A 72,089-nucleotide genomic window follows, 5' to 3' on the forward strand; every position below is an offset into this window, starting at 1 on the left:
CTTTGCATCAGGTGGCCAAAATATTGGAGTTTCAGCTTCAACATCAGTCCTTCCAATGAACACCCAGGACTGATTTCCTTTAGGATGGACTGGTTGGATCTCCTTGCAGTCCAAGGGACTCTCAACAGTCTTCTCCAACACCACAGTTCAAAAGCATCAATTCTTCGGCACTCAGCTTTCTTTATAGTCCAACTCTCACATCCATACATGACCACTGGAAAAAAGATGGACCTTTGTTGGCAAAGTAATATATCTGCTTTTTAATATGCTGTCTAAGTTGGTCATAGGTTTTCTTCCAAGGAGCAAGTGCCTTTTGATTTCACGGCTGCAGTCGCAATCTGAAGTGATTTTGGAGCCCCAAAAAACAAAGTCAGCCACTGTTTCCACTGTTTCTCCATCTATTTGCAATGAAGTGATGGGACCAGATGCCATGATCTTAATTTTCTGAATGTTGAGCTTTAAGCCAACTTTTTCACTCTCCTCTTTCACTTTCATCAAGAGGCTCTTTAGTTCTTCTTCACTTTCTGCCATAAGGGTGGTATCATCTGCATATCTGAGGTTATTGACATTTCTCCCAGCAACCTTGATTCCAGCTTGTGCTTCCTCCAGCCCAGCATTTCTCATGATGTACTCTGCATATGAGTTAAATAAGCAGAGTAACAATATACAGCCTTGACATACTCTTTTTCCTATTTGGAGCTAGTAGTATTATATTAATTTTAAACTGCAAAAAGAAAGATAATGTGATATCAACTAGTACAAGGCTGTTGGCCTTATATGTCTTCTTTGTTTTTTTGAAAATATTTATTTATTTAGCTGCCCTGGGTCTTAATTGCGACATGTGGAATCTTTTGTTGAGGAGTGTAGGATCTGTTCCCTGACCAGGGATGAAACTCAGGCCCCCGACGTTGAGAGCACAGGGTCTTAGCCACTGGACCACCAGGGAAGCTCTGGTTCTGCATGTCTTATAGATGCTGAGAGTGGACAGTATTACTGTCCAGCATGTTAAGTTATGTTCTTATGGTGTCAATGAAATCAAGAAAGTATTAAAAACTATATTCATTATATTCTTTTAAGAATGAAGAGGAGCACTGTTTGCAGATGACATGATCCTCTACATAGAAAACCCTAAAGACACAACCAAAAAAGTACTAGAGCTAATCAATGAATATAGTAAAGTTGCAAGATATAAAATTAACACACAGAAATCCCTTGCATTCCTATACACTAACAATGAGAAAACAGAAAGAGAAACAAAGGAAACAATTCCATTCACCACTGCGACAAAAAGAATACAATACTTAGGAATAAATCTACCTAAAGAAACAAAAGACCTATATATAGAAAACTATAAAACACTGATGAAAGAAATCAAAGATGACACAAATAGATGGAGAAGTATACCATGTTCATGGATCAGAAGAATCAATATAATGAAAATGAGTATACTATCCAAAGCAATCTTTAGATTCAATGCAATCCTTATCAAGCTACCAATGGTATTTTTCACAGAGCTAGAACAAATAATTTCACAGTTTGTATGGAAATACAAAAAACCTCGAATAGCCAAAGCAATCTTGAGAAAGAAGAATGGAACTGGCGGAATCAACCTACCTGACTTCAGACTATACAACAATGCTACAGTCATCAAGACAGTATGGTACTGGCACAAAGACAGAAATATAGATCAATGGAACAAAATAGAAAGCCCAGAGATAAATCCACACACCTTATCTATGGACACCTTATCTTTGACAAAGGAGGCAAGAATATACAATGGACAAAAGACAATCTCTTTAACAAGTGGTGCTGGGAAAAGAATGAAACTAGAACACTTTCTAACATCATACCCAAAAATAAACTCAAAATGGATTAAAGATCTAAATGTAAGACCAGAAACTATAAAACTCCTAGAGGAAAACATAGGGAAAACACTCTCTGACATAAATCACAACAGGATCCTCTATGAGCCACCTCCCAGAGTAAAGGAAATAAAAGCAAAAATAAACAAATGGGACCTAATTAAACTCAAAAGCTTTTGAACAATGAAGGAAACTATAATTAAAGTAAAAAGACAGCCTTCAGAATGGTAGAAAATAATAGCAAACTAAGCAAATGACAAAGAATTAATCTCAAAAATATACAAGCAGCTCCTGCAACTCAATTCCAGAAAAATAAACAACCCAATGAAAAAATGGGCCAAAGTACTAAACAGACATTTTTCCAAAGAAGACATATAGATGGCTAACAAACACATGAAAAGATGCTCAACATCACTCATTATCAGAGAAATGAAAATTAAAACCACAATGAGGTACCATCTCACACCAGTCAGAATGGCTGCTATCACAAAGTCTACAAACAAGAAATGCTGGAGAGGGTGCAGAGAAAAAGGAAGCCTCTTGCACTGTTGGTGGGAATGCAAACTAGTACAGCCACTATGGAGAACAATGTGGAGATTGCTTTAAAAACTGGAAATAGAACTCCCACATGAGTCAACAGTCCCACTGCTGGGCATACACATCAAGGAAACCAGAATTGAAAGAGACACGTGTACCCCAATGGTCATCGCAGCACTGTTATAATAGCTAGGACATGGAAGCAACCTAGATGTCCATCAGCAGATGAATGGATAAGAATGTTGTGGTACATATACAGAATGCAATATTACTCAGTTATTAAAAAGAATGCATTTGAATCAGTTCTAATGAGGTGGATGAAACTGGAGCCTATTATACAGAGTGAAGTAAGTCAGAAAGAAAAACAGCAATACAGTATATTAATGCATGTGTATGGAATTTAGAAAGATGGTAACAATGGCCCTATATGCGAGACAGCAAAAGAGACACAGAGGTAAAGAACAGACTTTAGGACTTGATGGGAGAAGGCGAGAGTGGGATGATTTGAGAGAATAGTATTGAAACATGCATATTAACATATGTGAAACAGATCCCCAGTCCAGGCTCGATGCATGAGACAGGGCACTCAGGGCCAGTGCACTGGGATGACCCTGAGGGATGGGATGGGAAGGGAGGTGGGAGGGGGGTTCAGGAATGGGGACATATGTACACCCATGGCTGATTCCTGTCAATGTATGGCAAAAATCACTACAATATTGTAAAGTAATTAGGCTCCAATTAAAATAAATTAATTTTTAAAAATAAAATAAAAAAGAATGAAGAGGAGAATTAAATATATTTTTTCTAATTTTCCATACAAGTTGATGTAATTTGAAACTTGATGGCATGCATGTTTGTGTGCTAAGTCTCTTCAGTCAGGTCCCATTCTGTGCAACCCTATGGACTATAGCCCACCAGGCTCCTCTGTCCATGGGATTCTCTAAGGAAGAATACTGGAGTGGGTTTCCATGTCCTCCTCTAGGGGATCTTCCTGCCCCAGGGATTGAACCCATGTCTCTTATAATTCTCCTGCATTGGCAGGTAGGTTCTTTTCTCTAGCAACACCTGGGAAGCCCACTTGATGGGGTAGAGATAAGCTCTTGTTTCAATAACAATAATAACCCCGACTCAAGTGCATACTCCATGCCAGGCAGTGTGCCAGGTGTTTAATATAAATTATCATTAACCTGCTGGGCAATGATACTGCAACATGACTAGGCAGGTATCTGAGAGGATAGGAAAGGCAGATTTATTCTTTGGGGCCTTGGCTATTAGTTTTATTTTGAGAACTAAAAGCACAGATTGCCTCTTTCTTAAGAAAGCAGAGGAGTATGTAATGATTTCATTTAATTTGCTCTATTAACCTGATACAATTTGGCACTTGAAGGGATAAGCCTTGTTTATTATAATAATAATAGCCACTATTCTTAAGTATCTGCTTCTTGCCAAGTTGGGGCTTCCCAGGTGGCTCAGATGGTAAAGCGTCTGCCCACATTGTGGGAGACCTGGATTCGATCCCTGGGTCAGGAAAATCCTTTGCAGAAGGAAATAGCAACCCACTCCAGTACACTTGCCTGGAAAATTCCATGGATGTAGGAGACTGATAGGCTACAATCCATGGGGTTGCAAAGAGTCAGACACGACTGAATGACTTCACTCTCTTTCTTTATTACTTGCCAAGTAATATGTCTGGTCTTCAACATAAATACTTTTACTACTCCCAGATAGTTACTATTTTTCCCATTTTACCTGCTAAGAAACTGACTGAGGGAGATAACTGTGTGCTGGAGGACAAAAAGAAAGTGGTGGAGACAACTTAAATCCAGTTGGCTAAGACACCCAACTTATTATCTTCATGACTCAGATAACCACGATGGCGTGATCACTCACCTAGAGCCAGACACCCTGGAATGCAAAGTCAAGTGGGCCTTAGGAAGCATCACTATGAACAAAGCTAGTGGAGATTTTTCAAACAGTTGAGCTATTTCAAATCCTGAAAGATGCTGTGAAAGTGCTGCACTCAATATGCCAACAAATTTGGAAAACTCAGCAGTGGCCATAGGACTGGAAAAGGTCAGTTTTCATTCCAATCCCAAAGAAAGGCAAAGCCAAAGGATCCTCAAACTACCACACAATTGCAGTCATCTCACATGCTAGCAAAGTAATGCTCAAAATTCTCTAAGCCAGGCTTCAGCAATTCATGAACAGTGAACTTCCAGATGTTCAAGCTGGATTTAGAAAAGGCAGAGGAACCAGAGATCAAGTTGCCAACATCCATTGCATCATGGAAAAAGCAAGAGAGTTCCAGAAAAACATCTATTTCTGCTTTATTAACTATGCCAAAGCCTTTGACTGTAGATCACAACAAACTCTGTAAAATTCTTCAAGAGATGGGAATACCAGACCACCTTACCTGCCTTCTGAGCAATCTGTATGCAGGTCAAGAAGCAACAGTTAGACTGGAAATGGAAGAACAGACTGATTCCAAATTGGGAAAGGAGTACAGCAAGGCTGTATTTTGTCACCCTGCTTATTTAACTTATATACAGAGTACATCATGTGAAATGCCGGGCTGAATGAAGCACAAGCTGGAATCAAGATTGTCAGGAGAAATACCAGTAACCTCAGATACGCAGATGACACTACTCTTATGGCAGAAAGCAAAGAAGAACTAAAGAGCCTCTTCATGAAGGTGAAAGAGGAGAGTAAAAAAGTTGGCTTAAAACTCAACATTCAGAAAACTAAGATCACGGCATCCGGTCCCATCACTTCATGGCAAATAGATGGGGAAACAATGAAAACAGTGAGAGACTTTATATTTTCAGGCTCCAAAATCACTGCAGATGGTGACTGCAGCCATGAAACTAAAAGACCCTTGCTCCTTGTTAAGAAAAGCTATGACCAACCGAGACAGCATAGTAAACAGTGAAGACATTACTTGGCCAACAAAGGTCTGTCTAGTCAAGGCTATGGTTTTTCCAGTGGTCATGTATGGATGTGAGAGTTGGACTGTGAAGAAGGCTGAGCACCGAAGAATTGATGCTTTTGAACTGTGGTGTTGGAGAAGACTCTTGAGAGTCCCTTGGACTGCAAGGAGATCCAACCAGTTCATCCTAAAGGAAATCAGTCCTGGGTGTTCATTGGAAGGACTGATGCTGAAGCTGAAACTCCAATACTTTGGCCACCTGATGTGAAGAATTGACTCCTTTGAAAAGACCCTGATACTGGGAAAGATTGAAGGCAGGAGGAGAAGGGGATGACAGAGGATGAGATGGTTGGATGGCACCATCGACTCAATGGACATGAGTTTGAGTAAGCTCCAGGGGTTGGTGATGGACAGGGAGGCCTGGTGTACTGCAGCCCATGGGGTCACAAAGAGTCGGACATGACTGAGCGACTGAGCTGAACTGAATTTGCATTGTAAAATAATATATTTGCATTTCCAAGGGTGTGGACTTCTGGGGTTGAGGGAGTTCTAACCCTGTTGTTCAGTTCCTCATCTGTGCCCAACTCTTTGCTACCCCATAGACTGCAGCACATCAGGCTTCACTGTCCAGACTTGCCCTGGAGGCTCCTTTTTCCAACCTCCACAGGCTGCCTCCTTCAAACCCTGCAGGCTCCTTCTTGCTGTAAGCACCAGGAGAGATTCCTTTGGAAGTCAAAAGGTTGTTTTTAGGGTGAGTTCAGCTTCCAGGGAAAGAAATGTGTGTGGTTGAGGAGGACCAGGCTGGTCACTCTGAGAGACGGATAGACTTAACTGGTCATGTCAAGGAGTTACTCTGGATGGGTTCTTCTTAGATGATTAAAATTCTCTCTTAGCTCAGACTTACGAGATACAGAATATCTCTCCTCTCCCAGGCTGAGAACAATGCTCCATGGAGAAGAGGAATAGAAATAGGAATCTTCCCAGTGTATTACAAAGGTCCTAACATTGATGACTCCTTTTTGAACACTGTCAGAGAACCATGATTGCCTATAAGGGGTCACCTGGGATTGGGAAAAGTAAGACTTTGGTGTCTTCAGTTCAGTTCCGTCACTCAGTCATGTCTGACTCTCTGTGACCCCGTGGACTGCAGCACTCCAGGCTTCCCTGTCCATCACCAACTCCTGGAGCTTACTCAAACTCATGTCTATCAAGTAGGTGATGCCACCCAACCACCTCATATTCTCATCCCCTTTTCCTTATGCCTTCAATCTTTCCCAGCATCATGATCTTTTCAAAGGTGGCCCTTTGAAAAGGGTTAGGGTTAGGGTTCTTTGCATCAGGTGGCCAAAGTATTAGAGATTCAGCTTCAGCATCAGTCCTTCCAATGAATATTCAGGACTGATTTCCTTTAGGATGGATGGGTTGGATCTCCTTGCAGTTCTTTACATGGCAAAAGAGACTTTGAAGATGTAATTAAACTAAGGACTTTGAGATGGGGAGATTATACTGGATTTATCCAGGTGAGTCCAATAAAATCACAAGACTCCTTCCAAGCAGAAGAAGGAAGCAGAAGAGGAGGCTGGGGTGAGGTGATAGGAGGACTCAACTTGCCAATACTGAAAATGGAGGAAGGGGGCCTTGAGCCAAGGAACGTGCTGGCCACTAGAAACAGGAAGTGGAAAGGAAATGGATTCTCCTCTAGAACCTCCAGAAAGGACCCAAGCCTGCCAAGAATTTTGCAAATTGAGCACCACGTTGGACCTGAGACTTCTAACCATGGACGTGTAAGTTAATAAACTTGTATTGAGTTATGTCACTAGAGTAGTGATAATTTGCTATAGCAGCAATACGGAGTGAATACTAATTCCCTGGGCTTCCCAAGTGGCTCAGTGGTAAAGAACCCACCTGCCAATCCAGGAGACAAAAGAGACATTCGATCCCTGAGTCAGGAATATACCCTGGAGGAAGGCATGGCAACCCACTCCAGTATTCTTGCCTCAAGTATCTCTTAGACAGAGGAGCTTGTTGGGGTTACAGTCCATAGGGTCACAAAGAGTCGGACACTACTGAAGCAATTTAGCATGCACACACTAATTCCCTATCTTTTATTGTTCTTTAATTATTTCATTGTGTGAGTCTTACTTCCCTGCTGCTGCTACTGCTGCTAAGTCACTTCAGTCGTGTCCGACTCTGTGCGACTCCATAGACGGCAGCCCACCAGGCTCCCCCGTCCCTGGGATTCTCCAGGCAAGAACACTGGAGTGGGTTGCCATTTCCTTCTCCAATGCATGAAAGTAAAAAGTGAAAGTGAAGTCGCTCAGTGTCCGACTCTTAGCAACCCCAAAAACTGCAGCCTTCCAGGCTCCTCCATCCATGGATTTTCCAGGCAAGAGTACTGGAATCCTAGGAGACTATAAATCATTCTTAGGAGATTGGTCTTATTCATTTCCTCTTTCTTTTTCAGGTTCAATTAGATAGAAGCTTTAGGCTCTAGGTGAACTCACCAAGCAGTCACATTACAAAACTTCTGCTGACAACTTGCAGAAAGCATGGCATCCAGGCAAGCACTAAGAATTGTAGACCCATTTTTATTAAGAAGAGAAAGATCTGGTGCTGCCAGTCCAGTGGCAAGCTCTCTCTCCCCTGTCAGAGGGCACTGTTACATATTTTTCTATCAACAGTACAAGGGCTAAATATCACTCCTCCTCTTCCTCCTATTTTGAAAATTCTCCCTCTTCGTATTTAGCAACATTTTACAGACATACATCATACCTAAGCATATAGACATAACATATATAACTATACATTATTGAATATACCATTGCTATTTTTATTTTGAACAAATTGTTATCTGTTGGATTAACTAAGTATAGTAAAAATATATTGATCTGATACTTGATACCTATTCATGTTGTTTTATCACCTTTTTAATTTTTGGATGGCTGGACATGATGTACCAGGTCAAAGGAAATACCAGAAATAGACCATTATGTGGTAGTGAGGTGTGGGGGCATGGAAAGATTTCCATAGCCCTATAATTAGGTCTCAGCCATTTAGTGAGACTATTCCTCCAGACTATGAGCTTCACGGATGTTTTGACTTCCCCACATAGATGAGAGAGGCGGCTAGAGAATTCTGGAGTTGGTGGTTTCCCTACTCCCACCTGAAAGCTTAGGAACAAAGTTAACTGGGAATTTCCCTTCCCCCAGGTCACTTAGGCTCTGATAATGCCTCAGCAAAGTTAGGCTCTGATTAGCTTAACAAGGGCAGACCTTATTAAGTAAAAACAGAATGCTCTGGTTCATTTCAAAAGGGTCCTTTTCTCCTTCCCAGGTTGAAAGCACAAAGGAATTTTTCTTCAGTATTTACTGCGAGAACCTAGTTGAGCTACTGGGGTTGAACTGCAGATAGTGCCAGTTTAGGAAGGTGAGTTTTTAAGTTTCAGAAATTGCCCACACTGAGCCTCCTGCAATTTGTCAGTTACAGTTCAGGTTTTCCTACTCTGTCTGGGGCTGGTTTCAGGTGAGTTTGGCCTTGTGAGTGTCTGCTCTGGAAAGCCATTACTCCCTGTATTCACCTGTCTGTCTCCCGAGTCTTGAGGGCAGAAACTTGCCCAGACAGTCCTTATTTCTTTTAGGGCTCCTAGAAGAATTGTTGATATTTTTATTCTATTTAACTTTTTATTTGTTATTATGATTTCTAAATTCCTTGTAAGTGGAACCCTATACAATCAATGTTCAATTAAAATTCTCTGGTTAATTGGACAGTTCTCAGTTTCCCCCAGACTGAAAAGAATGAATTTGTGTTGTTGTTGCTACTACTCTGAAGATGTTATTGTTGGGGTTTTGCAGTTGTTGCTGGTGGTGACTCTATATCATATACAAATTATATAGAATGAAAGGAATAACCTAGAGGAGAACTTCAGGAGAACATTCTTTGACATGAATTGTAGCAGTATTTTCTTAGATCTATGTCCCAAGGCAAAAGAAATGAAAGCAAAAATAAACAAATAGGACCTAATCAAATGCAAAAGCTCTTGCACAGCAAAGGAGACTATCAACAAAACAAAAACACAGCCTATGGAAGCAGGGGAAAATATTTATAACAATGTAACTGACAGGGTGTCAATATCAAAGATACACAAATAGCACATACAGCTCAATATCAAAAAAGCAAATGGCCCAATCAAAACATGGGCGAAGGAGCTGAATATACATTTTTCTAAAGAAGACATACAGATGGCCAATAGGCATAAGAAAGGATATGTGATAAGAATCACTTCACACTAGTCAGAATGGCTATTATCAAAGTCTACAAATAATAATTGGTGGAAAGGGTGTGGAGAACAGGGACCCTCCTACACTGTTGATGAGAATACAAACTGGTGCAACCAGTGTGGAGAGAAGTATGTAGGTTTCTTAAAAAATTAAAATAGAGATACCAAATGATCCAGAGATACCATATGCACTCCTGGGCATAATCTGGAGAAAACTATAATTCAGAAACATGCATACACCCCAATGTTCAATAGCAGCACTGTTTATAAGAAGTCATGAAAACAACCTAAATATTCCTCAGCAGATGAATGGATAAAGATGTGGTACATATATACAGTGGAATATTACTGACCCATAAAAAAGAATGAATTAATGCCATTTGCAGCAACATGGGTGGACCTAGAAATCATCACACTAAATGAAGTAAGTCAGAAAGAAAAAGACAAATGCCTTATGATATCACTTATATGTGGAATCTAAAATATGACACAAATGAACTTATCTATGAAACAGAAACAGACTCACAGACATAGAGAATAGATGTGTGGTTGTCAAGGGGGAGGGATGGGTTGGGAGTTTGGGATTTGCAGATACTATTATATATAGAATGGATAAACAACAAGGTTCTACTGTATAGCACTAGAAAGTATATTCAATGTCCAGTGATTTAAAAAAACAGAAAATATGACAAAGAATGTATATATGTGTATAACTGAAGAACTGTGCTGTACAGTAGAAATTAATGCAGCATTGTAAATCAGCTATACATGGGTAAAATAAGTTTCTTTAAAAAATGTGTATATAGTGGAAAATTACTTAGCTATACAAAGAATGAAATAATACCACTTGCAGCAACACAGATGGACCTGTAGATTATCATTTTAAATGAACTAAGTCAGACATAGATAAAGACAAATATCATATGAAATCACTTACATGTGAGATCTAAAAAAAGATACAAATAAACTTATTTACAAAACTGAGATAGATTCACATAGAAAACAAACATGTTTACTAAAGGGGGAAGGAGAGGAAGGGTAAGTTGTGCAGTGGGAATTACATATACATACTATTATATATAAAACAGATAAGCAACAATGACTTACTGTATGGCATGGGGAACTATATTCAATATCTTATAATAATCTATAATGAAAAGAATCTGAAAGAATATGTATATATAACTAAATCACTCTGCTGTACACCTGAAATTAGTAAAACTTTGTAAATCAACTACACTTCAATAAAAAAAAAAAAAAAAGAAAAGAAAAGCCATCAGAAACAAGCTAAAAACTTTAAAAGACACATGCATCCCCATGTTCAGAGCAGCACTATTTACAGCAGCCAAGACATGAAAACAACCAGTGCCCATCAGATGACTGACTTAAGAAGAGGTGGCACATACATACAATGGATTATCACTCAGCAAAAGAAGAGGATGAAATTCTGCCATTGGCAATTGACTGTAAAGAATATTACGCATAGTGAAAAGAGTCAGAGAAAGACAAACATTACATGATATCACTTATATGTGAAATCTAAAATATAATACAAATGAATCTGTATACAAAACAAGCAAATATACATAGAAAACAAGTTTATGGTAACTGAAAGGGAGAGGGAATTAGGGAGGGACAAATTAGGAGTAACAGATAAAAACTATATAAAATAGAAAAGAAACAGGATTTTCTGTATAGTACAAGAAATTATACCCTGTAATTATATCCTGTAATAACATATAATGGAATATAATCAGGAAAAAAAAAAACTGAATCACTATGCTGTATGCCTGAAACTAATATAGTATTGTAAATCAACAGTACTTCAATTTAAAGAATAAAAGGCATAAGCCTTTAGGAGTCACCGTTTTTTTATTCTTATTTTTTTTAATATTCATTTATTTGGCTGTGCTAAATCTTGGTTGCATCATACAGAATCTTTCCTTAAAGTGCATTGACTCTCTAGATGCAACATTCAGGCATAGCATAGTTGCACAGCATATGGGATCTTAGTTCCCTTGATCAGGGATCAAACCTGCCTCCCCTGCATTACAAGGTGGATTTTTAAACTCTGGAACCACTAAGGAAGTCCCTAGGTGTAACCTTTTTAATTTGAAGATAATGAGAGGCATCTTTTTTCTGTGTTCCACCTACCAAAGACAGCAAGTCAGGACCTCAGACCTTCCAGGAGGGCTTAGAGTAGTTCAAACAGAGAGATCCAAAAACATGTTGGGCAGATAGGAGGGTGGAGATGCCGCATAACTGGGTATTATACAGCATGCTTATTCTTGAGAGTGAGTGCAGGCTTCATAGATGTGGGTCATAATCATCCAGGTATACGCATGTTCAGGGTGCAACTGATAGTGAATACCACATGGATCCCTCTGTGCCAGTGTAATTTTGCTAGTGCCTGTGGTTTAGGAGTAGGCATGTGTTTGGAGACAATATTGAGCTCATGTGTGTGGAAAAGTATGACTTGAAACATGAGGATTAGGTTCCACAGTAAGTCTTCAACATCATCAAGACTGCAGCCAGCAAAAAACTGTTCCTTTTTGTATATTCCATCATGTAAAAAAAAAAAGTTCACAAATTTTTGAAAGTGAAATCATGCTTTGATATGAAAGAAGATATCATAAGAGAAGCTAGCAAATATTTATAGATGAATGAAAATGAAGAATACAACATACTAAAAGAGGAAATTATAGCCTCAAATGCTTAATTAAAAGACAAGAAAGATCTCAAATCAACATTCTAACTTAACAACCTAAGAAACTAAAAATCAGAGTATAAATTAAATGCAAAGACATCAGAAAAAAGGAAGTAATAAAGATTGTAAGGGCAAGGGTTATTCACTCAGTTGAGTCCAACTCTGTGACTCCATGGGCTGTAGAACACCAAGCTCCTCTGGCCATGGGATTCCCCAGGCAAGAATACTAGAGTCAGTTGCCATTTCTTTCTCCAGGGAATCTTCCCAACCCAGGGTCTCCCACTTTGCAGGCAGATTCTTTATCAGAGCCACCAGAGAGCAGGGTAAATGAAATAGAAGGAGAAAAAACAGTAGAGAAAAATCAAAGAATCCATAACTGGTTCTTCAAAAACATTAACAAAGTTGACAGTGTTTAACCTAGTAGACTAATTAAAAAAGAGAAGACTCATATTACTTAATCAGAAATGATAGGGGGACATTACTACCAATTCGATACAAATTTAAAAAAATAATAGTATTGTGAAAAACCACATGCCAAAAAATTGGATAACCTAGGTGAAATGGACAAATTCCTAGCAACATAAAACCTACCAAAATTAAATCAAGAAGAAATAGAAAACCCAAGGGAACTCTCTAGCAGTCCAGTGGTTCAGACTCCACAAAGCAAAGACTACTTTTGCTGTGAAGGGCATGAGTGGGGAATTAAGACCCTGCAAGTCATGCCACGGGCTTCCCAGGTGGTGCTGAAAAGTTAAGTGTAAGTGTTAGTTGCTCAGTCATGTCTGACTGTGAGACTACATGCACCACAGCCTGCCAGGCTCCTGTGTCCATGGAATTTTCCAGGCAAGAATACTGGAATGAGTTGCCATTCCTTTCTCCAGGGGATCTTCATGACCCAGGGATCAATCCTGGGTCTCCAGCATGCCAGGCCAATTTTTTATGTCTGAGCCACAGGTGGCACTAATGGTAAAGAATCTGCCTGCCAATGCAGGAGACACAAGAGAGGCAGCTTCAATCCCTGGGTCAGGAGGATCCCCTGGAGTAGGAAATAACAGTTCAGTTCAGTCGCTCAGTCATGTCTGACTCTTTGTGACCCCATGGACTGCAGCACACCAGCCTTCCCTGTCTATCACCAACTCCCAGAGCTTACTCAAACTCATGTCCATTGAGTTGGTGATGCCACCCAACCATCTCATCCTCTGTCATCCCCTTTTCCTTCCACCTTCAATCTTTGCCAGCATCAGGGTCTTTCCAAAGGAGTCAGTTCTTCACATTAGATGGCCAAAATATTGGAGTTTCAGCTTCAGTATCAGTCCTTCCAATGAATATTCAGGACTGATTTCCTTTAGGATTAACTGGTTTGATCTCCTTGCCATCCAATGGACTCTCAAGAGTCTTCTCCAACACCACAGTTCAAAAGCATCAGTTCTTCGGTGCTCAGCTTTCTTTATAGACCAACTCTCACATCCATACGTGGCTACTGGAAAAACCATAGCTTTGACTAGACAGACCTTTGTTGGCCAAGTAATGTCTCCACTGTTTACTATGCTGTCTTGGTTGGTCATAGCTTTTCTTCCAAGGAGCAAGGGTCTTTTAATCTCATGGTTGCAATTACCATCTGCAGTGATTTTGGAGCCCAAAAATATAAAGTCTCTCACTGTTTCCATTGTTTCCCCATCAACTTGCCATGAAGTGATGGGACCAGATGCCATGATCTTAGTTTTCTGAATGTTGAGTTTTAAGCCAACTTTTTCACTCTCCTCTTTCACTTTCATCAAGAGGCTCTTTAGTCCTTCGCTTTCTGCCATAAGGTTGGTGTTACCTGCATATCTGAGGTTATTGGTATTTCTCCTGACAATCTTAATTCCAGCTTGTGCTTCATCCAGCCCAGCACTTCGCATAATATATTCTGCATATAAGTTAAGTAAGCAACAGTTAGAACTGGACATGGAATGACAGACTGGTTCCAAACTGGGGAAAGAGTACATCAAGGCTGTATATTGTCACCTGCTTATTTAACTTATATGCAGGGAATAACAACCCACTCCAGTATTCTTGCTTGAAATTTTCCATGGGCAGAGTAGCTTGACAGGCTATATAGTCCATGGGACCACAGAGAGTCAGACACAACTGGGCAACTATGCACACACACACACACACAAGCCACACCACATGGAAAACCAAACAAGCAAAAAAAAGAAAAAAATCCAAAATACCTATAATTAGCACAGATTAAATCAGTAATCAAAAACACTTCAGCAGTGAATTCCCTAGAAGTCCACTAGTTGGGATTCTACACTGTCATTGCCAAGATCCCAGTTTAATCCTTGGTCTGTTTTTCAGTCACCTCAGTCACGTCCAACTCTTTGTGACCCCATGGACTGCAGCATGCCAAGCCTCCAAGTCCTTCACTATCAGCCAGAGCTTGCTCAAACTCATGTCCATTGAATTGGTGATGCCATCCAACCATCTCATCCTCTACACCGTCTTCTCCTCCCGCCTTCAATCTTTCCCAGCATCAGGATCTTTTCCAGTGAATCCACTCTTACCTGTAACTGGCAGAGCCCACTTACATGCCACACAGTATCTGCATTGCCGCGGTCTCCAATTTGGTCTTGAGCCCCTAAACCCCAAAATTGTCTCATCCCCTGATTTCTTCTTCTAGACTTCAGGATGCGGTCCGCCCTCCCGAACCCTTCGCTTGTACATTTTGCCTTTCCCGGCTCTGTACCTCATCGCACTTGCGCACTTCCCACTAGTTACTCCGATCTCCGCGTCCCTTGCCGCCCAGTCTGAAGAGAGCCGATATCAGATACCCAGTTTCCCCGCCCCAAGATTTTATTCCCTTGAATTGATGCCACTCCTGGGCTTAAGAAGCAGACAATTGGGATAAGAGCATATTCGAGGTTCATGTCCTGAGCCGTGAGACCACGAACCTGCAAGGGGAAGAGATGTGCCGCGAGGCAGGCGTGTCGAATGGAACACTGAGGTTTCTTGACACTAAGGTCTGGGTGTGAACCTGTCATTCGGTCACTCATGTCTCGTTTCAGCTAGAATCATTTCTCCTGGTATCTGTGCCCCACCCCCAACTCCCCCGCTCCGCAATGCCGCTGCAGTTCTTGCCGCGCTGGAGGGTCTCTACAGGCTGTGTGGATTGTGTGCTGTGCACGCAGACCCAGCGATCCTGTGTACAGGGAGAAGCTTCTTTCTCTGCGTTCTACCTGCTGAGGACAAGTTAGGACCTCGGACCTTCCTGGAAGGCTTAGAGCAGTCGCTGCAACAGAGAGATCCAGAAACCTGTTGGCCAGGATGTAGGAGGGTCGAGGTGCTGGGCAATCGGGTTTTACAGAGCATGTTTATTCCAGAGTCATGGACGCAGGACGTAATTCTGCTCCTGTGTGCTGCGCGCTTGCTGCCGGACTCTGAACATCACCTGGATGCCCCGGTGCACCAGTGTCATTTTGTGAGTGCCTGTGGTTAGGGAGCGCGCACATGTTTGGAGTCAGTACTGAGTCTGTGAGTGTGTAAGAGTAGACAGAAGCCAGCAAGGGTTTACACTCCCGCAGGGCTCTTCAGCACCATCAAGCTTGGCGGGCTTTCTAGCAGAGGACTGAATTGCAGTGGATGAGGGTGCAGGGCTACCATCATAGGTCACTGGAACATATTGGTAAACCGCAGCGGGAAGCTGGGTAAATGGTTGGGGAAGGAGAGTGAGCATTAGGTGATGAATGGTGGAGGAGGCGGCGTGGGGCTAGAGGTCCGCTTGGAAGCTGGGAGGCGTCTAAGCCTTGCACTTCCCTGCTCAGGCTCAGCGGGGCATCCAGCCCCTCCTTACCCAATGAAGGACCACCCAGCATGACTCCAGGTAGCTGCGGAGGGTGTTGACTGGGAAAGCGTATCGTTATCCCACGGAATCTTCTATGAACTTCCCTGGTAAGCTCTTCTAGATCCCTAACTGGGTGGAGAACAGGTACATGGTTAGTAATGATAGCATTCCTTCAAGACTGGAATATGATTCCCATTTCAGAGCTAAGTATGTTGAGACTTTACTAGTTTCTAGCCTGCGATCTTACTACCTGGCAAAGTTACAGCCGGAACAGAGCTGAAATCTGTCAAAGTTCCTGGACTTCCACGGCTTTATCTCCACATGCCCTGCTCTCCCATGCGCGCTTCCTGCTGCCTGAATCCAACTCCCTGCTTGGGCACAGAATCTTCAACTCTGCTGCGCATAACCCTGAAGCGCTCTTGGACAGGGCTCTATGGTCAGATCAAGGGGATTCAGGATTCCCTGTAATGCTGGATTCTACTCTACAGGACTAGGAATGGAGTGGGACGCGTGCCTGTTCAAAACCCTTGAAACCGAACAGGTAAAATTAACTGTGACGTCAAATTGTCCTCAAATTCCAACTTACTTTTCCTGTGTTTTTCATTTGTCTTCACCAACCCCCTGCTGTGTCCCCTTCCCACCCCCGCCATCAATGACCTCAATGCAAATACAAGTGGGGTGGTACTTCTGGATGCTCCATGTTCTGGACGCAAGTGGTGACATAATTCTTCTGGGGCTCACATCCTTCCCCTCATTGGTTGCCTGGAGCTCCTGGAACCCCCCCTAGACCCAGAGCAGCGGAAATAAAAGCAGCTGCTTGCGCTGGGAGGATTCAGAGGCATTCAAGTGTCTCTGCCACTTCTGCCAGAGTGCCATCGCCTGCCACCAAAGCTACTGCTGCTGATCCTTCCTCTGCTCCCAGCCACCTGGTACCGGCTATCAGGTAAGCCCAGAGATTCCTGCTTAGCTGGGATTCTGTTTCTCTTTCTCCCCTTGCTTCCCTCTCTCTCTCCAGTACTTTTTTCTTAGCGGATCTCTTCTTGTCTCAACACCTCTGTCCACTCCTGTCCAGGTCTCTTCGACACACTGCGTTACTCTGCAAGGCTCCTTCCACAGGTAACCCTGAATGGTCTCAGTTTGCAAACTCCCTTCTTCACTCTCCTCATGCCCAGGCTGGCTCCAGCCTCTCTCTCGCGGCTCATGTACTTAGGTCAGTCTGGGATGCTGAAGCTCCCCAGGGCACTGAAGGCTGATCCTGATGCAGGAATATCTTTATGAAGCCAGTGCTGTCATGGGTCACATCTCATGTCTCGTGGATTAAGGGAAATGGGTTTTAAATCCAGGACAGTGCAGGCAGGTGGGAAACAGGGACAGATAGCTGTTAAACAGAAGCCCTCATTTGTGGGTTCTGGGAATTTTTTTTTCCTAATTTGAGACTTCCAGATTGATTCTTACTGGTCATATTTATCAATGTGAACAGCTGAGCATAGGAATTTGGTCCTTTAGTTTCTTGGGGATTCCAACAGCAGAAATTTGTCCTTGGGAACTTCCTTCCAGTCCCACACCAGCAGGACAGCTCTGGGTTGTACAAGAGGGAAACTGGTGGTCACAGGTACTCCCAGTCTGTCCTGAGTGTGTAAGGTGCTGGTAGGGACCTATAGACCAACAATTTTTCACCCAATTTCCTGCCAGTTTTCTTTGCTAAACCAAGCATTCTACAGGCTTACTGGATCATCTAGTGGTTCACTTAGCTATTGAGCATAGGATGGTGAAAGGGAGTGAAATGACCAAACTGAAACCAGGACAACTGGGAGTTAAGAGGCATAGGCAGGAGCAGAGCCCAGGTCTGTGGGCTCATGGAATTTAGACCTGCTACAGGTGGTGACATTCTTTCCTTGCAGAGAGGTATCATGGATTTCTCGAAGTTCCCCCTCTTCCTGGTCCTCAGCATCCTGATCATCCACCAGGCAGGCATGCTCCAGGCAGCACCATTCAGGTAAGACAGCCCTACCTGAAGCCCTGTCACTTCCCACAGCCCCTGGAATTATACAATTCTATGTTCTCAGTTGTGCTGTGCTCTTATGAGGGGGTGGTAATGTATGAATGTAAACATGTAGATAAGTTTATCATAAATTTTTTATGAGATGAAGATGTATAGCATACAGTTTATAGATAGACATATGATACATGATATTCCTTGCAAATTTCATATACTGTGAACCTCATAGCATTCTTTTGTTGATTTTTACCAGACATTTTTATCTTTAGGAAACCTAGTTACTAGTTTAACCATAATTTGCACAATGAATTGCATCCTAATTTGCTAATTGCTTTGCCAATAAATGTTATTAAATCTGATATATAAAATCTGATTTATATTTTATCTAATTCCTCACCTTCATTCAAATTACACTAAAGTGAAACCATTTTCAGATTTAAATAATTAATCATGGCTATATTTTATACTAAGCTCATAAAACTCCTGCAAATCTAACCATCACCTTTCACAAGTCTATATGATCCACTTGGACCAAGCCACTTCTCTAGGTCACATCAGATCCTAAATCCTGGTGAAGCAGCAATTTTGGATGAACAATGGCCTACACCCTGTCCATTGAGAGCTGGTTTAGTCACATCTGCAGGGGAAGTCCCAGAATCCAAGAAACTTCATTGCTTATCCTAGAATGAGGATTTTCAGGGACTTGGAGCACCTGTTGCTCTTGTTTCTCCTCCCCAGGTCAGTCTGGAAAAATGGCTTTGAACCAGCTACACTCACTGAGGAGGAATCGTACTTCCTACTGGCCACAATGGTGAAATATTACGTGCAGATGAAGGCTAGTGAGCTGGAGTATGAGACTGAGGACTTCGGGTAAGTCTGTGTACCCCTCTCAGAACATGGCTTACCTTCTGCATTGGCATACCAGGAAGACATATGGTTAAGCACGAGATTGGGGGACTTCCTTGGTGGTCTGTGCTTCTGATGCAGGGGGTGCCAGTTTGATCCCTGGCTGGGGAACTCACGAGTTGGCCACATGTTGATCTCATATGTTAGAAAAAAAAAATTGAGATTGGGATAGTGCCATAAGTGTCTCTCTCATCTCATAAGCCTTGGGTGATTTTTAATTTACACAGAAAAGACTGGCTGTTACAGATCTATGTTCCAAGACCAGCAACCCAAGCCCCCTTTGTTTTATGATACCCCTGGAAATGTCTACAGGGAATGATGTAGTATTTTCCCTAATGCTCTGGGATTTTCTACTGTGATGATCGTATTTAGCAGAAACATTTAAGGTTCACTGGTGCCTCTCAGAGTAGTAATTTTCCACTGATGGTCTCATGGGGCAGCACCTGCCCTCAACCTCTCACTGACAGATCTTTTCATTTTTCTCCATCCTACAAATCAGCATCATTGCCCAGGAGAGAACCAGTGACATCGCCACCGGCATGACCCATAAGATGGCAGGCATCCTGGGCAAATCTGGGAGCAAGATTAAGAGGAACATCATGTCCACCAACGTGGCTCCAAAGCCTTTGGCCGGCACCACAGGGATCTTCAGAACCAACTAGGGAAATAACTCCAGGAAGAAGATGACCAGCCAGTACTTCAAATGGCACAGCTGGTGGCTGGGTTTTACAGACATGCATGCCACATTCTAACCCTCTCTTGGCCCGTATCTTAAAAATATCCCCAGCAGAGTTGCTGAGCCCAGTGTCTAGATACAGAACAGAAAGCCTCAATATCTGAAATCCTTCTAACTTGCGTTCATTTGTTTTCCAGTGTCTCCCGGTGATACTGAGATCATCTGCCAGGAAACATAGATCCTATTCATTTAAAACACTGTTCCAGACCTCCCCGGTGATCCAGTAGTTAAGACTGCACACTTCCACGACCGGGGGAAAAGGTTCAGGCCCTGGTTGGGGAACTAAGATCCCACATGCTTAAGATCCCACACTGCAACATGCCACACCATGGTGCAGAAAAAGCAAGCATACAAACAAAAACTGCTCCTTGCAGTTATAATTGTGATTATTCTAGTTTTTGAGTTTGAAAGGCAAAGACCCGACCCTTTGAGAATATTTCCTACAATGTCGTCTGGATTCAGAGATAGACTTGGGTTCAAATACTGTGTCCTCTACCATGTCCCCATGGGCCAAACCCTCTATAAGCCTGTTTCCCCATTTAACTTGAAGGCAACAATAGTAGCTACCTGTTAGCAGCTGAACTCTACTTCTTGTAATTTGCAATGAAAGAAACTTGCAGAAAAAATAGCATGGAAGACCCGCATGTATGCATGCTTGTTGATGTTGAAAATGTTCTTTTCCTTGAAGTAAACTGAAGCTAAATGCAAAATAAACTCATTTGCCGTTATCTAGTGTGCATCTTTTTAATATTTGATTCTATGTTCAGTAAATATGATTCATGTCTCATCGGCTTATCTGGCAGAAAATTAGGGCCCTGTCAGCCAACTTTGCCAAGAGATATTACATCCATTATGAATTCAAACTAACTTAGTCTTCACAGACATATTTTGTCCTTAGAAGTATTTTGATTGTGAGATCTTTTAGTGATAACATATCTGACAATGTTTATTAAACGGCAACCAAACTCTTAGTTTAAAACAAACAGCCAAAATACACTGTTTTCCCTGTGCTCTAAAGTTAGAATGTCCTTAAGATAACTTTAATATTCTTTAAAGTGTGTGTGTATGCTCAGTTGTGTTTGACTCCTTGCAATCCCATGGACTGTAGCCTGCCAGGCTCCTCTGTCCATGGAATTCTCCAGGTAAGAATACTGGAGTGGGTTGCCATTTCCTATCCCAGGGGATCCTCCCAACCCAGGGATCGAACCTGCACCACTGAGGCACCTGGGAAGCCCAATCTTCTTTAATAAGCATGTTCAGTTTAACCTACTGTTTATTTTGCTTCTTCAAAGTTAACTCTTTTTAGAAGCACAGTCTAAGAATATTTATCAACACCTTTCGCCAAGCAAGAGTAAAAAGGCTTCAAATTAGGACTGAAGTGACTCTGAGCGAGGTTCACAGATTTAAAGAGTGGACTTGTAGTGTTCTGTTTCTGTGGGGGGCGCTCCGCAGAAAGAGAGAGGCAGCGGAACTTCCCTCAGCAAAGCCAAGGGGTCCCAAGGAGAGGTGAGCCTGCTGTCCGCCAACCCAGCCCCTTGGCGAGCAAGAGACAATCAGAGACGACAGGGGTTCCGTCTAAGCAGTTCCGCTTTATTGCCACAAACTCTTGGTTTATATAGGCAAGCAAGGGGGTTTTGCGAGGGACTTTCCATAGTTGCACCAATCACGTTAAAGGTCAAATCATAATATGCCATAGTTGCAGCAATCACGTTAAAGATCAAATCGTCATGCGCCTTCATTGTAACAGGAGTCTATGGTGATCACGCGCTGTCCACGTGCATGGAAATCAAGAGAGCCAATCAAAAACTGTAACATAGACCACGCCCCTATCTCTTCCGCTTAGTTTCCGACACAAAGCTAACCCATCTTTTTTAAGGTTGGGCCCCACATGTTTCCTTACTCTTCCTACTTGGCACTCAAAATTCCATAGAAGCCCAGTTGCTTGAGAAGAATTTCAGTAAACTTTGCAGTCAACATGACTGTGGGGAAGACAAGTCCCTGGCTATGAGCTAGTCCTGTGTCCCAGACAGCAAATTCTGACCTCCACTGATTACATTTCCTGTGTTATACAGGCTAATAATACTATTTCTTTACATCAGAAAACTTAACTATTTGTAATGATACATCTATTTGTGATTATTTGATTTATGTACACATTCCCCAATAGACTGTAAATACTGAAAGTGAGGACCATGGCTAGTTTTGCTCACCATTACATCTCCAGCATTTAGTCTAGGAGGTGTTCAATAATTCTGTGATGAATGAAGTCTAGAGCCCAGATTTCCGGTTTCACTGGTTGGTGCTGCCTTGTATGACCTTGGACACAGAATTACATTTCCACTGAGTCTCAGATACCATGTTTAGAAGAGGGTCTTCAGCAAGATGGTCACTAAGTGTTTGTCCATCCACTTTAGACTTCTAATCTCTTTAAATATAAAGGAAGGAAGAGAAGTCATCCAGATTAGAAAATGGTCCAGTAGGGTGCTGTAGGAGAGGCAGTGGCAGAGGGTGGTTGGCTGAGCATCCCTAGGAAGTGGCATAAATGACTCCCGAATGAAGTGTGACCTCTCTACAGCCTTTGGAAAAATTGTGAAAGGAAAGAAGTTTCTCACTGAAAACTACTTTTTTCCTTATCAGTTTCTTAAATCCTCACACCCACCACCATCAACATGACCATGTTGACAACTCCAACAGATCAGTGTCCTCTCATCTCCCATTCTGTCCTGACTCTAAAAAAAAAAAAAAATGCTAAAATAAACACATTCACATATAAGCGCACTTTTAGGAACTTTGTTGTTTTAACACGTTACTCTCCTGCCATTGGGGTCTGCATTTTCCAATTTAAGCTGTTTGGGGGGATGTTTAACTCATACAAATTAAATAGTAAAGACTGAACTTCAGGCACGGTGGGAACTTTTTTTAGTGGTTTCAAGGAGGCTTTCATAAGCTTCCTCAAATCCCATGCAGAGGTGCCATACTTTACCAGCTTTACCTCACTGCCTGACTCCTAGGAGCATCAACGAAATCTGAGTGCACAAACCCATCCTACATAACACTTTGTTAACAAAATCATCACTTAGGTACCCTTCTAGTGCTGAGACTCTCGTGAGGTATGTGAGGTATTCACCTTGGGAGCAAATTAAGGGGGCACCAAAAAGCTTAGTAATCAAGGTGATATTTTAATGTAACACCTTAAAATAAAAATGCAGAAAAAATTCATGATGAACAAGATACCAAGTTTTTAATGAGCCAACATCAATATTGAAATTTTTTCTTTTTGCCTTAGGCTTCAATATGGCTAGGCAATACGACTAGGCATTTGAACTCTTCCTCCCTTCCATTCTGATGAAACACAACTGTGAGTGTACATAATGAAACGTGCCAACAAGGCTCCTTGTGCTGATTGCATCACTGTAGGCTGGGGGAAGGGCTGTTGGGAGGGCACCCAGGGCTCAGACTATGGGAGCAGCCATCCAAGAACTGACAGGGAACCTTCAGAATGTGTCCTGGAGGGAGGTTTCCAAGCTCAAGAAAGAGGCTTCCGCTGGAGCACAGACACTCTTTAAAACCATTACCTGTCTGCACATAGAAATAGCAGGGTTTTCACATTCTTCAGGCAGCCATTCAGCCCTGCATACTGAAGAAGGGATCTCTGCCGTGAAACAGTGAAATACTTCATTTCCTGTTCTACCAAACATCCCTGTCCTGATAAAGTCCAGAGGCAAACATAATATTGGTTGTTTTCTCTCACTCTAGGAGCAAATGCAGGGAGGGGGGACAAAGAGAGGGCTTTCTCTTCGCTGAGTGCTGAGAGAACACAGTAAATGATGACAGGAAGGATCTGTGTTCTGAGAGACTTTAAGTGAGTCGTGACGACCTCCCACACAGTGTCCCCAAGGGGCAGTGGGGGTGGGGATGAGGCATCTCATCAGTTGCTGTTAGTGAGTCAGGCTGCCATCAAGGCTTCAGCTCTCCTCTGCTAACGTAGGCAGGGGGAAAATGCCAAACGAGAAATGCTCCTTACTTTACGTGAATGGAAGAATATTTGGGGAGTGAAAATTAATCCTTTTTGAAAATAAATGATGGAAGGGAGCCACTCTTGAACCAAGCACCATACTGCCTAACAGCTGTGGCCAGCCAGACAACGCAAGAGGGATAATGTAGGGGAAAGCAGGCAGGGCTGATCTCAGACATCCAGTAGATGGTATGACTCCATTCCTGGTGCCTCTGCATCACTGTGCTCCACCTGCAATGCCAATATCCTCCCTGGGCCATTTCCACAGACCTTTGGTTAGACACTGAGGACTAAGTTTAGAATGATCACCTAACATATTATTTTTTCCATTTTACTAGAAAGTTATTGATTAATAAGAATTTTAAGGAATCCCTAAAGGTAATATATTAGGCATTTGTAATAGGCAGTAGGTAGATACTCCGTGGCTGGAGATCCTGTGAAACATACAGGACACTGGAGATGTCCATTTACCAGATAGTGAGCTCAAAACAGTTAAAAAGGAAAACGTAAGGCTAACGAACTACCTAGCTTCCCTTTCAGTGTCCTTGCATCAGAGATATAGAAACTGAGAGACTAGAAACACTATCAGAGGCCAAGGCTTGCTTAGCAGATGGAGGCCTTTGCTCTTGGCATTCCTTCTTTGGAGTATTTTCCCCATATCTCTTCCTCTGAGTGCCCCTCCATCCCTACCCCTCACCTCCAATATATCCACATCCTAATTCCCAGAACCGGAGTATGTTAGGTTTCACGTCATGGAGCAATAAAATGGAATTAAGGTTGATAAGGGCTTCCCTGGTGGCTTAGAAGGTAGAGTCTGCCTGCAGTGTGGGAGACCCAGGTTCGATCCCTGGGTTGATAAACATCTGTCCCTTGAGAAGCGGTGATTATCCTGGATTAATCAGGTACTAAGTAGAAGAGGCAGGCAGAGAAGGGGGCAGAAGGGTCATTGAGATCCAATGTGCTGCCTTTGAAGATGAAGGAAAGGGAACATGCCTTAAGAAATGCGCGTATCCCCTAAAATTTGAAAAAGGCAAGGAAACGAATTCTTCCATAGCGCCTCTAGAAGGAATGCAGGCATACAAACACCTAGCTTTTGGCCTCTAAGACCCACTTTGGACTTCTGAGGACAAAAACCTGTAAGACAATAAATTTGTGGTTTTAAGGTACTCTAGTAATTTGTTACAGCAGCAGTAGGAAACTAACACATCTTATCATTTGATCTAAGTTCAAATGTCATCTTCTAAAAGAGACTACTTGACGTCTCTCACCTGATACAGGGTTTTGCCATGCCCAGGCACTTTTTATAACACATTTTCATGTTGTCTGCTTATTATTATCTACAATTACTTTACTAATGTGTTTAGTACTCTTCCCTCTCACAAGAATGTAAGTTCTAGGAGGGTAGTGGTTTTCTTTACACATATTATCTCCATTGCTTTGCATACTACTACATAGTAGACACTTAAAATAATATCTGCAGTATGAATAAGCCTTAAGCTAACAAGGACCATAACATTCCTGCTACTGCTCAGTCACAAAGGGCAGCTGTTACAACTGTCCCATGGCCAGTAGGTCCTGTGTTGCAAGGAACTCCCAATACAAAACAGGAATAGAAGCAGAAATAGCAAACAGAATTTTCCAAGTAGTTAATCAGCTGCTTAATTTTAGGTACCTGGAAGCAAAAAGTTGGAACAGTAAGCACTATCCCTGGACAACAGTAGACCAGACAGCCTTCTGTGATGGCCAAGAAGTAACCAGTTGGGGATGACCAGAAAGCTGTGAAAATATATGTAGTTCACTCAGGTTGCCTAAGTATCATGTAATTACAATTCATAAGGGAATCACATGTAAAACCACCTTATAACGTAAGGACAAAAGGATAAATAAAACAAGGCCAAATCGTGGGATTACTTTCTTTTTATATTGATAGGTCAATTATTTAATGGAAATTCTGAAGAGTATCAGCTTCTGCTAAATAAAACTGTTGATAATCTCCAGTTGTCTGGTCAGATACAAGCAGACCTGGTTCTTAAAAGGATAGCCACAGAAAGGTCTGGCTGCCAGGGACGTGGGATCCGCCTGCTCCAGTGAGGGAGGCGGCGCTGCCTCGTCTTCCAGGCCCAAGCGCCCAACCAGCTGGGACTCGCCTAGAGCCGCGCATAAATCAAAAGGGCCGCACACCCTCCCGGACCAGAACAAAGCCAGCAGTAACAAGCCCGAGGGCCCTACGCTCAGCCAGCCAATAGCCATAGAAATGGGGCGGGACCTTGGGGTAATTGACCAATAGGATGCGCTGGGGTTGGAGCTCTCCCCGGGTCCTAGGGCGGCCCGGGTTTGCAGCCCCCGCCCCAGGCCATGTGGCAGCCTCACAGCGCCGAGACGTTCGCGGCGGCCCTCGGCGGGGTCTTCTTCCTGCTTCTCTTCGCCCTGGGGGTCCGCCAGCTGCTGAAGCAGAGACGGCCGTCGGGCTTCCCCCCGGGACCGTCGGGGCTACCATTTATCGGCAACATCTACTCACTGGCCGCCTCGGCCGAACTCCCCCATGTCTACATGAAAAAGCAGAGCCAGGTGTACGGCGAGGTACAGCCGACGGAGGGCCCGCGGCTTCTTCCCCGGGGTAGGGGGTGGGGGTGGGGGTCCGGGGATGCTCGTGGGTGCCAGTTGTCGGGACCCTGCTCCGTGTGCCCGCAGCGTGGGAGCAAGCCCGCTTCCTGTGCCAAGGGACAAAGTCCTCAGGCGGCGCCACTGCCGGGGGCGGGGGAAAGGAGAGCCCTGCCCACCCGTGAGCCCCGCCCACCCGACGCCCGCGGAGTCTGGGCGGGATTCTCCCGCCCCAGAGGGCGAAGAGGTGCCGCTCCTGCGCATGTGCAGTGGGACCCTGGACCCGCGCCGGGCGCCCCGTCGGGCGTCACAGGCGCTTCCTTCAACGTTCGTTCCCCGCGCCCGGCTTCTCGGGTTCGTGGAACCTCACGCGGCGCGCGTAGGTTAGCGTCCCCCTTACGGCTTCTGGGGATTTCTAGGGTTGAGTTAATGGTTAATAGGAGATCGTTGGGTATTTGCATTTGAGAATGGCTGATCTAGGCGTCTGCTGTGAGGAGGAGAGAGCGCTGGTGAAGGACTGTGAAAGAGCGAATGAATTAATGAGTGAAGATCAGTGCCGTGTCCCACTGCTGTGCTGTCTACCTGGAGATAGGAGCGCCCCTACAACAAACACGAGCCTCCCTTGCAGTGTGACCTCTCCAGGGCAAGTCTTCCAGTCCTTTTTTTCGGCAGGGGAAACTTTGGCGCAGACCCGCTGAGTGACTTGTAGGTTGCCACACAGCTGCCAAAAGCAAGAGAAAGGCCAGAGTCCTAGCTTGCCTTGGGAAGAGTGTCCTAACATGAAGGAGGCAGAAGTTTCCAGAAAACACCTTGACCCAGCTCAGTTGATTTGTTTTAAATCCTTTCCTTTATAGGAAACTACTAGCCAGACTCTGCCAGGTTCTGTGATGAAGAGGTGAAGAAGGCAGTGTCAACTTAAAAAATGCCTGATGTGAGAGTTGGGAGTTAGTTTTATTAGGGGGCAAAATGAGGACTGCAGCCTGGGAGACAGCACCTCAGATAGCTCTGAGAAGCTGTTCCAGAGGCAACGGGATAAGGCCAGTATTTATGTGACTTTGGTGAAGGGGTTGTTCATGTAATCTGGGCACATATTTTTGCAGAAGGTTTTAGTAGTCGTGAGGAGCAGATGTCACCATGAATGAATTGAGTGCTTTTCTAGAAATGAAGAGATGCTAGAATTGGGTTCATAAAATCAGCTCCTGAAAATAGCAGCCTATCTGAAAACCTGTTCTGCCAGTTTTTTGGAATGGAGTGCCTCCTTCCTGGTGTCCATCATGACTGCCTTCAGGGCATATTGAAGGTCAGCAGGTGCAACAGCACTTGATGTAGAGGTAGATGGCAAGTGCCAATTTGGGGTTGACAGCAGTCCCAGCCTGATTTTAAGTAGTTACAGTCCAGTGAGAGAGAAAAATTAATGAACAACCACAAATTGTGTGTGTGGTGAAAAAACAGGACTGTTGGGCAGTTGTGGCATTCAAGTTTGGGATTACATTCATATTTAAACCAGTTTTTACAAGAATTATTCTAAGTTTCTGCAGTTCACTAATGGTCCATATCACTATAGGAAGGCTGGACTTAAAGTAAATATTTATAATTCTTAGATTTTGTTTTCTTTCCTCCAGTTTGTGAGTGTGTTTGCATGGTTTTCATCAAATATCTTTGATTTCTGGTGTGTTGGTATGAAACATCGTCAATATTACAGAGAAATCAGAAGATGTGAAAGCACAAGACGAGAGGTTGAGTCCTCTTTTGTCAGTTAAAACTTGACCTTTTTTGTCTAAATCTTAATTTTTCCTGATATGCATCATGGCAATAATAATAACTGAACACAGCTAAGTGCTACTCAAATGTTCTTGATTATTAATTACAGAAGAATTTATTATACCTACATAGTAGAAAGTGTTTTTAGACCAGTTATGTGAAATGCTGTCATTCAGAATAGGAAGTTGTTTTTCGGATGTAGATGCTTGAAGTGAAAGGAACTCAATTTCTATGAACATTTGTTTGGGGGAGAGGGTAATCTAAATCTCCCAGGAATGTAGCCTGCTAGGCTCCTTTGTCCATGGAATTTGCTAGGCAAGAATACTGGAACAGGTTGCCATTTCTTACTCCAGAGGATCTTCCCAACCCAGGGATTGAACCCACGTCTTTTGTGTCTCCTACACTGGCAGGCAGATTCTGTACCACTGTGGTGGTTGTTCAGTGACTAAGTCATGTCCAATTCTGCGACACCATGAACTGCAGCACACCATGCCTCCCTGTTCCTCACCATCTCCCATTGAATTGGTGATGCCATTCAGCCATCTCATCATCTGTCACCCTCTTCTCCTTCTGCCTTCCATCTTTCCCAGCATCACGGGCTTTTCCAGTAAGTCAGCTGTTTGCATCAGGTAGCCAAAGTATTGGAGCTTCAGCTTCAACATCAGTCCTTCCAATGAATATTCAGGGTTGATTTCATTTACGATTGACTGGTTTGATCTCCTTGCTCTCCAAGGGACTCTCAAGAGCCTTCTCCAGCACCATCAGAGCCACCTGCAAATCACCCTTTGCTTTTTTGAGGGTGTGGAACCAAAAGATAGAACCAACCCAAAGATCAGTAGAAGGAAGGATTTATTACTTGCAAGTAAAAAGAACACAGCAGATCTTTCCCAAGGCAGCTTCTCTAGACAAGAAAATTGGGGATGTTTTATGTTAGGGTATATGCATGTTCATGAAGGCTTGGGCAATGTGTGCACATTCATGAAAGGGCTTGAGCAAGAAAATTCAGCATAGAACGGGGACAGAATTTGACAGGTCAAGACAGTTGATTGAAGTCCCAGAGTTCAAAAAAGGTCAACATTTCTAAGGTTCTAGTTGATCTGGTGGTTGAACGCTTCAGGCTAATGTTTACCATTTAATGAGAACTGGGATTCTTTACAGCTGATGCATTATCTTTGCTATTGTTACTTGTTTTGTGTGATAAATCATTTGTTCTTTTATTCCCTTACGATTAATTACTGAGACCTGTACAAGGGCAAGTATTGTGCCCAGGCTTAGATCCCCAGATGGCTTAGGGAGAAAATGACTTCTCTTAAGAAAGCCATTCCTGGTTCTTTCTTTTTGGGGACCCCCTATCCTGATGATAAACAATAGAATATATGAATGTGTTGGAAGATTGTCATCTTGGGATGGGTAGCTCTGGTTTAATGGGTTTGTGGCATGAATTACCAGTTTTATTGCTGGTACAACTATTTAAGGCAGCCATGGATCTTTACAGGCTTCCCTGATAGCTTAGTTGGTAAAGAATCTGCCTGCAGTGCAGGAGACCTTGGTTCGATTCCTGGGCCGGGAAGATCCCCTGGAGAAGGGATAGGCATCCACTCCAGTGTTCTTGGGCTTCCCTGGTGGCTCAACAGGTAAAGAATCTGCCTGCAACGTGGGAGACCTGGGTTCGATCCCTGGGTTGGGAAGATCTCCTGGAGAAGGGAAAGGCTACCCACTGCAGTATTCTGGCCTGAAGGTTGCAAAGAGTCGGACACAACTGAGCAACTTTCATTTTCACTTTGGATCTTTACAAAGTGGTCTTTCTATTGAAGGTGGTAAAATCAAATAGGACTGACCTGTGTTATTACATGCAAGAGTGGAGGGAAAAGAAAATGCAGAAATTGAAAGGATGTATGCATTGAAGAGTAGACATTGTTTGAATAAGTCTATTTTAGACTTAAGTTGAAAACCACTTAAAGTATTAACCCTTTAATCTGATTGCTCTTTATCTTAGTTGTGAAACACTCCTACAGGTCTCTCATTGTCTTAGAGGTATTTTCCAATTATGACAAAGTCTCAGAGTTGGTTTGAGTTTTTAATGTACTATACTTTTCTTGGAAGCGGAAGGAAACTATTACCTCCTATACTTCTAGAAGGTTGTGGAAAGTTGTTTATATATCTTACTTATAAATAGAATCTTATTTTTCTACTGTGTTTCATGATGATCTGGAGATGTGTGCTCAGAGAAAGTCATGGACTTTAAAATTGCTTATGAGAAGTGACAATCACTTGAAGTGACACCTACTTTTATGAAGTCTGTGAATTCAATTCTTCTTCATAATTCTTGAAAGGGAGACAACCAGTCCTCAAGTCTTGTACAGTCATTTTAAAGACATTCTTATATAGAAGTGTACCACACTGAGACTTAACATTACCTTAGAGATCCACCCTGAATGTGTAAGCTTCTGCAGTGACTAATCTTAACCCAGATTTTCAGAAGCATTCCCTAGCTAGGAAAGCTAGTATGAGGGGTTTTAACAGATTATTTTCAGGTAATGCACATAAGGATAATAAAATAATTACTTTGAGGCAAGTGGAGTTGACAACCTATAATTTATTTATACAGTAAGCATTTATTGAGATTTATGCAAGGCATTGAATGAGATTTTATGGAGTGTTGAAAGATGAAAGGGATGAAATCACTGAATCAAAAGAGTTTATAATTTAGCCAGCAAGCAGAAGATAAGCATTCATATAATGCTTCTGGTTTTTTGTGCTAGTGCTATGTTGCTTCAGTCGTGTCTGACTTTTTGTCTGTAACCCATTGTAACCCACCAGACTCCTCTATCCATGGCATTTACCAGGGAAAAATACTGGAGGGGGTTGCCATTTCTACTCCAGGGGATCTTCCTGACCTAGGGATTGAACCTGTGTCTCCTGCCTTGGTAGGCAGATTGTTTTCCATTAGCGCCACCTTTGGTAATATTAAAAAGTGCCATGGGAGCTTTTAAGCATGTGCTGTGGTGGTTCAAGGGAAAAAGAGAATGCACCAAGAAAGGCTTCATGGTGGTTGGTCCCTAAAGACTTGGTGGTTTGGACAGTATGGCAGTCAGAGGGGCCTTCCAAATGAGAATACAGCCCAAGCAAATGTTGAAAAGTATATGCAATTACCAGTTTTTATCAAAGGACTTTTTACATTCCTCTGTTATTAGCACTTAGTCTATAGTGTTGTAAAATATGCTTAAATGTGTTTCTCCACCGCTTTTCTTTAATCCAACATATATTTATCAGTTGTTAGCATATGCTATGTACTATCCTAATTGTGGAGATTTAGCAATGAACAAAACAAGTGGAAATCCCTGCCCTTGTGTGGTTTACATTATAGTGGTGGAAGGGAGGCAGTGATCAGGATAGGAACAATGTAAACACAGTCAGTATATAACATGTTAGAGTATAAAGTATAAAATAACTAAATTAGGGTAAGGAAGATGGAGAATACTAGGGGTGAAATTTTAATGGATCAGAGCAGGCCTCACTGCAAAAAAAGGCATCTGAGCAAATACTTCAAGGAAGTGAAGTAGCAGGCTATGGGAATATCTAGGGGAAGAACATTCCAGGCCAAGGGAACAAGTACTAAGGCCTTGAAGCAGAAATATGCCATGTTGAGAGTCACCTGTAAAGAGACAAGAGGCAATTGAGATCACACAGGGGAGAAATGAAATATTAGAGTGATGAAGCTTATACTAAATGAAAGATTAGTGATGAAGCTGGTAAGAAACTGTCATATTTTGTCTGTATCGTTAAGTTGAAACATCATGACAGCTGAGAAGTGATGTGGGGCTTGGGTGAAAAATGGAGTCAACATGGCCAGCTCAGGACTTCCCTGGCTGTCCAGGGGTTAAGAATCTGTACTTCCTCTGCAGGGGGTACAGATTCAATCTGTAATCAGGGAACTGTGATCCAGCATGCTGTATAGTGTGGCCAAAAGAAAAAAAATCCAAAACAAAAAACACCATGGGCAGTTTGGGACCTGAATATAGTTGTAGGATATCTACCTGGTGTCCCAGAATTGCTTGATATATGGAAAATCACACATCTGGTATCATAAGTATTGAGTGCTGAGAGTTGAGGAGACACACAGAAGGAAGAGTTTTTTCTTTGTATTTACTTAAAATTATGCTTCTGGGAAAAGACTTTAAGACCATCCCATTACTGCTTTGGAAACTGAAAAGAGCCCCTCCTTTGCTCAGCTGATAATCACTTCCTTTGTACTGAAACTCTCGCATTGCCACTTTTGACATACCATTGCTTATGGCAGGCAGTCCACGACCCTTCCGCAAAGTTCTGGGTGTACCTTCTGCTCCATTAGCAGGGTACATCCTTGTGCCAAAAACTCTTATTGCTCAGTTTGTTGATTCTGTTGCTACTTGGAGGTCTTTATCACTTTTTCTTCTGTAAATACTTCTGTTGAACTTCAGTTCTCTGCTAAGACTTCTGGTTTCCTCCATCCCACCCCCCCAAAATTGTGTGAATCGTGGCCAAAATCCATTCTGCCTGTTTGCACAGAGATGAGGCTTGACTTGGTATTTTTGGCACTCGAAAACCCTCAGCCAGGGACTTCCATGGTGGTCCAGTGATTGAGAATCCGCCTTCCAATGCAGGGAACATGGGTTTGATCCCTGGTTGGGGAACTAAGATACTGCAGGATAACTACTGCAACAGGAGAAAGCCTGGATGCTGCCGCAGAGAGCCCTGTACACAGCGAAGAAGACCCTGCACAGCCAGTGTTTTTTTTTTTTTTAAGTTCTCAGCCAGTGCCTGAGAGGATGAGGTTAAGCAGTCATTGCATCTCACTGATAAGGTAGCACTGTTCCTTCACTGGATTAGGCCCCTATGTGGGGCTAATTAGAATAGAGTACGGGAGGTATGACCTTTTAAGTGAACCTGTAGTGAAGCACGTGAGAAACTACAATAAGGAACAGGATGGATATTCCACCTTTTAGCTCAGAGGCAGCCACCTGTACCAAAGGGGCAAATGCCTATACTCCAAGGTCCGATACCCTTAGGGCCCTCTGTTAACTTCATGGCATTCAGGGGCCTAAATAAATAAACCAATGAGTTTCAGTAAGTTTTGTTGAGGAAGGGGAAATTTTCCCCTCTGCCCCTCTTTAGTTCTTATGGCTGGACTAAGAATAGAATTGACACAAGACAGAGTAACAGGAGAGAAAGAAACACATTAGAATTCGTGCGCATGGAGGTCTCATAGAAATAGGATGGAGGAAATGACCAAAGCAGGCAGATTTTATATTTTTTAGATAAAGAACCAATAAATTTGCAAAGAATTGACAGGACAAGAAAAACTTTGGTTTTGGGTGCCCAATTAGTGAAGAATCTAAACAGGTCTTGTGATTGGGCAGTAAATCAAAGAAATTACAAGATTTGTTTAGAAAAGGCTTCTCAGCCCCAAATTCCCTGTCTTTGGTAATTGGCAATAAGGAGTCCTAGGGCTTCCCCGGTGGCTCAGGTGGTAAAGAATCTGCCTGCAATGCAGGAGACCCAGGTTCAGTCCCTGGGTTGGGAAGATCCCTGGAGAAGAAAATGGCAACCCACTCCAGTATTCTTGCCTGGAGAATTCCATGGACAAAGGAGCCTGGTGGGCTACAGTCCGTGAGGCCGTAAAGAGCTGGGACATCACTGAGCGACTAACACCAACACAACAACCTCCATATGCAAAGAGTGCGCCTTTCTTATGAGAGATTTATTTCCTACTTTCAGGGAGATAAAAAGAGAGAGGTGTCCCTCATTTTTATTTATTTTTATTTTGGCTTGCAGGATCTCATTTCCTTGCCAGGGATCACACTTAGGCCACAGCAGTGACAGTTCCAAGTCCTAACCAGTAGGCCACAAGGGAACTCCCTAGAGTATCCTTTTTGTGTTGGCCATTTCTTCAGTAACTTTTAATTCAAAATAATTAATGTGCCATTGAGGCATATTTTGGGATTACATATCCCAGGGCCCAACAGAAGTTGTCTTCAGTTTCAAGTCTCTTGGGACTTTGACAATCCCCTCCCCTACCTAAACCTAGAATAATAAATGATATATAGATGGAGTCACCTCCTCAATTTTTCTTGGAAATAAACAGAGATTCTGAGATATCATTGAATGTTTTGAGTTGGAATGAATTTTAAAAGAGCATATAACTCAAGTATTTCTTGATTTTCTATAGCAGCCCCGAATTCCCAAAAGATTGAGGGTTCTATCTAGTGTTTAATGGCAAAGCTTAAAGTATAACCCAAACCTCCTGAATCTGGTACTGTTTTCATTACACCATTTACAAGGTTATGTCTTGAGTCATTGAATGCATAATGAAATCATTGTGCTTGATATGCCTTATAGAGAGAAGACACTCTAAACAGTCAGCTGGGTAATAAAAGCCAGTATTTTCAAGAAATAACAAATACTGAGAGAGCTGGACTTAGTGCATGTAGATTTCTCTGGTTATATTTCTCAGTATATTTTTCCATTTAAATGTTTTTCTTTTCTTCTCAAAGATCTTCAGTTTGGATCTTGGAGGTATATCAGCTGTGGTTCTAAATGGCTATGATGTAGTAAAGGAATGCCTTGTTCATCAAAGTGAAATTTTTGCAGACAGACCATGTCTTCCTTTATTCATGAAGATGACAAAAATGGGAGGTATGTTTGTTTTCACCTATCTAGTGATTTACTAAACTGTAAATTGCAGTTCTTATTTTATGTAAATTTATTACATAGTAGTGACTGAACAACTTACAACAACAAACTTAGCGACTGAACAACAACATTCACGTAAAGTTTTAGAACCTAACATTTGAGGACTTTCACGCTGTATTACACTCACATTTTACACGCTAATTCTTCTGTTGTAATCTAGTTCTAATAAATACTGTAAATGATGTTTTAAAGAATTAGCACAGGCAGGTTTTGTGAAACAAGTATACATATGTGTGCACACATACTGGACTCAGAAGTATGTTTTAAGCTAGTCTTGAGTGCTTGGTGACATTTTATGATCATTTTATTTCTAAGTTTATAAACCCTGAAACAGCCTTTCTTAACTACTAATTAATATGATATGTAAATGAAGAACTGTACGGTATGTGTGAAGGACTCGTATTCTCTATGGTTTAGTCTTGATCAGTGTCAGATGATTACATATTCAACAAGAGAGAAAGGCTGAAAGTTAACAGAATGGATGAGAAGAAAGCAACAGAAGACTAACATAGAAGGTTGATGTCTGTACATCCGTTTTCATACTTAATAGTATGAGTTTTTATGAACTTCAAATTTTTCCAATTTAATGAGAGCTTCACACTTCATTTCCAAGAAAAATGCAATAGCTTGGTTACATAGACTAAAATATACATAGATTTAAAGTGAAAAAGATAAAAAGGAACTATTTATTAAATTGCAAAGCCAATCAACTGGTGCAAAGAAAACACCAATTTAAAAGGCTGAATTATCAGGCCAGGGTATGATGAAGCTTGAAAGCAATAGTATAATTAAAAGGAAATCTCCGGATTCTTATATACTCTTCTAAGTAATAATTAGACCAAAGAAGAAATTATACCACAAGTATAATAGAAGACCTTTTAGGAAATTATGAAAATGAATGATATGATCAGAGTAATATTTAGGATAAAATATGTTTTCTGGCATTGCCTTTCATTGGAATGAAAAATATTCCATTGGAATTGGACTGGAATAAAAGCTGACCGTTTCCAGTTGTGTGGCCACTGCTGAGTTTTCCAAATTTGCTGGCATACTGGGTGTAGCACTTTCACAGCATCATCTTTTAGGATTCTAAACAGCTCAACTGGAATTCCATCACCTCCACTAGTTTGTAGTGATGCTTCCTAAGGCCCACTTGCCTTTGCATTCCAAGATGTCTGGCTCTAGGTGAGTGATCACACCATTGTGGTTATCTGGGTCATGAATATAATTTTTGTATAGTTCTTCTGTGTATTCTTGCCACCTCTTCTTAATATCTTCTGCTTCTGTTAGGGCCATACCATTTCTGTGCTATATTGTGCCCATCTTTGCATGAAACGTTCCCTTGGTATCTCTAATTTTCTTGAAGAGATCTCTAGTCTTTCCCATTCTATTGTTTTCCTCTGTTTCTTTCCACTGATCACTAAGGAAGGCTTTCTTATCTCTCCTTGCTATTCTTTGAAACTGCATTCAAATGGGTATATCTTTCCTTTTCTGTTTTGTCTTTAGCTTCTCTTCTTTCCTCAGCTATTTGTATGGCCTCCTCAGACAACCATTTTGCTTTTTTGCATTTCTTTTTCTTGGAAATGGTCTTGATCCCTGCCTCCTGTACAACATCACAAACCTTCGTCCATAGTTCTGCAAGCAATCTGTCTATCAGATCTTATCCCTTAAATCTATTTCTCACTTCCACTGTATAATCATAAGGGATTTGATTTAGGTCATACCTGAATGGCCTAGTGGTTTTCCCTACTTTCTTCAATTTAAGTCTGAATTTGGCAGTAAGGAGTTCATGATCTGAGCCATAGTCAGCTCCTGGTCTTGTTTTTTGCTGACTATATAGAGCTTCTCCATCTTTGGCTGCAAAGAATATTATCAGTCTAATTTCGGTATTGATCATCTGCTGATGTCCATGTGTAGAGTCTTTTCCTGTGCTGTCGAAACGGTGTTTGCTACGACCGGTGCATTCTCTTGGCAAAACTCTGTTAGCCTTTGACCTGCTTCGTTTTGTACTCCAAAGCCAAATTTGCCTGTTACTCCAGGTGTTTCTTGACTTCCTACTTTTGCAGTCCAGTCCCCTATAATGAAAAGGACATCTTTTTTGGGGGTGTTAGTTCTAGGTCTTGTAGGTCTTCATAGAACTGTTCAACTTCAGCTTCTTCAGCATTACTGGTCGGGGCATAGACTTGGATTCCTGTGATATTGAATGGTTTGCCTTGGAAATGAACAGAAATCATTCTGTCATTTTTGAGATTGCATCCAAGTACTGCATTTCGGACTCTTGATGACTATGATGGCTACTCCATTGTTCTAAGGGATTCTTGCCCACATTAGTAGATATAATGGTCATCTGAGTTGAATTCACCCATTGCAGTCTATTTGAGTTCACTGATTCGTAAAATGTCAATGTTAACTCTTTCCATCTCCTGTTTGACCACTTTCAGTTTGCCTTGATTCATGGACCTGACATTCCAGGTTCCTGTGCAATATTGCTCTTTACAGCATTGGACTTTACTTCCATCACCAGTCACATCCATAAATGGGTGTTGTTTTGCTTTGGCTCCATCTCTTCATTCTTTTTGGAGTTATTTCTCCACTAGCACATTCAAGTATGACCTAAATCAAATTCCTTATGCTTATACAGTGGAAGTGAGAAATAGATTCAAGGGATTAATTCTGATAGAGTGCCTGATGAACTCTGGACAGAGGTTCATGACATAGAACAGGAGACAGGGATAAAGACCATCTCCAAGAAAAAGAAATGCAAAAAAGCAAAATGGTTGTCTGAGGATGCGTTACAAATAGCTGAGGAAAGAAGAGAAGTGAAAAGCAAAGGAGAAAAGGAAAGATATACCTATTTGAATGCAGAGTTTCAAAGAATAGCAAGGAGAGATAAGAAAGCCTTCTTCAGTGATCAGTGGGAAAAAACAGAGGAAAACAATAGAATGGGAAAGACTAGAGATCTCTTCAAGAAAATTAGAGATACCAAAGGAACATTTCATGCAAAGATGGACACAATAAAGGGTAGAAATGGTATGGCCCTAACAGAAGCAGAAGATATTAAGAAGAGGTGGCAAGAATACATAGAGAACTAGACAAAAAAGATATTCATGACCCAGATAACCACGATGGTGTGATCACTCACCTAGAGCCAGACATCCTGGAATGAGAAGTCAAGTGGGCCTTAGGAAGCATCACTACAAACTAGTGGAGGTGATGGAATTCCAGTTGAGCTATTTAGAATCCTAAAAGATGATGCTGTGAAAGTGCTGCACTCAATATGCCAGCAAATTTGGAAAACTCAGCAGTGGCCACAGGACTGGAAAAGGTCAGTTTTCATTCCAATCCCAAAGAAAGGCAATGCCAAAGAATGCTCAAACTACTGCATAATTGCACTCATCTCACATGCTAGTAAAGTAATGTTCAAAATTCTCAAGCCAGACTTTAACAATACGTGAACCCTGAGCTTCCAGATGTTCAAGCTCGTTTTAGAAAAGGCAGAGGAACCAGAGATCAAATTGCCAATATCTACTGGATGATTGAAAAAGCAAGAGAGTTCAAGAAAAACATCTATTTCTGCTTTATTGACTATGCCAAAGCCTTTGATTGTGTGGATCACAATAAACTGTGGAAAATTCTGAGAGAAAGGGAGATACCAGACCACCTGACCTGCCTCTTGAGAAATCTGTATGCAGGTCAGGAAGCAACAGAACAGGACATGGAACAAGAGACTGGTTCCAAATAGGAAAACGAGTATGTCAAGGCTGTATATCATCACCCTGCTTATTTAACTTATATGCAGAGTACATCATGAGAAATGCTGGGCTGGAGGAAACACAAGCTGGAATCAAGATTGCCAGGAGAAATACCAATAACTTCAGATATGCAGGTGATACCACCCTTATGGCAGAAAGTGAAGAGGAACTAAAAAGCCTCTTGATGAAAGTGAAAGAGGAGAGCGAAAAAGTTGGCTTAAAGCTCAACATTCAGAAACTAAGATCACGGCATCCGGTCCCATCACTTCAAGGCAAATAGATGGGGAAACGGTAGCAGACTTTATTGTTTTGGGCTCCAAAACCATTGCAGAATGGTGATTACAGCCATGAAATTAAAAGACGCTTACTTCTTGGCAGGAAAGTTGTGACCAATCTAGTCAGCATATAAAAAGCAGAGATATTACTTTGCCAACAAAGGTCCATCTAGTCAAGGCTATTGTTTTTCCAGTAGTCATGTATGGATGTGAGAGGTGGACTATAAAGGAAGCTGAGCTCCAAAGAATCGATGTTTTTGAACTGTGGTGATGGTGAAGACTCTTGAGAGTTCCTTAGACTGTAAGGATATCCAGCCAGTCCTTCCTAAAGGAGATGAGTTCTGAGTGTTCATTGGAAGGACTGATGCTGAAACTAAAACTCCAATATTTTTGCCACCTGATGGGAAGAGCTGACTCATTTGAAAAGACCCTGATGCTGGGAAAGATTGAAGGCAGGAGGAGAAGGGGATGACAGAGGATGAGATGGTTGGATGGTATCACTGACTCAACGGACATGAGTTTGGATAAACTCTGGGAGTTGGTGATGGACAGGGAGTCCTGGTGTGCTGTAGTCCATGGGGTCACACAGGGTCGGACACGACTGAAATGACTTAGCAGCAGCAGCAGCAGCAGCAGACCTGGGGAGTTCGTCTTTCAGTGTCCTATCCTTTTGCCTTTTCATGCTATTCACGGGGTTCTCAAGGCAAGAATGCTGAAGTGGTTTGCCATTCCATTTTCCAGTGGACCTCGGTTTGTCAGTACTCTCCATCATGACCCACCCATCTTGGGTGGCCCTACATGGCATGGCTCATAGTTTCATTGAGTTAGACAAGGCTGGGGTCCATGTGATCAGTTTGGTTAATTTTCTGTGATTGTGGTTTTCATTCTATCTGCCCTCTCATGGATAAGGATAAGAGGCTTATGGAAGCTTCCTGATGGGAGAGACTGACTGAGGGGGAGTCTGGGTCTTGTTTTGATGTGTGGGACCATGCTCAGTAAATCTTTAATCCAATTTTCTATTGATGGGAGGAGCTGTGTTTCCTCCCAGAGGCCAAACTATGGTGGAGGTAATGAAGATAATGGCAACCTCCTTCAGAAGGTCCCATGCACTGCTACATTCAGTGCCCCTGACCTGAAGCAGGCCATGGTGGACCCACACCTCCACCAGAGACTCCTGGACACGCCCAGCCAAGTCTGGGCCAGTCTCTTGTGGGGCCACTGCTCCTTTCTCCTGGGTCCTGGTGCACACAAATTTCTGTTTGTGCCCTCTAAGAGTCTGTTTCCACAGTCTTGTGTAAGTTCTGGAGGCTCTATGGTGGGATTAATGGCGACCTCCTCCAAGAGGGCTTATGCCATCCATACCCAGGTCTACTGCACCCAGAGCTCCTGCCCCTGTGGCAGGCCACTGCTGGCCCATACCTTCGCAGGAGACACTCATACACAGCTCTGGCTCAGTCTCAGTCTCTGTGGGATCTCTGAGTCCTGGTGTGCACAAGGTGTGTTTGAGCCCTCTGAATGTCTCTGGTGGGTAAGGGGTTTGATTCTAAACACGATTTCACCCCTCCTACCCTCTTGCTGGGGCTTCTCCTTTGCCCTTGGACATGGGGCATCTTTTTTTGGTGGGATCCAACATTCTCCAGTCGATGGTTGTTCATCAGTGAGTTGTAGTTTTGGAGTTCTCACAGGAGAAGATGAACACACGTCCTTCTACTCTGCTATCTTACGCCACTGGAAAGGGTGTAATCCCAAAGAATTTCCATTCCCAAAGAAAGGCAATGCCAAAGAATGTTCAAACTACCACACAATTATAGTCATCTGACATGCTAGCAAAGTAATGCTCAAAATTCTCCATGCCAGGTTTCAGCAATATGTGAACCATGAACTTCCAGATGTTCAAGCTGGATTTAGAAAAGGCAGAGGAACCAGAGGTCAAATTGCCAACATCCATTGGATCATCGAAAAAGCAAGAGATTTCCAGAAAAACATCTATTTCTGCTTTCTTGACTATGCCAAAGCCTTTGACTGTGTGGATCACAATAAACTGTGGAAAATTCTGAAAGAGATGGGAATACCAGACCACCTGACCTGCTTCCTGAGCAATCTGTATGCAGGTCAAGAAGCAACAGTTAGAACTGGACATGGAACAACAGACTGTATATTGTCACCCTGCTTATTTAACTTATATGCAGAGTGTGTGTGTGTGAAGTCGTCCAGTCATGTTCGACTCTTCGCGACTCCATGGACTGAAGCCTACCAGGCTCCTCCATCCATGGGATTCTCCAGGCAAGAATACTGGAGTGGGTTGCCGTTTCCTTCTCCAGGGGATCTTCCCGACCCAGGGATCGAACCCAGGTCTCCTGCATTGCAGGCAGACGCTTTAACCTTTACATCACATGTAATGCTGAGCTGGATGAAGCACAAGCTGGAATCTAGATTGCCAGGAGAAATATCAGTAGCCTCTGGGAGGAGCAACCCGAGGAGCGGTGGCTGAGCAGGCACAGGAGGGCCTAGAGGAGCTATCCCACGTTGAAGGTCAGGAACAGCGGTGGTAAGGAAATACCCCTCGTCCAAGTAAGGAGCAGCGGCTAGAAACCAAAGTAAGATGGTAGGTGTTGCAAGAGGGCATCAGAGGGCAGACACACTGAAACCATACTCACAAAAAACTAGTCAATCTAATCACATGAGGACCACAGCCTTGTCTAACTCAGTGAAACCAAGCCATGCCTGCAGGGCAACCCAAGACGGGTGGGTCATGGTGGAGAGGTCGGACAGAATGTGGTCCACTGGAGAGGGGAATGGCAAGCCACTTCAGTATTCTTGCCTTGAGAACCCCATGAACAGTATGAAAAGGAAAAATGAGAGGATACCAAAAGAGGAACTCCCCAGGTCAGTAGGTGCCCAATATGCTACTGGAGATCAGAGAAGAAATAACTACAGAAAGAATGAAGGGATGGAGCCAAAGCAAAAACAATACCCAGTTGTGGATGTGACTGGTGATAGAAGCAAGATCTGATGCTGTAAAGAGCAATGTTGCATAGGAACCTGGAATGTCAGGTCCATGAATCAAGGCAAATTGGAAGTGGTCAAACGAGATGGCAAGGGTGAACGTCAACATTCTAGGAATCAGTGAACTAAAATGGACTGGAATGGGTAAATTTAACTCAGATGACCATTATATCTACTACTGCGGGCAGGAATCCCTCAGAAGAAATGGAGTAGCCATCATGGTCAACAAAAGAGTCTGAAATGCAGTACTTGGATGCAGTCTCAAAAATGACAGAATGATCTCTGTTCATCTCCAAGGCAAACCATTCAATATCACGGTTATCCAAGTCTATACCCCAACCAGTAACGCTGAAGAAACTGAAGTTGAAAGGTTTTATCAAGACCTACAAGACCTTTTAGAACTAACACCCAAAAAAGATGTCCTTTTCATTATAGGGGACTGGAATGCAAAAGTAGGAAGTCAAGAAACACTTGGAGTAACAGGCAGATTTGGCCTTGGAATGCAGAATGAAGCAGGGCAAAGACTAATAGAGTTTTGCCAAGAAAATGCACTGGTCATAGCAAACACCCTCTTCCAACAACACAAGAGAAGACTCTACACATGGACATCACCAGATGGTCAACACCAAAATCAGATTGATTATATTCTATGCAGCCAAAGATGGAGCAGCTCTATACAGTCAACAAAAACAAGACCAGGAGCTGACTGTGGCTGAGATCATGAACTCCTTATTACCAAATTCAGACTCAAATTGAGGAAAGTAGGGCAAACCGCTAGACCATTCAGGTATGACCTAAATCAAATCCCTTATGATTATACAGTGAAAGTGAGAAATAGATTTAAGGGCCTAGATCTGATTGATAGAGTGCCTGATGAACTATGGAATGAGGTTCATGACATTGTGCAGGAGACAGGGATCAAGACCATCCCCATGAAAAAGAAATGCAAAAAGCAAAATGGCTGTCTGGGGAGGCCTTACAAGTAACTGTGAAAAGAAGAGAGGCGAAAAGCAAAGGAGAAAAGGAAAGATACAAGCATCTGAATGCAGAGTTCCAAAGAACAGCAAGAGATAAGAAAGCTTTCTTCAGCGATCAATGCAAAGAAATAGAGGAAAAGAACAGAATGGGAAAGACTAGAGATCTCTTTAAGAAAATTAGAGATACCAAGGGAACATTTCATGCAAAGATGGGCTCAATAAAGGATAGAAATGGTATGGCCCTAACAGAAGCAGAAGATATTAAGAAGAGGTGGGAAGAATACACGGAAGAACTGTACAAAAAAGATCTTCACGACCCAGATAATCATGATGATGTGATCACTAATCTAGAGCCAGACATCTTGGAATGTGAAGTCAAGTGGGCCTTAGAAAGCATCACTATGAACAAAGCTAGTGGAGGTGATGGAATTACAGTTGAGCTGTTTCAAATCCTGAAAGATGATGCTGTGAAAGTGCTGCACTCAATATGCCAGCAAATTTGGAAAACTCAGCAGTGGCCACAGGACTGGAAAAGGTCAGTTTTCATTCCAATCCCAAAGAAAGGCAATGCCAAAGAATGCTCAAACTACCACACAATTGCACTCATCTCGCATGCTAGTAAAGTAATGCTCAAAATTCTCCAAGCCAGGCTTCAGCAATACGTGAACCGTGAACTCCGTGATGTTCAAGCTGGTTTTAGAAAAGGCAGAGGAACCAGAGATCAAATTGCCAACATCCGCTGGATCATCGAAAAAGCAAGAGATTTCCAGAAAAACATCTATTTCTGCTCTATTGACTATGCCAAAGCCTTTGACTGTGTGGATCACAATAAACTGTGGAAAATTCTGAAAGGGATGGGAATACCAGACCACCTGACCTGCCTCTTGAGAAATCTGTATGCAGGTCAGGAAGCAGCAGTTAGAACTGGACATGGAACAACAGACTGGTTCCAGATAGGAGAAGGAGTACATCAAGGCTGTATATTGTCACCCTGCTTATTTAACTTCTATGCAGAGTACATCATGAGAAACGCTGGACTGGAAGAAACACAAGCTGGAATCAAGATTGCCAGGAGAAATATCAATAACCTCAGATATGCAGATGACACCACCCTATGGCAGAAAGTGAAGAGGAGCTGAACAGCCTCTTGATGAAAGTGAAAGAGGAGAGCGAAAAAGTTGGCTTAAAGCTCAACATTCAGAAAACGAACATCATGGCATCCGGTCCCATCACTTCATAGGAAATAGATGGGGAAACAGTGGAAACAGTGTCAGACTTTATGTTTTTGGGCTCCAAAATCACTGCAGATGGTGACTGCAGCCATGAAATTAAAAGATGCTTACTCCTTGGAGAAAAAGTTATGACCAACATAGATAGTATATTCAAAAGCAGAGACATTACTTTGCTGCTAAGGTCTGTCTAGTCAAGGCTATGGTTTTTCCTGTGGTCATGTATGGATGTGAGAGTTGGACTGTGAAGAAGGCTGAGCACCGAAAAATTGATGCTTTTGAAGTGTGGTGTTATAGAAGACTCTTGAGAGTCCCTTCGACTGCGAGGAGATCCAAACAGTCCATTCTGAAGGAGATCAGCCCTGGGATTTCTTTGGAAGGAATGATGCTAAATTGAAGGTTCAGTACTTTGGCCACTTCATGTGAAGGGTTGACTCATTGGAAAAGACTCTGATGCTGGGAGGGATTGGGGCGGGAGGCGAAGGGGACGACCGAGGATGAGATGGCTGGATGGCATTGCGGACTCGATGGACGTGAGTCTGAGTGAACTCCAGGAGTTGGTGATGGACAGGGAGGCCTGCCGTGCTGCAATTTATGGGATCGCAAAGAGTCAGACACGACTGAGCGACTGAACCCAACCAAATCAGATATGCGGATGACACCATCCTTATGGCAGAAAGCGAAGAACTAAAGAGCCTCTTAATGAAAGTGAAAGAGGACAGTGCACTCAACATTCAGAAAACTAAGTTCATGGCATCCAATCCCATGACTTCATGGCAAATAGTTGGGGAAACAGTGAGAGACTTTATACTTTTGGGCTCCAAGATCAGTGCAGATGGTGACTGTAGCCATGAAATTAAAAGATGCTTGTTCCTTGGAAGAAAAACTATGACCAATCTAGACAGCATATTCAAAAGCAGAGACATTACTTTGCCAACAAAGGTCCATCTAGTCAAAGCTATGGTTTTTCCAGTAGTCATTTATGAATGTGACAGTTGGACCGTAAAGAAACCTGAGCACTGAACAATTGATGCTTTTGAACTGTGGTGTTGGAGAAGTCACTTGAGAGTCCCTTGGACTGCAAGGAGATCTAACCAGTTAATCCTAAAGGAAATCAGTCCAGATTCTCTATTGGAGGGACTGATGCTGAAGCTGAAACTCCAATACTTTGGCCACCTGATGGGAAGAACTGACTCATTTGAAAAGACCCTGATGCTGGGAAAGATTGAAGGCAGGAGGAGAAGGGGATAACAGGATGAGATGGTTGGATGGCATCACTGACTTGATGGACATCAGTTTGAGTAAGCTCTGGGAGTTAGTAAAGGACAGGGAGGCCTGGCGTGCGGTAGTCCATGGAGTCGCAAAGAGTCAGACAGGACTGAGCGACTGAACTGGACTGAACTGTTTTTTGAAATTATAAATTTATAGTTTAGACTATTTTTATCATGAAGAAATAGTATTCAGCTTAAGATTTTCAAGGGAATAATGAGAGAAAAGACAGAAAATTAGATGTGGATTTTTTTGTTGTTGTGGCCACCATGTGCAGCTTATGGGATCTTAGTTCCTAAGAAGGGATTGAACACAGACAAACAACAGTGAAAGTGTGGAGTTCTAACTACTGAACCACCAGGAAATTCCCTAGATGTGTGATATTAAGATACATATACACTGAACTGTATATACTTGGAACTGGGAAATCAGAGCCACCATAAACCCACTGTGAATAGGAAAAAGTGGCCCCTTTTTGGTGGGTTTGGCCCATGCCTTGGCATACAGATTGGCCAGTGTAGGCTTATAATCAGGTTAATATGCATACGTTTCCCTTGGCTTTGCTGTCCCCTCAGTGCCTGTACTCTAGTTCTCTACCTGCAGTGATCTTGCCTTGGATATCTGCCTGACTCACTTCCATCCTCTATGCCTTTACTTATGTCACCTTCTCACTGAGTGTTTTCCTGACCACTCTTAGGTCTCTTACCTTGCTAAAAGAATTTGTTTGACTCTCCTCAGTAATATGTAAGGTCAATGAGAAAGAGCCATCTTTGCCTCTTTTTTTACTGACATATCCCTGGCACTTTAGCTCCAGAAATACGTTCATGTTGAGGGAATAGTCATCTGGGAGTATGGGGAAGAAAAGAGAGTATGGAATATAAGATTGTTGCACAGCCTTAAAGACCCTCTTATGTATGGTTAACTTTATCATCAGTTCAGTTCAATTCAGTCGCTCAGTTGTGTCCTACTCTTTGCGACCCCATGAATTGCAGCACACCAGGCCTCCCTGTCCATCACCAACTCCCGGAGTTTACTCAAACTCATGTCCATTGAGTCGGTGATGTCATCCAGCCATCTCATCCTCTAAGTTCCAAATTTTTTGCAACACCTGTTGCACAAAAGTTGTTGAAATGTGAATTACATAGGCACCTCAGGTAGACTAGAGAACATGACATTTTTTGTGATAGGTAGACCTATGTACCAATTATAAATGAAATTCCAAGTGAACTACATGTTACATAAATATATGTGCCGAGGATATTTTTTCTCTTGATAGTTGTTTTAAAGGGAAAATATTTCATAGTACACATATCAGAACAGCAGAGTGTTCTGTGGAGACTCTGAAATTTTAAGGCAAGTAATATCAACATTAGAAGTTTGAGTTTCATGTTTGTCTTCTTAGTTTGGGCTGCTATAACAAAAATATAGAGGATGAGTGGCTTAAACAATTAACATTTATTGTCACAGATCTGGAGGCTAGGGAGTTCAAGATCAAGGTGCTAGCAGAACAGTGTCTAGAAAGAGCCTGCTTCCTATGGACTGTAGACTGCTATCTTCTCCCTGTATCCTCAAAAAAACAAGGGCCATTATCTCCACCCACATCCCTTCTTATAAGGGCACTGAGCTCATTCATGAGGGCTCATGACCTAATTGGGCTTCCCTGGAGGCACAGTGGTAAACAATCCACCTGCCAGTGCAGGAGACACCAGTTCGATCCCTCAGTCAGAAAGATCCCCTGGAGAAGGAAATTACCCAGTCCCATATTCTTGCTGGGAAAATCCCATGGGCAGTGAAGCCTGGCAGGCTATAGTGCATGGGGTCAAAAAGAGTCTGACATGACTTAGCGAATAAACAACAACAACAACAAACTCATTCATGAGGGCTCATGACCTAATTACTTCCCAAAGGCCCCACCGCCTGATACCATCACACTGGGAATTGGCAGCACATTCAGTTCTTAGCACCTCTTTTTGGGTTGAGTATTTCCACTACCTCATTCAGGCCATCCTTCCCTCTGCCAGTTATATTATCAGGTTACATATACCTGTCATGGGAGTAATTAGTATTCTAAAATCTAGTCTCTTAAAGCAGAGAAGGCAATGGCACCCCACTCCAGTACTCTTGCCTGGAAAATCCCATGGACGGAGGAGCCTGGTGGGCTGCAGTCCATGGGGTTGCTAAGAGTCGGACACAACTAAGTGACTTCACTTTCGCTTTTCACTTGCATCCATTGGAGAAGGAAATGGCAACCCACTCCAGTGTTCTTGCCTGAAGAATCCCAGGGACGGGGAAGCCTGGTGGGCTGCCGTCTATGGTGTCGCACGGAGTCGGACATGACTGAAGCAACTCAGCAACAGCAGCAGCAGCAGCAGTCTCTTAAAGCAGAAAATTTCTAATTCTAGAAGGATGATTTTTCAAGTATGTGTTTATTCCAGAATAAAAAATTGCCGATAGAACACACAGTCATTTGTCTTTTATAAAATAGGCTTGTAGTAGAAGTTGAATAATAAAGTGATCTGTGCTTACTTCACCCAGATTGAATTAAACAACATAGTTCAGTTTCTTTTGATGGAGATTATAGGTCTTTTGTGCCTGTCCTCAGGGAAGTATAGATAAGTTTATCTGTTTATAGTATTCCATGGGTACTGAGGAGTAAAGAATAGGGCTTGACTGCTGGGTCTAGTTTTAGTTTTATAGAAAATTTGAAGAAGAATGAAAAACCATCTCTTCCCCAACCCCACTCTGCCACCATAGCATTTTTAAGTGTTAGATACAGGGATGTAGGACTAATAAAAATTTTTAATAGTTTTATAAAAGGATAATTGGGAGAAAAATTACTAACCATCCCTTTTATTTTTTTTTTAGGCTTACTGAATTCCAGATATGGCCAAGGATGGATTGATCACAGAAAATTAGCTGTAAATAGCTTTCGCTGTTTTGGATATGGCCAGAAATCTTTTGAATCTAAAATCTTAGAAGAAACCAAATTTTTCATTGATGCTGTTGAAACATACAATGGTAGCCCTTTTGACTTAAAACAGTTAGTAACAAATGCTGTTTCAAACATAACCAATCTGGTCATTTTTGGAGAACGATTCACTTATGAAGACACTGATTTTCAGCACATGATTGAGTTATTTAGTGAAAATGTGGAACTAGCTGCCAGCGCCACAGTCTTCCTCTATAATGCCTTTCCATGGATTGGCATCTTACCTTTTGGAAAACATCAACAATTGTTTAGAAATGCAGCTGTGGTCTATGACTTTCTCTCTAGGCTTATTGAAAAAGCTTCCATCAACAGAAAACCACAGTTACCTCAGCATTTTGTTGATGCTTATTTAGATGAGATGGAAAGAAGTAAAAATGACCCATCATCTACTTTCTCCAAAGAAAACCTAATTTTCTCTGTGGGTGAACTCATCATTGCTGGAACTGAAACTACAACTAATGTGCTACGGTGGGCAGTTCTTTTCATGGCCCTTTATCCTAACATTCAAGGTGAGGATTCTCATGATCTTAAGATCTGTGCTTACATTTAGGGCTCACACATGTTTTACAGTCTTTGGCTGTATACAAAGCATTTTAGTTAGGAACTCCTGCTATGCTATCCAAAAAGAGAAGTACTGAATAGCTATAAGGTTTTTAAAACTGTTAATTCATATAAAAACCTCAGATATAAGTCTTACAATACCTGTATTATAAATGAGGGAAAAGGCTAAGTGATTGATTTGCCCACTTCCTTCTAGTTCTAAGCAGGAACCTGAACCCTAGTTTTTTGGGATTTTTTGTTTGTTTGGTTTGGTTTGGTTTTGGTTACACCATGCAGCATGCAGAATCTTTGTTCCCCAACCAAGGATTGAACCCATGCCCTCTGCAGTGGAAGCATGTAGTCTTTATAGCTGACCTACCAGGAAAGTCCCAACCCTGGCTTTTTAAAAATTATTATTTATTTTTAGTTGAAGGATGATTGTTTTACAATATTGTGTTCGTTTCTGCTGCCATACACCAACATGAATCAACCATAGGTATACATATGTCCCCTGCCTCTTGAACCTCCCTCCACCTCCCACCCCAGCCCACCTCTCTAGGTTGTTACAGAGCCCAGATTTGAATTCCCACTGACTATTTACATGTGGTCGTCTATATGTTTCCATACTACTCTCCATTTGTCCCACCCTCTCCTTGCCCCCAACCCTGTGCCCACACGTCTGTTTTCCATGTCTGAGTCTCCATTGAAAGTGAAAGTCACTCAGTTGTGCCCAACTCTTTGTGACCCCATGGACTTTATGTAGCCCGCTAGGCTCCTCTGTCCATGGAATTGACCAGGCCAGAATACTGGAGTGGGTAGCCATTCCCTTCTCCAGGGGATCTTCCCAACCCAGGGATCAACCCAGGTCTCCTGCCTTGCAGGCAGATTCTTTACTGTCTGAGCGCCAGGGAAGCCCCTGAGTCCCCATTGCTGCCCTGCACATAGATTCATCAGTATCATCTTTCTAGATTCCAAATATATGCATTAATATACAATATTTGTTTTTCTATTTCAGACTTACCTCACTCTGTATAATAGGCTCTAGGTTCATCAACCTCATTAGAACAGACTCAAATATGTTCCTTTTATTCACTGAGTAATATTCCATTGTATATATATATCACAACTTTATCCGTTTATCTGCTGATGGATATTTGGGTTATTTCCATGTCTTAGCTATTGTAAATAGTGCTGCAATGAACATTACCAGCCCTGATTTTTTTTTAATTGAAGTTTCTAATGCTTCATTCTTTTCCTTGATGAGAATAATGTTATTCTAATTCTAGATTTGTTTAATTTTTATTTTTATTACCCATGTGTGTTTCACAACACAGTTACTTGGAGTCTTAGGTACTGGTTGTATAAGATATGTGGCATGTATTTAAGTAGAACTCCCAGATAATGAAAAATCTGAATCTGAATTGTACCCATACCATGTTGGCTGGTTATCTTTTGTTTTATCCTAAAGAGAGTTTACTTTAGATATAATTTAAGAATTGCATAATAATGGGAACACTTTTTCTCTTACAGGACAAGTTCAGAAAGAGATTGATTTAATTATAGGACCCACTGGGAAGCCTTCTTGGGATGACAAGTGCAAAATGCCTTATACCGAGGCAGTTTTACATGAGGTTTTAAGATTCTGTAACATAGTGCCATTAGGGATTTTCCATGCAACCTCTGAGGATGCAGTTGTACGTGGTTATTCCATTCCTAAAGGCACAACAGTAATCACAAATCTTTATTCTGTACACTTTGATGAAAAGTATTGGAGAGACCCAGAAATATTCTATCCAGAGCGATTTCTGGACAGCAGTGGATATTTTGCCAAGAAGGAAGCTTTGATTCCCTTTTCCCTAGGTAAGAGAGCTTTTTCACAGGGGCTTAACTTTAGAACAAAGTATAGTGATGATTCATTATGTGTAACATCTTAATCTGAAGCATTCTGTTGTAGAATTAATATCCCAACTCCGAAAACAGCATTGACTCTTACAGGAGAGAATGGTTTAATTATATGTCATTAACACCTGTTTCTACTCAAAATAAACAAGGCATAATTTAGCAGCTAGAAAGTAACTGATGAGAAGCTCTGGCTTTTATTGAAACTCTCTTGCTTGTGAATTTTGACTTGTAATCAAAAATTTGTAGAGCTGGAAGTCAGTAACAGGCACTTTGAGAAACTGAGACCCAGAGGCAGGAATGGCATCATAATTTAAAGTGAAACTGGAATCTAGCTCTCCTGACTTTTAATTATTATACCTTATCTCCAAAAATATTGTGTCTCCTGTGAAAAAGTACACAGATCACAAGACCCATGGAAGATGGCTTGGAGAAATCTTTTCATTGGGGAAGGGTAACATACAGTCATTTGAAATGAAATGAACTTCTCCCGGGTCAGTAGAACTAAGTGTCACACCTTAGATCTTCCATGGCTTATCTCAGGCTCCGTTGCAAAGGAAGCAGAGAAGGGAACAAATGAGCTTACAAAAGTACATGACCTGACAAAAGAAGGCAAAAAATGGGCCCTGGGAGCTGAAATGCTAGGGCCCATTTCTATTCTTTGGGGCTTAAGAAAATCCTTTAATAAACATAACTTCCTCTCAGTTCAGTTCAGTCTCTCAGTCGTGTCCAACTCTTTGCGACCTCATGGACCACAGCATACCAGGCCTCTCTGTCCATCACCAACTCCTGGAGTTTACCCAGACTCATGTCCATTGAGTCTGTGATGCCATCTAACCATCTCATCCTCTGTCATCTCCTTCTCCTCCCACCTTCAATCTTCCCCAGCATCAGGGTCTTTTTCAGTGAGTCAGCTCGTCCCATCAGGTGGCCAAAGTATTGGAGTTTCAGTTTCAACATCAGTTCTTCTAATGAACACTCAGGACTAATCTCCTTTAGGATGGACTGGTTGGATCTCCTTGCAGTCCAAGGGACTCTCAAGAGTCTTTTCCAATACCACAGTTCAAAATGATCAATTCTTCGGCCCTCAGCGTTCTTTGTAGTCCAACTCTCACATCTATGCACGACTATTGGAAAAACCGTAGCTTTGACTAGACGGACGTTTGTTGGCAAAGTGATGTCTCTGCTTTTTAATATACTGTCTAGGCTGGTCAGAAGTTGCTTGCCAAGGAGTAAGCGTCTTTTAATTTCATGGCTGCAGTCACCATCTGCAGTGAATTTGGAGCCCCAAAAAACAAAGTCAGCACTGTTTCCACTGTTTCTCCATTTATTTGCCGTGAAGTGGTGGGACCAGATGCCATGATCTTAGTTTTCTGAATGTTAAGCTTTAAGCCAACTTTTTACTCTCCTCTTTCACTTTCATCAAAAAGCTCTTTAGTTCTTTGCTTTCTGCCATAAAGGTGGTGTCATCTGAATATCTGAGGTTATTGATATTTCTCCTGGCAGTCTTGATTGCAGCTTGTGCTTCATCCAGCCGAGCATTTCTTATGATGTACTCTGCATATAAGTTAAAAAGCAGGGTGACAGTATACAGCCTTGACGTACTCCTTTTCCTATTTGGAACCAGTCTGTTGTTCCATGTCCAGTTCTAACTGTTGCTTCCTGACCTGCATACAGATTTCTCAAGAGGCAGGTCAGGTGGTCTGGTATTCTCATCTCTTTCAAAATTTTCCACAGTTGATTGTGATCCACACAGTCAAAGGCTTTGGCATAGTCAAGAAAGCAGAAATAGATGTTTTTGTTTAACTCTCTTGCTTTTTTGATGATGCAGTGGATATTGGCAATTTGATCTCTGGTTCCTCTGCCTTTTCTAAAACCAGCTTGAACGTCTGGAAGTTCACAGTTCATGTATTGCTGAAGCCTGGCTTGGAGAATTTTGAGCATTACTTTACTAGTGTGTGAGATGAGTGCAATTGTGTGGTAGTTTGAGCAGAGTTTTCCAAATTTGCTGACATATTGAGTGCAGCACTTTCACAGCATCATCTTTTAGGATTTGAAATAGCTCAACTGGAATTCCGTCGCCTCCACTAGCTTTGTTCATAGTGATGCTTCCTAAGGCCCACTTAACTTCCTCTAACATTCTTTAAATACCAGAGTTCCCAAAAGATATATATTAAACATAAATTTTGGTAAATAATTTAAAAAAACTATTATGCCTGCTTTCTGTTTAGGGAGAAGACATTGTCTTGGAGAACAGCTGGCTCGGATGGAAATGTTCCTGTTTTTCACAACATTGCTTCAGAGGTTTCATTTGCATTTTCCGCATGAACTGGTTCCAAATCTGAAGCCCAGGTTAGGCATGACATTGCAACCCCAGCCCTACCTCATCTGTGCAGAAAGACGCTGAAAGTACACAGATGTTTTGTGGAACAAGCTGTTTGCCTCACCCCCAAACCTTATTTAATTCCTGTGTTTGGACAGGAATCACAGCATCATAAAGCCAAATGAACAGAGATGTTTCTTTAAAAACAGTACTACCATAAAAATATGCATTAGTGTTAGTCGCTCAGTCGTGCCCAACTCTTTGCGACCCCATGGACCTCAGCCCACCTGGCTCTGTCCATGAGATTTTCCAGGCAAGGACCAAGCCAGGGATCGAACCTGGGTCTCCTGCACTGCAGGCAAATTCATTACCGACTGAGCTACAAGGGAAGCTCAATAATATGCATTAGCTATTTCCTTATATGTCTTATGACTTATAAGGTGGAATTATCTGAGGAAAACAGAGGTACAAATGGCAGCTCTTGCTTAAGGTACTAAGAAGGGCCATCAATGACCTGACTTTTTAACCTCTTATTGAGCACCAGGTACCTGTCATCCATTCTTGACTCCAGCTTGCTCCTTTCTGATCTATTTGCTTCAAATGCCAGTGCCAGCTCCTTCCTAATCAGGTATTGTCATTAACAGATTGTGTTACCACGCAATCCAGTCTGGTTTCATAGCGGACTAAAGAAATTAGAACCCAAATAAGTGAGTTTGGACTACAGAGGTATTTTATTAGATGCAGTGATAGATGACAGAATATATATTTATACAGTATATTTAATATAAAACCTAATACTTTCAAGTCTTACTTCCTACTATAGATTCATAAGAGTTGTATCATTCTTCCTACATATGAAGAGTCCCTATGATATGTAAGAATGATATGATATTGATAATGATATATAAAAATGTATTTAAAAATGACAGGTAGCATGACCTAGATGCTTCATGGTATAATAAAGATCCTGTTTCTTCACATCCCTCAAGTTTGCTTTCCAGATGATACTAGCTTTATCTTAAGGCTGGCTTATGGAAGTACATGTTCTTTGCCCATGTCCTTTCAAGATACTGAGCTTGGATTGTTTTTGGGAGAGTAAGAGAGCTTTTCAGATGTTCCCTTAAAACTGTTCTTTGTGTCCCATAGGTCCTAACTAAGCTATGTGTCCACCCATTAAAACTATGTCTTGGGACTTCCCTGTCAGTCCATTGGTTAAGACTCTGTGGTTCCAATGCAAGGAACACAGGTTCGATCCCTGGTCAGGGAACCAAGATCCCACGTGATACATGGCCAAAAAAACAAAAACAAAAAAATCTGTCTTGTGAATATGGAAGCAACCCAAGTGCCCAGTAACAAATGGTTAGATTAATAAAATGTGAGATATATATATATGCTATTTATTTTCTTTACCTTGCATCTAAGGAAATGTTGTATTTTTCCCTAATCAAGTTAATGCAAACCTGATGAAAATTATTTAAATATGTAGATTCACAACTTGTTAATGTTAGAAGAGGTCTAATCTCACTTGATGTGCTCATTTTATGGCCAAGGAAGTAGGCATTCAGACAGGGAAATGAGAAGCATGACCCTCTTTCGCCCTCATCCATGTACTTTTTTAATCCAAACTGTTTATTGGTATGGTTCCTCGTTCATCCTTTTAGTGCTTCCATCTGAAGGAACATCCTTTTGTAAGCCTTGTTTTTCCTGCTGTGGGTGGCGGAGTCTTGAAGACTGTGCCAGAGTTCTAGTTAGCACATGGCTAACAATGGTGGTGATCTTAACAGCATTCTGGGCATTTCATATCCATGAGGTAAGAACTGCAGCTCTGTACCAGGTGCTTCTTTTTATATATTCTCTTTTGAAGAGGGATGAAGGAGCTTCTTTGTAAGGTGCACATTCTTGGTCATCAGACCAAGGTCATCAGACCATCTCTTATTCTTTTTACTCACACCCAATAATTTATATTATGCTTTATAGTTCATATGAGTGACTGAACTGAACTGAACTTACAGTTCATAAAGTTGTTTTCATACTGTCAACTCTTGACTATTTTCAGCCAATTAACTGGTAAAAATAAAATACTGCAATTTTAGAAAAATATAAATTAACATGAATTTAGTAAGTAATCCATAATGGACAATATTTCTTTTTTGGAACTACATAGTAACAGACTATCAATCTACTATAGTGAGAATGCCTTCTCTCTGATCAGTCAGTGGTGAGCTACTAACTTAAAATGTTAGAATTCACTTATGGTTCAAGATGGCAACTGAGCATACTTATTTCTTTACAAATGCCACTGAAATAACCATAAGGATAGAAAAAGGGATAAAGCCATTGATGATGGAGTTGGAGGAATATATTGGTGAATCAGCTACTTCCAGGTTCTAAAAGATGGAATGTAAATAGGATAATATTGAAAGAACCACAGATATGACCATGCTTAGACAAAGCCTGAGGTAGAGATAGGAGCTCATTCTTCACAGCTGATTATGGAAAAAGCAAGTGGCCAAGGAGAGTAGTACGTAAGGACCACAAGAGTGGAAATAAATCATGCTGATGCTTCTGTCCCCACCCTGCTTTCCCTTCTTGTTTGTGCAGCTATAGAATGTGCTCCCAGTGCTAAAGTAAATGTCTAAATAAATTGAGTACTATGTCTGGGAGCTAGTGGTGCTCCTACATAGGGATTGGAGCTGTCGATTGGCAGCCCCTTAATTTGGTCTGATTTTGGACCTAAAGTTCTACATAACCCAAATGATTAATCAGGTGGGAGGGCAAATTTCAGTCAACCAAGTGATGACTGGGGAAACATCAGCAAAGGGGCTAGTGTTAAGAATCGAATATATTTAACTATAGTACTAAGACTAAAACAAAGGTTGGAATAAGTGCAACAAAATAATATGTAAAAGTTTATACTCTGACAGTGTGGAAATAATGTATCTAACAAGAATAAATGAGAGAAAAAAAGGTGAAAAGTAGAATAAATCTCATTGCTTCATGTCTAATAGAAGTCAAAGGATATAATTTGATAAATCAAGTAGTAAATGTGTGAATAAATTTAAGAGTACAAAAGTAAATGGTAGTAATACTGCTTAAAATTGGGTACTGGAGGACATGGAAGAAGAAAATGTCCATGCTAATTTATTATTCTTAGAAGCAGATATTATCCAAACATGTTATATAAAGGTATAAGCATAAAGATGACCACTAAATCAAAAATACAAGCCCACAAAAAAAAAAAGCCTTCCTAAATGTCAGAACTAAAATTAATATTTTAATAAAGAACAGATTGTATGAGAGAACTAAATAGGCTTATCTTACCTATTAAAACCATATTCAAATTGGATCACAGAGATAACTTGATATAGGTATGTTGTATATGAGAGACATCTAAAAAAAGATAAAACGTTAAGAATATAAGGATGAGTAAGGTCATACCAGGCAAATGCAAATAGAAAGCGTGACTCATGGTCTTAATAAAATGAGATAGAATTCAAGGCAGAAAGCATAAGCAAGATAAAGAAATTCACTCTTTAATCCTAAAGAGTCTGATTCTAGAAGAAGTTATAATAATTATGAATAACTGTTGCACAAAAAAGCAGCATCTTTCATGAAGCAAAAATGGCAACAGGTACAAGGAAAAATGTATGGATGTATATTAATACTAAGAAACTAATTCACTTCTCTCAACCTAAGACACATCAAGTGGATCTCAAAAAATGAAGATAAAGAAGACCTATACTAAGAATTCCCTGCTTGTTCAGTGGTTAGGACTCCACTCTTCCACTGCAGGGAGCACAGGTTCAATCCTTGGTTGGGGAACTAAGATCCTGTGTGCCCTACAGTGAGGAAAAGAAAAAAAAAAAGTCATCTGTACTACATAATCAGTAAGGTAGAGCTGAGGAATACACATCAAATTTTATATCTGATAATAGGGTATGCCATTTTTATACATGTTGATGAAAATTGACCATGCAGTGGATCAAAAGTTGAACTTTGAAAAATTTCAGAAGTGTAAATATTACAGATTTCATTATCTGAACATAAGTTAATAAGAATGGGTATTAATAACAGAATAATAAAACCAAAAACCAAAATTGCCTTCATATCTTGAAATTAAAATTGTAAAATAATCATTGGACAAGGGAAATGCAAACAATAATTGGAGACTAGAAAATATGATAAAAAAAATCTGAATCTATGGAATATAGCTGCAGTTGTCTTCAGAAGAAAATTCATGGCCCTATGTACTTTTTAGATGAAAAAATAAATTTTGAGGATGAGCTAGGCATGCTTTTTTTAAATTAGAAAAACAGCAAACCAAAGGAAAGTAGAAGGAAGAAATGACGAATTCTAGATAAACAGGAATTAATGAGTTAGACAATAGAAAATAAGACCAACAGGGTGTATCCTTTTTTAAAAAATCCATATGCTAAATCAGGGGTCAACAATTTTATACTTCACAGGTGAAATTTGGCCCACCATCTGTTTTGTATGACCCCGAGTTAATGGTTTTTACACTTTTACATGCATGGTTAAAAGAATGGCTGAATGAGGGGAATTAGGGTAAATGGATCAATATGTGATAAAGCAATATAGGAAAATGTAAATTCTAGCATCTAGATTGTTTAAGGGTATTCTATAATTCTTTCAACTTTTCTGTTTGAAATTTTTGATAATATTGGGAGGAATACTACAAACAAAATAATATTTTGTGATATATGAAAATTTTCTGCATTTCAAATTTAATGTTCATAAAGTTATATCTCTTTCCAGAAAGAGATATAACTTTAATCATCGTAAGAAATTTATTTGTAGAACTCAGTGCAAAGAAGTTTGAAGACCTGAATGAAATGGATAACCTCCATGAAAACATAATTTACCAAAGTCTAGTTTTCATAAGAGAAAAAGCTGCCGAAGATGACCTTCAGAAAACTATTTGAGCTCTTCTAGAGCATAGAATGGAGAAGGAAATGGCAACCCACTCTAGTATTCTTGCCTGGAGAATTCCATGGACAGAGGAGCCTGGCAAGCTACAGTCTACGGGTTGCACAAGTCAGACACAACTTAGTGACTAGAGAGAGAGAGAGCAGAGAAATGAAAGGGAAATTTTTTCTTTTTGGCTGCTCCACATAGCATATGGAATCTTAGTTTCCAGATCGGGGATCAACCTGTGTCCTTTGCATTGGAAGCATGGTGTCTCTGAATCACTGGACCACCAGGGAAGTCCCTTGGATGTCAATTTAAATGTCCTAAATAAGTTATTAAGAAAAGACCTAGTAGTACATTTAAAAATTAATACATTCCAATTAAGTTTACTCCAGGAATATATGAATGGTTACAATATTAGAAAATTTTATTATTATTAATCATTTAAAGAAAAAACTCATATGGACAAGCTCATACATACTGAAAAGACATTTGACAAAATTTAGCATTGAGTGAAATACAAATTGATAGAATGAATACATCAATATATACATATATACACCTCTAGGGGACTTCCCTGGTGGTACAGTGGTTAAGACTGTGAGCTTAATGCAGTGGTGGAGGTTCAATGTCTAGTCAGGAAACTTAGGATCCCACATGCTTCATGGTGTGACAAAAAAAACCCATATATATATACACCCACACACGCAAACAACATATATATACTCTACAATATATTTTTTATATATATAGCAAATAGTATATATACTATATATATATATAAAGCTATAATGCGTATTATATATGTTGTTGTTCAGTTGCCCAGTTGTGTCCGACTCTTTGCAACCCCATGGACTGCAGCATGCCAAGCCTCCCTGTCCCTCATCATGTATTATATATACACATTCCAAAACTGATGTGAAAATATTGGAGGGATTCCCTTAAAGTTACAAACAAGAAAATGAGTCCACTTTCGCCATTCTGTTTTCACGTTGTATTGAGGGTGTTCACTAGCACGGTAACAACATTAGGTTAAGAGACTTTGAGAGAATAAAACTTTTTATTTGCAGATAATATGACTGGATTCCTATACAATCTATGAAAAGAAATAGAAAGTAAGGTTATTTAATAGAGTAATAGGATATTTGCTGACAAAGGTTCCTATCATCAAAGCTGTGATTTTTCCAGTAATCATGTACAGGTGTGAGAGTTGGACCAGAGGGAAGACTGAATGCCGAAGAATTGATGCTTTTGAACTGTGCTGTTGGAGAAGACTCTTGAGAGTCCCTTGGACTGCAAGGAGAGCCAACCAGTCAGTCCTAAAGGAGATCAGTCCTGAATATTCATTGGAAGGACTAATGCTGAAGCTGAGGCTCCAATACTTTGGCCACTTGATGCAAAGAGCTGATTCATTGGAAAAAACCCTGATGCTGGGAAAGATTGAGGGAAGGAGAAGGGGGCAACAGAGGATGAAATGGATGATATCACCGACTCAAAGTACATGAGTTTGAGCAAACTCCCGGAGATACTGAAGGACCAGGAAGCCTGGTATGCTGCAGTCCATGGGGTCACAAAGAGTCAACACGATATAAGCAGGATATAAGATTTACATAAAATCAATAGCTGTTATATATACAGAAACCATTAGTAGATATATGGAAGAAAAAGTACTATTTTTCAATTTCAAAAAAAATAAAATACTGGGAATAAACATAACATAATAAATACTGGAGTGGGTAGCCTTTCCCTTCTCTAGGGGATCTTCCCAACTCAGGGATCAAACCCAGGTCTCCTGCATTGCAGGCAGACTCTTTACCAGCTGAGCCACCAAGGAAGCCCCTAATAAACATAACAAGAACATGCAAAAGATGAGTGGGGAAAACATTAAAACATTCTTGAAGGAGCTGTCAGGGAGAAAGAAATTTTCTGTACATTTCTGCATTCCTCTTGTATATATAAGAATTAAATTGAGAGTAACAAAAAAATCAAACAAAATTTTAAAACATACGTACATGGGAGGGGTCTCAGAACACTGAATAACTTGCCAAAATGGCTGAAGCCCTCGGGTTAAATACCTTTCTCAGCTAAAGACAGAAGAGGAGGATCAAGGTGGGAAAAAGTCAGTCCTGGGAGGTTACCAAGAAGACCACAATAAACACGCAAGTGTGTTGCAGATTTAAGTCGTTCACTTCTCCCAAGAGTTTCTGGAGCTTTGTTCATTTTCTGGTACAGAGACACCCTTACAATTGGAGTTTTCCCTAAAAAGTATAAACTTCACTGAGGTTTTAGAGATTTCCCCAAGTCTGCCGTTTCTCTGAAAATAATCAGCTTAAAACAATATGTCACAGAGATAAATTTTAGGGTGTCAAATTCTGCTCTCCTACAGAGCTAAAGAGGAGACTTTGACAATTGAATAAATATGTTCTTGGATAAGAAGACAACACAAAGATGTTGGTTCTCCCTAGGCTAAGGTGTGAATTTAATGAAACCGTGTAGTTTCTTTTGTTTGTTTGTTTTTTCCCCATAAAACTAGACAAGCTGTTTCTAAAATTCATGTAAAAAGATAAAAGAATAGCCACAAACAATACCAGTGTGGGGGTTTTACCCCATCAGGTTTTGAAATATACTTTGAGTTTGGCTAATTAAAATAGTTGTCATGGCATGGATAGAGTTGAAAAGAAACAAAGAAATTCAAGTACATAAAAGAATTTCAAGTCAGTGGAGTAAAGATGGACTTTTTAGTAAATGGTACTACTACTTTTAGTCATTTGGTAACCAGTTAAAACATTTGAACCCATATCCCATGGCATATACTTGATATTACTACTATAGACTGAAAAAAATGCACAGTCTAAATGTTGAGGATTGTGCTTTTTGCGGGGTATTACTGAGGATTTAAGCCTTAGATACAGCCTCTTAGAGATAAGGGAGAAGGCAGGATATATTGGAGTTTTTGCAAAAAGCAAGCAAACAGAAACTCAGTGGTCGAACATCGAAATATTACTGCTAGTTAAGGAAAAACCAGACTTCTAAAGTTAATGAGTTCAGCACTTTTCTGTGTATGGATAGATGGACATCTGGACTTATTTAAACTCTTCCTTTGACATGCACCTTAACTGTCTATAGCCAATATCTTGTTTTTTCTCCATTCAGGCTGTGCACAGTGGTGGTGGGTGGGGGTGGGGTTGGGGGGGTAGGGGTAGCTGCTGCAATGGCTGAAGGCTGAATGGCTGTTGCCTCCTTTGTTTACATTCTGTAAACTCTTATTTTGTTTTGTTTAATATGATTTATCCTGGTGATCTCTCCATATTGCTACATATAAAACTTGTTTATTCTTTATATAGCGTTACATATTCTATTGCAGGATGTACTATAGAAACATAAAACACAACATAAAGGCAACATACATAAATCCACTACAAGGCAAACAATAGTATAAGTGGAAACAAGCTGGGAAGAAATAGGCAAATCTTATTGCCAACAAATGGCTAATCTCCCTAATATAAGAACACTGAAGGAAAAGTTTCAATAATGCATTAGAAAACATTGGTCAGAAAGAAAGAAAAGAAAGAAAGTGAAGTTGCTCAGTCGTGTCCAACCCCATGGACCCTACCAGGTTCCTCCGTCCATGAGATTTTCCAGGCACGAATACTGGAGTGGGTTGCCATTTCCTTCTCCGGGAGATCTTCCCGACCCAGGGATTGAACCCAGGTCTCCTGCATTGTAGGCAGACACTTTACTGTCTGAGCCACCAGAGAAGCATTGGTCAAAGGGCCAGGTATGACAGTTCACATAACATACACCACATTGTAAACATCTAAAAAGATAACCTCACTCAAAAAAAGAAATGCAAATGTAAACTTTACTAAGATGACATATCTCATCTATCATATAGCAAAAATCATAGAACTGTTAGGGGAAACACACTGACTGAAACTGCCCACCTGGCCAGCCACCATGGTAACCATTTGCTTGAGTTGTTATGACAGGAGGTCCTGGTAAGGATCATGGAATTAACGAGTCACCAAAACCCGGAAGAACTCAGGAAAGGTCAAAAGGAGATGTCTCATGTCCGACCACCTTCCAGAATTCTCACTCTCATTCATCTTGGCTGAGCAATGCCTGTGCCCCCAGGAAGGACCCTGAATCAGAATAATTGGCCAAAGACAATCTGGAAACTAATCCCATTGTCATAAAACCTGATGCTGTGAGCCATGTGGCAGAGCAGCTCTTCTGGGTTCCCGTAGGCATCTGCTCTCCACCTGGGCACCCTTTCCCAATAAAATCTCTTACTTTGTCAGTGCATGTGTCTCCTTGGACAATGCATTTATGGGTGCCCGCTCTCGGGCCCTGGAAGAGATCCCCCTTCCTGCAATAGAACTCGACAATAATCACTATTGAGAAGGTAGTGCTGAAACATGCCCTTTCATACGTGGGTGATGAAACTACAAATTCACACACATTTTCCTCTGGAAGGGAATTTGGCATTATCTATCATATAATAGATGTATTTTGCTTTAGAACAGCTCTAATTCTTAGAATCTCTCCTGCAGATATACTTGAACACTTAAGAAGAGACATAAATGCCAGGTTATTCACTGATGTGTTATTTCTAATAGCAAAAGGGAACAAAAAAGGTCAATGTAACAATACATATTTATCAATAGAGGAATAATATATCCTGTAATAGGATATACTATTATAGTGGTAATAACTTTATAGTCAGGAAGTTTTCTTAGTAGTGATCTGGAGAAAGCTCCAGGATAAATAACATTAAAAAAAAACAAGGAACACCAACATACAGAACGTGGTAGCCAACCTCCAAAAATACCCTCAGTGACCCTCACCTGGTCTAATAACCTTGTTAATCACAGCTGGTCAGTGGGAGAACATGATGAAAGTGGTGGTGCACAAATTCTAAGGCTTGTCTAAAAGCATTGCAGCTTTTCACCTTGGTTTCTCTGACTGAGGAAGCCAGCCACTATGCCATGATGACACTCAAGCAGTCCTGGGGAGAGGCCCATGTGGAGAGAAATTGAGGCCTCCCACCAACGGCCAAAGAATTGATGCTTTTGAACTGTGGTGTTAAGACTCTTGAGAGTCCCTTGGACAGTGTGGAGATCCAACCAGTCAATTCTAAAGATCAGTCCTGAATATTCTTTGGAAGGACTGATGCTGAAGCTGAAACTCCAATACTTTGGCCACCTGATGTAAAGAACTGACTCCTTGGAAAAGACCCTGATACTGGGAAAGATTGAAGGCAGGAGGAGAAGGGGATGACAGAGGATGAGATGGCTGGATGGCATCACTGACTTAATGGACATGAGTTTGAACAAGCTCCAGGAATTGGTGATGGACAGGGAAGCCTGGCACGCTGCAGTCCATGGGGTCGAAAAGAGTGGGACACGACTGAGTGCCTGAACTGAACTGACCAATTGCCCAGAGCAACTTGCCAACCTGCCAACCACGCAAGTGAGCCAACTTGGAAATAAATTCTCCTTAAACCTTAAGATGCCTGCAGACCTAGCTACCATCTAATTATGAACCCATGAGAGATCCTGAGCCATCTCTAAATTCCTGATTCAAAACTCACAATAAATATAGTATTTGGTTTTCATCCACAGTTCCTGGCTCACAGTTCCCCAAACCTTGGAGGTTTCCTAAACAATAAGACCAGTGGGAGCAAGTTTTGTTACAGTATTTTGTCTGTTGTCCTCAATTCCTAAAAATACTCATCAGAGGCATAAAGGCAAATGGGTGTCTTGTTATTCATAACAAGTGTTTTTCCACAACAATTGGGTTTATGTTAATGAGGTGATTTTGGAAAGCACCTAAGGACTGGGGCTGATTATCAGGGAACCAAATTGTTTAGAGGCTTGAAACTTTCAGCCCCGCCCCCTGGTTACCTAGAAGGAGACAGATTCTGGAGGTTTAGTTAATCACCAGTGCCTACAGATTTGATCAACCACACCTGTGTAGTGAAGCCTCCATTAAAAACCCAGAAGGCAGGGTTTCGAAGACTTCCCAGTTGGTAAAGCAGAATGTCTCTAACGGGCTGCTGTACCAGTCTCCAAACTCCAAGAGGACTGAATTTCCTTTGTTGCCCTGAGAATCTCTTCATCTGGCTGCTGGCTCCTATGTTTTAATATCTTCGGTAAAAAGCCACTCCGTCTGGTGAGTAAATTGGTTTTCTAAGTTCTGTGAGCTGGTCTAGCAAATTGAATCCAAGGAGAGGGTTGTGGGAGTCTGGTTTATAGCTGGTTGGTCAGAAGTACAGGTAACAACGTGGACTTGAGACTGGCATTTGAAGGGGAGAGCTGTTTTTTGTGGGACTGAGCCCTCAGCTTGTGGGATTTGATGCTGTCTCTGGGTAAACAGTGTCAGAGTTGAATTGTAGGACACTCAGGTGCTCTCAGAGAATTGCTCATTGGTGATGTGGGGGAAACCACACTCCTACATAGAAGTTTTTTCCAGAATGTTTATTTTTTAGGTTTGATTTAAATAAAACTTAACTTTGACATTAAAAAAAATCTAGATTTCTTATGTTTTTTTAAAAATCTAGATTTCTTGTGATATCCACATTTTCAGCTTTTCTTTAAAAAAAGAAGTGACATTCCATCAATGCTGGGCTGGCATTTTGAATAGCAAAAAACAATTAGAGTTGAACTGTGTTTTTTTACATGATATATGTACATACATTACACAAAGTCCGCACCATCGAAGTTCATGTCATTATTTGAACGTTCTGTCTGGTCTCATGGGTATTTGAACATGTCTTCCTGGTGGCTCAGACGGTAAAAGCATCTGCCTGCAATGTGAGAGACCCGGGTTTGATTCCTGGGTCGGGAAGATCCCCTGGAGAAGGAAATGGCAATCCACTCCAGCACTCTTGCCTGGAAAATCCCATGGACGGAGGAGCCTGATAGGCTACAGTCCAAGGGGTTGCAAAGAGTCAGACACGACTGAGCGACTTCACTTTCTTTCCCCCACGCAACCTTTAAACATTGAAGAAAGCTTCCACTTTGGTTCCCCTGTGAATCTTTGCTTCTCCTGGCTAAAATATCATAGGTTCTTTATCTGATTTGGCTCTTATCACTCTTCTCTGGACTTTTAATTTACCAATGTTCCATTTATTTTATCTGGCTGTTTCAGAATGGGGTGGATGCAGGCAGTGTATTTTGAGAAATGCAAGTTAAGACACTTTTTGCTTTTTTATTTTTTTCCTTAACCAGAGGAACATAGGTAATTGACAACAGCTCTCAGGGCTGTTATCATGAGAGGGCTTATTAAATCAGCCCTTCTCCATTTATCCTTTTCTGAAAGCAGTTATTTGAACTTAAATGCAATGAATCATACTAAGTCTTCTTAATGGTGGATATTTTATATCTTTTTGGATCTTCTTTGTCTTCATTCAGGCTGATGATACTGAAACGCCTATTAAGGGAAAATAGATCAAGACAAAGCGTTAGCAACCAGATCTCCACTTACACTGTCTGTCTTCCTGATGACATTTAACAGTGAATATCCTCTTTAAAAGCTTTCCTTTGAAAAAGCAAGGACCACCCCCCCCCTTCACCCTCCCCCACCCACTGCCAGCTGGGACTTTTGACTATGTGTGAAGCCTCAAGAGAATTAAAGTATGTGTCTGGAACCCTGAACTTGGGGATCATTTCCAAGCTGAAACTGGTGACAGCACAGGTTGATGCTGTTCTCTGAAAATGCAATGAAGGTGTTAGTCACTCAGTTGTGGCCAACTCTTTGCAACCCCACGGACTGTAGCCCGCCAGGCTCCTCTGTCCATGGAATTCTCCAGGCAAGAATACTGGAGTGGGTTGCCATTCCCTTCTCCAGGGTATTTTCCCAACCCAGAGGTGAACCTTGGTCTCCTGCATTGCAGGCAGATTCTGTACCACCTGAGCTGATGGGGGAAATGCAGTAGAATAGTATGTGACAATAATGCTAAACTTTCTATTTTGAATACTTTAATTCTTTTCTCAATTCTTTGGGATTTCCTATTAGACAATCATATCGTCTATAAATAATGACTGGTATGTTTTGTCCTTTCCAATTTTTATGGATTTTATTTCTTACTGTTTTGGTTAGAACCTCCAGTAGAGTGCTGATGAAAAGTGATGGTGAGCATTCCTGTCTGTTTAAGGGAATGACTAACATTTCATTGTTAAATATGGGACACTATCATTTCTTTGATGCATACCCCCCAAACTTACATTTTAGGTTTATATTTTTTCCCTCTCTTTCATTCATCCATTCTTTTTTCATTCCTCTTCTTTTTCTTAAATGATTGACTTTTATTATTTTTTGTATTTATCGAGGTAGTAACTCTTTCTTCTCCTTTAATTGGTTAATGTGCTTAATTACATTAATAAAAAAAATTTTGAGGGGGTGCACCAAGCAGCTTGTGGGATCTTAGTTCCCTGAGTAGAGATTGAACCCTGGGCCCATGGCAGTCATAACCACTGGACTGCCAGGGAATTCCCATTATTCAACTTCTGATGTTAATCCTTCTGTGCATAATAGCCCTCTTGGCCTAACTGCCTTCCAAAGGCCCACTTCCAAACACCACCACACTGGGGATTAGGTTTCAACATATGAATTAGACCCATTGCAATGAACTTTTAGTCCAGCATCTCTTATCTGATAGTTCCTTACTAGTCCAAATTATTGAGGAGGAATGTGATGGACTAAGCTTAATCTATGGGTTAGAATTTGGGTTTGGTGTAAATTCCTGAATCGGTCAACTGTGGCCAGAGGTCATATGGTTCCAAAAAGGTGGTCTAAACCACTGGAGACAGAATGTTTTCCAGAAAGGAAAGGTAGGCAATCAGACCTTTCTATTTTCTCTCTCATTCAATCCCTAAATTGTCTCAGTGTTGTCTTCAGAAGGTTAAGGTGTTGCAGGTATTACTGTCTACCTTTTCCTGCCAAGTTCAGCTATAACAGGTGGACCTTCACAGGCAAACTCAGTCCTGTCCATTTCTGAAATTGATGTATTCAGTGTAAGCGGTATACAGTGTAATAGATGTATACAGTGTAAGTGTCCAATGTCTGCCAGCAGATGGGGGTCTAGAAATTAGTCTGGCACACATAAGCAGAAAGTGTCTGCGTCTACAATACTGGTTTCCCCTCACCACTTACTAGGTCTTTTTTTTTTAAATAGCCATAGTTGGCATATTTGTTTCATGTGTGCAACATAACAATTAGATATTTGTATAAGTGCAAGATAGTCATCACATCAACCAGGGGAATGACCGCAGTCTAACTTTTTCCTCCCGGAAGTCTCCTTACATACTGCAAATAATGATTTAGTCAGTTCAGTTCAGCTGCTCAGTTGTGTCTGAATCTTTGCAACCCCATGGACTGCAGCACATGAGGCCTCCCTGTCCATCACCAATTCCCAGAGTTCACCCAAACCCATGTCCATTGCGTCTGTGGTGCCATCCAACCATCTCATCCTCTGTTGTCCCCTTCCCCTCCCGCCTTCAATCTTTCCCACCATCAGGGTCTTTTCAAATGAGTCAGTTCTTCCCATCAGGTGGCCAAAGTATTGGAGTTTCAGCTTCAGCATCAGTCCTTCCAATAAAGAATCTGGACTGATTTCCTTTAGGATTAACTGGATTGATCTCCTTGCAGTCCAAAGGACTCTCAAGAGTCTTCTCTGACACCACAGTTCAAAAGCATCAATTCTTCGGCGCTCAGCTGTCTATATAGTCCAACTCTCACATCCAGGCATGACTACTGGAAAAACCATAGCTTTGATTAGACAGACTTTTGTTGGCAAAGTAATATCTCTGGTTTTTAATGTGCTGTCTAAGTTGGTCATAGGTTTTCTTCCAAGGAGCAAGCGCCTTTTGATTTCATGGCTTCAGTCATCATCTGCAGTGATTTTGGAGCCTAAAAAAATAAAGTCTGCCACTGATTCCACTGTTTCCCCATCTATTTGCCATGAAGTGATGGGACTGGATGCCATGATCTTAGTTTTCTGAATGTTGAGTTTTCAGCGAACTTTTTCGCTTTCCTCTTTAACTTTCATCAAGAGGCTTTTTAGTTCCTCTTCACTTTCTGCCATAAGGGTGGTGTCATCTGCATGTCTGAGGTGATTGATATTTCTCCCAGCAATCTTGATTCCAGCTTGTGCTTCTTCCAGCCCAGCGTTTCTCATGATGTACTCTGCATAGAAGTTAAATAAGCAGGGTGACAATATACAACCTTGACTCAACTCCTTTCCCTACTTGGAACCAGTCTGTTCTTTCATGTCCAGTTCTAACTGTTGCTTCCTGACTTGAATGTAGATTTCTCAAGAGGCAAGTCAGGTGATCTGCTATTCCCATCTCTAAGAATTTTCCAGAGTTTGTTGTGGTCTACACCGTCAAAGTCTTTGGCATAGTCAATAAAGCAGAAGTAGATGTTTTTATGGAACTCTTGCTTTTTTGATGATCCAACGGATGTTGGCAATTTGATCTCTGGTTCCTCTGCCTTTTCTAGATCCATGTGGTTGCCCCTGATCAAATGAGCATGAACTTGAGCATATCGATAAGGGATTTTTGTCAGTGACATCTCTGTGTAGCATTTGAGCTGCAGCTCCAGTGAGTATCCTGCCATGTGCACATACTTATCTCTGCTCTTGGGCTGTACACTACTTGTGAGATTCACCTGTTGGTGTTGAAAATAAATATTTGTTGAATGAGTGAATTAATAATGGATAAACAGTGCTGAGCAGCATCCCTCTTAATGGGAAAGGTTATGGACGTGATAAATGTTTCCTGATTAGTGACTCCTCAGAGTCCTGGTTCCCAGAATGGAACAGTGCCAGGAGGTATCAGGCATCGTAATCTCGGCTGCTCTTACACTCAAGTGGAGGACACTGCAGCCCAGAGGAGGGGTTTGGAACAGAAATTCCCTCTTAAACTGAGTAAGAATAAGACTCCAAGAAATCTTTTCAGACACTAGGGCAGAGCAGGGGTGAGGGTGGGAAGAAGGGGTAAAGGAAGGATATAGGAAGTAAACGGGGAACTGGGGACCTCTGCCCCCAACATTACCTCTCCTGGGGCCTTTTCTAATTGGAAATCCCACCCTGGAGCCTGAAGCTTGGGTTTTGCGGGTCTCTTTGTTGCACCTCCTCACCAGGAGCGTCTAATTAACAAGAAGGATTTGAAGCCTTCAGTGACTTTCACTTAATACAGCAGCTGCTTCGACACCCACTCCATTTGGACAGCTCATTTCTGGTCCTTCATCCCATTAGAGGCAGCCCTTGCTTACCTCCATTTGTCTAAGGAGACTGGGCTTCTTAGGAGACCATTTACTGTAAATTATTCCATTAGAATCAGGAGCAAGAGCAGTTTCTGCCATCGTCTGACAGACTAATCCCAGGGCAGCTAGAGATGGCTGTGAATTTTTTTCCCTCCCCCCGCCCCCCGCTCCAAGCTTACAGGATTCCCGACCAAGAATCCAGCCCATACCCCCAGCGTGGAAGCACAGAGTCCTAACCACAGGAGCGCTCAGGAATTCTGGCTGTGAATGTTTAACCTGCAGAGTCCCTTTGGGCCGTCAACAGGAAGGGGACAGCAGATGTAGGGGAAAGCAGTTAAGGGGTGTATCCTGACCGGAGCTTCAGCAGCAGCCCTAGGACAGGGAGGAGGTACCTGAGGAGCAGGTGATAGAGGATGATGGTGGGGATGACAGGCAGAGTAAGGCAGATCTGGGTGTTCCTCCTTCATGCCTGTCCCTCAAGCACTTCTAGTCTATTGGTTCTCAACCATAGATGCTCACTGGAATCTCGTGGGACTTTTGCAAAATGCCGATAGCCAAGTTCCACCCTTTCCTCCACATTCTGATTAAACTGGTCTGGTTTGTGGCCTGGGCATCAGGTTTAGAAAGCTTCCCAGATGAAGAGCCTGTGAAAGGCTATGAAAGGAAATGAGAACATTTCATAGTAGAGAACTCGAAGGACCTCTCCAGAGCAATGTTCTCAGGTGCAGCAACAGGCCAAGAGGGAAAGGTCATCTACCTATGTTAGTGACAGAGAAAGGGCTGTAACTTTTTCTCTCGAGTTCCTTGCCAGTTTTCCCATCTGTCCTCTTCTTTCACTTTCTAGTCATGTGGTCTCTGTCGAGTCTTATTTTCCTCTCCTGTGAAATGGGTGTGCACATGTGCTCAGCCGTGTCTGACTGTTCATGACCCCAAGCACTGTAGCCCACCAGGCTCCTCTGCCCATGGAACTTTCCAGGCAAGAGTACTGGAGTGGGTTGCTATTTCCTTCTCCAGGGGATCTTCCAGACCCAGGGATCGAACTCCACATCTCTTGCATCTCCTGCATTGGCAGGCAGCTGTTTACCAATAGCGCCCTCCTGTTGCCATTTTTGACTCTGAAGTTATTTAGGAGCAATTTCTTTAATCTATCCAGCATTCATAGTTTTCGGAGTTCTTCGCTATTTATTTCTAATTAATTGTTTTGTGATCATGGAACAAGGTTTGATACAGCTTTGAAATTTATTGAAACTTGTTTTATAGACAAGCATGTAGTCAACTTTTTTTTTCTTTTCCATTAGGGTTTATTAAGGATATTGAATACAGTTCCTGTGTTCAACTTTTATAAATGTTCCTTCAATATTTAAGAAAATATTCTTTGTTGGATTTGAGGTTCAGTGTATGTCCAACAAATCAAGACTGTTCATTGTGCTATTTATATTTTTACTAACTTCTGGTCTATTTAACTTACTGAGTGTTAAGTCTCCTGCTTTGAGTTGTAGATTTGTCAGTTTTCTCTAGTTCTACCAACTTTTGATTTATGCGTCTTTGAGACTAACAGATAAGTACATTTGTTTTATGTACCTGGTGAATGTCTTCCCTCCACAACAGATAATAATACCTACAAAGGTTGTGACAAAAATATACCTATGAGGGTTGCGACAAAAATATACCTACATTATAAGGATTGTAATATAAGTATCTTGCATATTTTTTTGTTATCACTAAGAATAACACCTAACACATCGTGAGTGAGAAGATAATGTAGTCTCTTCTGGTTTCCATTGTTGGTACCGAGAAGTTTGGATGGTTTTAAAATTTCTTACTGTTTGTTCACCTTTGTCATTCCATGTTTTATTTTCTTAAACATATCATACATCGTTATTTTGTATTATTTTTGATAATGTGGGAGAAGGCAATGGCACCCCACTCCAGTACTCTTGCCTGGAAAATCCCATGGATGAAGGAGCCTGGTGGGCTGCAGTCCATGGGGTCGCTAAGAGTCGGACACGACTGAGCGACTTCACTTTCACTTGATAATGTGATGTATGATCTGAAGATATTGGGAAGTCTAAATCTGCTATTTCTGCTATTCTTTCTTACACTGGTTTCCTTGTGTTTGGCGATTTTGTCAAAGTTCTCCAGAGAGAGAGAGAGAGAGAGACCCAACAGAACACGTACACACCTATCACACCCAAAATCTCCTTCTCTGGCATACCCTACCTCTGTGAATGACACTGACAGTTGTCCCGATCAGAAACCTGAAAGTTACTCTCATCATTTTTCTTACCATCACATCCAATTAATTGGGGCAGACTGATTCTATGTTTTAAATCTCAAGGCCATTTACTTTGCTGTTGACCTAGAACCCATCCTAGTCTATTTAGATCACTGAGGTCTCCCCATATTTAATCTTACTCTTCCACTCAACATGGTATGTTAGTTGAATGATTCTCACAAAATGTGAATCTAATTGTCACTTACAGGTTAAACTTTATTCCAAAGGGAAATCGGGAAAAATTGAAAGGGTTTTAAGTGTCCTGTTGTGTGTGCTTTAAAAGGCCCTTTATGAACCACCTTCATGAAGGGCCCCCACCTGACTGGCCTGGCAGCTACAGTAAAGAAAGGGTTGGCTCTACTCATCTCCTTTGTGAAGGCTGTTCCAATGAGATGGTGCAATATAGACAGAGACTGAAGCAGTGCCAGAATTCCTAGGATTCTTATAAAAATAAGTAGAAAAATTCAACAGCAT

At 41.5% G+C, this 72,089-nt stretch overlaps 1 protein-coding gene and 1 pseudogene across 1 annotated transcript; both read left to right on the forward strand.

The window, feature by feature from the left end:
- Positions 1-17,209: 17,209 nt before the first annotated feature.
- On the forward strand, positions 17,210-19,709 carry LOC128059816 (calcitonin receptor-stimulating peptide 2-like; annotated as a pseudogene).
- Positions 19,710-26,145: 6,436 nt separating this feature from the next.
- Positions 26,146-53,508, forward strand: LOC128060219 (vitamin D 25-hydroxylase). The gene is made up of 5 exons (XM_052652561.1): positions 26,146-26,370; positions 34,686-34,827; positions 48,258-48,890; positions 50,452-50,781; positions 53,052-53,508. Exons 1-5 carry the CDS (start codon positions 26,146-26,148, stop codon positions 53,225-53,227), a joined length of 1,506 nt encoding a protein of 501 aa, XP_052508521.1. The 3' UTR covers positions 53,228-53,508.
- The last annotated feature ends 18,581 nt before the right edge of the window (positions 53,509-72,089 follow it).

The sequence above is a fragment of the Budorcas taxicolor genome, chromosome 15 (genome assembly GCF_023091745.1).
Source record: "Budorcas taxicolor isolate Tak-1 chromosome 15, Takin1.1, whole genome shotgun sequence".
In the NCBI taxonomy this organism is placed as follows: Eukaryota; Metazoa; Chordata; class Mammalia; order Artiodactyla; family Bovidae; genus Budorcas; species Budorcas taxicolor.

What these genes read in the sequence shown, in the direction of transcription:
- LOC128060219 (XM_052652561.1), top strand. Translation starts at nt 26,146, where the DNA reads ATGTGGCAGCCTCACAGCGCCGAGACGTTCGCGGCGGCCCTCGGCGGG. An exon ending in AGAGCCAGGTGTACGGCGAG is followed by an intron (nt 26,371 to 34,685) that starts GTACAGCCGACG and finishes TTCTTCTCAAAG; the next exon opens with ATCTTCAGTTTGGATCTTGG. An exon ending in TTTGATTCCCTTTTCCCTAG is followed by an intron (nt 50,782 to 53,051) that starts GTAAGAGAGCTT and finishes CTTTCTGTTTAG; the next exon opens with GGAGAAGACATTGTCTTGGA.